Genomic DNA, 60,948 nt, shown 5'->3' with positions numbered 1-60,948 from the left:
TAAATGCAGAATGAGCAGTATGACTCAATGTGTAAAGCAGATAGTACTGAAAAGGACAGTTCTTGCATACCAGGCCAAAGAAACATTGGAAGAAGCAGAAAGCTGCCAAGCCATTGTTAGGAGAGAGACATAAGGAATGAAATACTGATGTAATAAAAAGGTACTGAGTCAGTGTTAAGTGATGAAAAAACCCTATGTGGAGACTTCAAAGCAAGAAGACTGGAAGGTAAAAGCAAACATGGGAAAGTGCTAGCAAGGGCCAGACAACAGAAAGGACATTTAAAACAAAGCCTTCTTCCAGCCCAGTCTTAATCGAGTGACACCAGAGCAATTGGGTGCTGAGCAGTATGGCCCAGCTGGGTCATACCATAGCTGTGTGTGTGTCTGCCTGCAACTCTGGCTCATGTCCTGTGTTCTTATTTTATCCGAGTTCTCAAGAATGAAATTGTCTTCCTTCTTGGTTCTTGTCTAGAAACTAACCACCTGGGTTATATTACCGTGCCAGCTTTCCCCGTCTGGCTTTTGAGAATTTTGTGACCTGAGGTTTTAGAATGCTTGTTCAAAACCTATTCCTTTAGGAATAAAATGACTGCTATCTCTCCATGCCTATAGGTAGAGCTTATTTTGGTTATCTGGTAATTCCTGTTTGTACATCAGATGTGTATGTTTTAATATAAACAGGTTCAGAAGGCAAAACAGCAGCATTATGGGACAGTGTTTATAGACCATCTACAAACAGGAAGAGAAGACCTGCTGGTTTACCCCCCCCCCCAAAAAAAAAAATTAAATGAAAGAAAAAGTGCTGCATGTACAGATCCTAGAGCAGCGTGAATGGCATTAACAAAGGATTCATTTGAACGGATTAAGTGGCTTATCACAGCTGCCTGGTGAGTTTCACAGATCACTACATTTTTTAGCTAAAGTCACTGAGATATGTATTCCTAGCTATCAACTTAACACTGATAAGTCAGCAGTTAAATAATTTTTAGCCTGTCATACATTTGATAAGCCTATGTAATAATTTATTGTATTTGATTTGGATTGTTGGTCTGTAATTTCTTTACCATTTAAAATCATGGGTATTCAACTATTTAAATAATAGGAAACAGGGACTGTAATTCTGTGTCCATTTTAAAAGGAAAGATGTTCCTAGTGATGAACATCTTTGGAGGGGAAAAAAAAAAAAGTAATGACCATCTCAAAGCTGCGTGCCTGTCCCAGGATAATTTTGCAGATGATGAGTAATTATTTGAAAGGCATTAAGGAAACTTTCAGAGACTCTAATGGAAATAACCTGCTAGCAACTGTGTCAGGATTTCTTTCTAGAGAGATATGATCCTTAGGGGAAATTAGAATCACTATGGCCTGGAATTGTTAGACTGTTGAAGTGGGATCACTGAGTCTACCTCTAGGAAAAAAAATCCTATCTTCTAGCAAATACCAGTCCAGTTTTCCTTCTTTATAAAATGTCTTGCACTAGTCTTTTTAGGGATGTGAAATGCTTTGCTGGGCCATCTGAAACACATAGAAGGTCTTTCTGATAGTGAGGGAATCTCTAAAAACTGACGGAAAACTCATGTCCCAGCAAATGTACTTTACTTGAACCTGGCACTCTTCTGTTGTGCTAATGTGCCCGATTTTCCTCCAGTGTCTTTTAAAGTTTATTTGGTTTGTGCAAACCCAGACTGCTTGTTATTTGGATGTTCCCCAACATAGCAGCCTGCTAACCCAGACATCCCTCCAAGGCTTCTTTCCTTTTTGTTGTGTGGTTTGTGAATGACTTGCCATTAGCAGTTGTGTGCTGAAATGAGTCTGTAGGCAGCATCTGTCTGGATTTAGGAGGCCCTGGATTTTGAAATTACGAGGGACACTGGCAAACACATGACAGGGAACAGGGGAGACTGCAGAGGTATGCATCAAGAACAGCATCATTAGGTTTCCATTGCAGCTATGCAAGGATTTCATAAGAGTTTGGCATTTTCTGAAAGAAATAACTCCTCACGCGTGGCCAACCTTGATATGGAGAAAAAGTATGTATAGAGCCTGTCTGCAGGCACAGTTCTCAGTGCTCCAAAGAACTGACCATGTGACTAAGAACAACAAAAAAAGTTGATCTCAATAGGACTTTTAAGATATTTAATAAATGTCTGAATATTTGCAGGTTGAGGTAATTTTGATACAAGCTTCACTGCAGCCTGGAGAATAATAGACAGTAGTTACAGAATCATAGAATGCATTGAGTTGGAAGAGACCTTTAAAAGTCATCTAATCCAACCACCCCGCAGTAAGCAGGCACATCCCCAACTTGATCAAGTTGCTCAGAGCCCTGTCAATGACCATATCTAATTTATCACTTCATGTAATGACCATCTTTATTCTCATTAATAATTACAATGTTCATAATAATAATGTTTTTTTTTCTTGTATTGCTGCAGAAATGTTGAGCTGCCTTTTTCATCCTTTTTTTTTCATGTAGAAATAATGAAAGACATGATCTCAGGTTTGTAATCCATCACTAGCAATAGGCTTCCCCATTAGCTGCTCTGGAATTCTGTGGCTGTTGGGTGCTACTTTGCTCCCTCCTTCCTCACACTCTCTGAGCAAAATCAAAGAGCAGCAGCCAGGTCATTTTGGGGCAGACCACCTCCATCTCTGCACAGTTTTCACACCATGATGTCCATGGAAGTGCAGAAATCTGCCTAGAGTGGTTCCTCTCTGGCCATCCTTAATTGTGGGATTTGAAACAGGTTACAAGGAGGAAGTTTAAAGAATTTTTACACAGTCTTATTCATGCATGTTTGTACTCAGCCTCACAAATACAAAAAGACAAATAATTATGGCACATGCTGACCAGGTTGTGATGGTGCATACCCCTTTGAAATATAATTACCCCAAACAGGATTTACTCATGTGTACACACTTAGAGGCTACATTTTTGTGCAGGTTGGATCTTGGAAGTTTAGTTTTAATTTAGCTTTCTCCTTCTTTTCCATCAGGTGGCTGATGGTTGTTTTTTCAGCCCAAGAAGCTGCCGGGGTAAGTGACAGTGATATTTCCTTTTGACAGGTTAAGGACAGGATGGTATGGTTCAAACAAGTGACACTCACGTAAATCTAAATCATCTGCAGTACTTTACAAAACCAGTGATGTTTCTTTCAGTTCTAAATTTCTGTTCCTGTTGCTCAGCTTAACTACTAGTGCTTTTCTCTTTTGGATTCTTCTACGTTCTACCTTTGGCATCTTGAAGTGCTTTTGTAAAGCTGCACATAAAAATGCACCCTCTTGCACTGAGTCTGTCTCCTTCCTCATGAAATCCTTTCAGTGGCTCTACATCAGACTAGTTTGCAAGCCCTTGATCTTCAGCTGCCCTCCTTGTACATTCCCATCTCTCCAAAGCCAAAATTTCACACATCATACAGTGTCAATGTCTACGTTATCTTCCTCTCTGTACTGTCCTCCATGTCATCATTATCTTTGCATTGCCCTCACCAAAACTTCAAGTCTGTCCTCTGTTTCTTTCAAATATTTAAAAGCTCTTTGTTGTTGTTTCTCCCAAGTCATCCATTTTTAGTTGAACTGCTGAAAACTGAAATGTGTTTTAAAATAAATGTGTTTATTTGGAACAAAGAGTAACAGCTTAGGTATTACTGGAAACTTGCATTCCACTGATATTCCAGCAGAGACAAGTTTTTTATAAATAGGTGAGGAATGAATGTGGAGTAGATTGGTAATTCCATGGGAAATGCAGTGTACCAAAGAGAAACAGCCTGTGAGAAACCATCACACCCTCTTGTTCTGAACTTTGGGAGTATCAGATGCTCTGAAAATATTGTAGCTAGAAAGAACAGAATTTTCCTCCTTATCTACTGTTTGGCAGTGTTTTCTCCTTGAAAAACCAAAGTATGAACCTATTGTGTTCTGTTAGTTGTTAAAACCAGTGACAAAACAATGTTGACCTTGATAAAAATGAAACCCATACTGAGCACATTTTCCTGCATCACTTTTTACTTGTTTGCTTAAATTATTCTTAAATCCTTCAAGTCCTTGCCATTCTTTTTGTAACAACCTTGATCAATTACACAATTTTGCTGAAAAAATAATGCCAGCCATATAAGTGAGTATATAAACACATATAGTATATATAGTTGGTACAAGCTTAATATTACATTTGGGAAAAGAGAAGAGAACAGTAAAATCATGTTCACTTACCACACAAGAAATCTACTGAATTTGCATTTTGTTGTGGTTTAGTTTCTCCTCAGATATACTTTTTTCTTTACTGCATTTTAATGAAACAAAGTAGTCACTTCTTCGCTATTAAGAGAAGAACAGAAAACTTTGATGCAACAAATAAGTACATTAATGGCAGACAATGCCTAATTACAACCTGCACATACTTCTTTTGTCCTTTAATAGACAATTAAATGCAAGGCTTTATCACTGTTTTGCCTTTTTATTTAAGTGTAGTTAAAAAATCTCCTAGCATAGTGTGGTGAGTTACAAATTTTACATGATTACAAATTAAATTCCGATACTTAGATTTTTTTTTGCAGTTGTAGCTATTTCCTTAGTTGTATTCAGCTGTAATGCTTAGCAACACTTAATATAACTTGCAGGTAATGTGTTTCACCTTTTACAGCAACTGTAACAAGCTTTTGCTTACTGCGTCTACTTTGCCAGAGTATCTCGGCTGATGAGGGGTCCAAGCAGGTTAGAAGGGTTTTTAATATAGTATTGATGTGTGGATTCTGTTAAGCAAGTATTTTGAAAGGTTTATGTGTGCCAAGCTGAAGAGCTTGCTGCTATGGCGAGTTGCTTCATCAGAAGGAAATTGCCTTGTGGGTGTATGCAAGGGTAGCCAAGCCTCTTGCCTTGGAATTTATCTGATTGGCTCATGTTGTCAAGTAGACATATCTGATGAAGTGATTGCTGTCTGCTGTGTATTGACAGACCTATACCTTTTCGTTTCCCAGGGAGGATATTCATACCTTGAGCCATGTGGGGGACAGGAATGTTCAGTTTGTCGGTGTTTTCCAGAAAAAGGATCAAGAGTAAGTGATGATTAGAACTGAGGATAATTGCTGTTATAAATACTGTTCATTTTATGCACATAGGTGTCCTTTAAAATCAGTATGATTAGCACAAATCAGTAAATCAATATTCAGACATAAATAAGTCTGACTATAGCAAACTAGCATAATTCTCTCACTGATGTGGAGTACAACTGTCATCAAAGGGAGTTAAGATTCTAAACAAGTTTGTATGTGGATTAGGTTTGTAATAATTGCGATGCCTCTTTGTGTTAACAATTCTTTGAGCTACAGAAAGGTCATATTAAGTTTAGAAATCTCTGCTTGGTTTCTGCTAAGGGGTGGGCTAAAAGAGAATGTCTATGCCATTTACTAGTTTTACGAAAACTTAGGTGTTTCTTATTTGCGCTAGGTGATTCTAGAATAGCTTGCAGGCTTTTTATTTTACCAGCTTAATGCACTAACTAGAAAAAAAAAACACCCTGAATTGTCTTTTCTTTGTAGTAATAAAAAATATTGAATCAGGCCAAGGGATCTCTATATTATATATGAAAATTTTTAATTACATGTTGCTCTTTGTTAAATGAAGTACAGTCCAGTGATGGCTCGACAGGGCTCTGGGCAACCTGATCTAGTTGAAGATGTCCCTGCTTACGGCAGGGGGAAGTCAGACGAGATGACCTTTAGAGGTCCCTTCCAACCCAAACCATTCTATAATGACTCATTTATCATCTTAGGTATTGAGATCTATGTAGTGATAGTAAGCAATTTAAACGTTGTGTGAAGAGAGGACTTACTTAAATAATTGTCCTGATTAGTGAACAACTGAAAAACTGTCAGTTAGTGAAAAAATTTGTTCTGTGTCAAACTACATATTAAAGCTCAGGGTTAGAAAGATTCAGCATGGTGAACTGGTTTGTAGAAGAGCTGCATGCCCCATCTATGCGCAGCTGGAGTCACCACAGAAGCAAGACACACCTTTTCCTTCTGTGCTGCTGCAGTTAGCTGCATGCTTTGCTGTGTCATGATCACTGCACTGATGTCCTTGGATCCTATCCTATCATCTAGGATTATGTCTGTACCCAAGTCCCCCATGCTGTAGGATTTTCATGATAGTAGCTGGAATGCATCATCTTTGTGACACTTGGTTAGCAAAAGGGCACCCCAGGAAAAGTATTTTGACTAGCAGCACTGCAGTGTCTCAGCACTACTGAATAAAATGTTTTGGATACCAAAAACCTGATCTGAAGTGCCATTTAAAAACAACTGACTGAGGCGCTAGAGGAAGATTCCCTGGTTCTGGTTCTCTGTCAGTAGCCTGGAGGTTCTGAATCACATGCCCATAGTCAGTCAGTGATAAATACAGCAGTTGTTACAGGCCTTTCCTAAGCTCTCCTTCCCTCCACAGCTAAACTGAACCATGATTCATGCATCTGCAGTTAGCTCTCTAAATACTTCCAAGGGCTTGAACCTAAGTGCCAAAGAGAAATGTAATAAATGTGTAAAAATAAATTCAAGGTCATTATGCAAATGTAAGTCTGAGAATGGTACTATTTTCTGAAACACCTCTGAAGTACATGCACACTGATAGGTAAAGTCTCTCCACTGTAATACAAGTTTCTATTTCATGCAATTATTTCTAGTAATCAGTATGCAAGAAATAAAAGTACTCAGCAGACTCTATACTACAAGTGACATAACTAAACACCACTTAAGGAATATATGGGCAAACACTTTCTACACTGATGTATGGTGATGAATTATTTTCTATAGGATTACTTAATCTTTTTTTTTTTTTCATCCTACAATCCCAGTGATTTCTAAACTTTGCTGTGTTTTACTTTTACACTCTGACACACTGACTTGATTTTCCTGGCTTCTGTGGAGACAACCCATTACAAAATAAAAGATTTGTTTATCTTATTGTTAGCTTCCTAGAATGCAAAACATCTGCTTTATCTGCTTTTCACTTTTTCTTCTCCTAGGCTGGGTGCTCAGTTTTGTGTCCTCAATCTTTTGTTTAAAGTGCAAGAAACCAATGATCATTGAAAGCCTCTAGCAACATACAGTATGCAAGTCTAACATTTCAGAAGTGTACAGTTTATGAAATAAAGAAGCAGAGATAAAGGCAACAGTATAAATTTGGTTGCCTAGCACCATACTTTTCCCTTTTTCACTAATTAGCAGAAGCTAGCTGCCCTCTCAGCAAACGTTTGCTGAAAGCACAAAAAGACTGTAGAAAATTTGTGTACTTGCTGGCAAAAGGCAATGGAACAATAACCTCATCCAGACCCACTGGAAAGCCAACCTTACAACACCCTGAAGTTAACAAGTCCTTATTCCTCTCTGTTAAACCAGCTGCAATACTGGGGGCTTAGAGCGGCTTAAGTGAGAAAGGCAGCATCTGAGTGAGCTGCATCAGTGTACATACTGAGTTACAGTGATGCACATAAACCAGGCCACCTATTTTTTATTTTGTGTTTCTTTTTTAATCTCTTACCACAGGGAGTCAGATGTAGGGTATTCCTTTCATCATCTTCCACTGAACATGGAATCTAAGACTTACAGGGGAGCAAGGGCATTGTTGGACTGCTAAGGTATCATCTCTGTTAGAAACACACTGGGTCAGACCTATTATGAATTGATTAAATGTGTTATTCAAACTCTTCCAAGAACTGCAACCAAATCCTTCATTAAACTAGCTGGAACATGACCATTCCTGTGTTATTCTGAGTCTTTGTTGTTGGCTTACGAATGGAGTTCCAGTTTCAGAGGAATTTTTCCATTAACTTTTACCTCCCCTAAGAAATGCAGTGGAGGAGATACTCTTTAGAAAAGGGCATTAATTTGTAAGACATGTAGTGAAATGCAGAGGAATTACTATCCATAGGAAGAATGCCCACTGAATCATAATGTAGACTTTGCTAGGCAGATGTCATACAATTCATCTTACAAAAGATAGTTTAACAGCTGAATAAGAACCTAAGTGGTTTGTTTTGCACATTGCTACTGATCACTTCCCTACACCCTTCTCCACACACTAAAGAAAAGGGGATTTTTAGAGCAGTCAGGATATCCATCTGCTGATAACAGCAGTTGTAGTTTCAAAGTTAAGGTGTGCCCATCTGATAAGGGTTTCACTTTGTAAGCAGAGAAAAATATTTTTGCTAGTTTAATTTAGGGATTTTTGTTGACATATCAAACACTGACAGGTATTTGATGATGTTGTCACTCTACTAATTTTAGAATGTTACCTTCCTTCTTAGTCTTTCAGTGGGAGCATTGCTCACTGGAAATGTAGCTATTAAAGTGAATAAATGTTATTTCTGGTTTTGGAGCAGATTTAGAGTCTATCTGTAACAATTCAAGTAGAACAAAAGCCCTAGAGCTGATAGAAAACAGATTTGTTTATTGGTAATTAACAATGACAAGTGAAGTTTCTTCACGTTTTGTAAAACTGAAAAGATTGTAACCTCTCTGTGACAAAGCTGTAGCTCTCCACTAAAACAGTAAAAAAAAAAAAGGGTAATAAGAGAATACACACCTAAAATTAACCTCGTAAATATATTTAAGTTTAGGAGTTGAGTGGTTGGCATGAATGTAGTATGCTTTGAAGTTTCCATAAGAAGTTACGACCTCAAATCTTGCCCTACTGTCTTTGGCATCCTGGCATAATGCTCTTTCTTTCCCTTCATTTTCTGAAGTGCAGTGGAAGTGTGATTAGTTAAAGCTGTGGTTACCAGGACAGCCTAAGAACACTGCGCCTGACTGAATGCCATGGGAATTAGGACTTTGCCTTCTAGTTGCCCATTTGAAAATCTTTTACAGGTCATCATAGAAAGCCTTCTTCATTGTAAGTGGAAAAGGCAACTGAGGCCTTAGCTAGAGAAAAGATGACCATGGTGGTAAGAAAAGGAAACAGCCGAGGCCATAATCAGTGTATTGTAATTAGGCAAGCTTGGGGAAAAGTTGAAGTAAATAGCTGAATTTTACTATTTATATTAAAGCAACATACTTACGCATTGGTTGCTCTACTAGGTTTAGAAGAGTTTGTGTACCTGTTGGTTTTTATTCCTCTCAACCTTCAATAACTGTGCTATCAACAGGTTTGCATTATTACTCATTAGCTGTCTGAATAAACACTCTAGTCACTACTGCTAGTAGTGTATCCCATCTTGAGATCATTGCAGTTTTCCACATCACAATGAAAATTCAACTTCTGTTTAACTGGCATTACAGCCTTGTTGGAATTAGTTTTACATTCTCCTATTAATCGCTTGATCTCATGTCATAACTCAGAAAGACTCTTTCTTCCATAGGACACCATTAAATCATGGTATTAAATCTCTGTGTGCATACTGTGTACTAATATATGTATTCGTTTATAGAAAAGATAGATGAAGGGAACAAGTCATTAGTGCAAGTACATACACTTCCAGTGTATATATGTGCTTATATGTAAATACTATGTATATGATTTTTTGTGCTAGCCTGCAACAACTGAGACTTTCTCTTGCCTCTTCTTTCTGAGTCAAGATGTATGGTCTTCCAGTAGACAATAGCAGTCAATCTTTTCAATTAGAGGCAAACAGCAAATTCATTGGTTTAGTTTTTTCATCTCCCTCTTCATCTTTGATCTCACACATGAGAATAATAATAATAATCCATGATTTTAATTTTCTTCTGACAGACCCAACAGGTAATGAAAACTTTCCTCCTTTTCTTCCTCTTTCTCTAATTTTAGAAGTAGTTGCCTTGCTAACCCCCCCCACAGTGTTGTATCAGTAACCTCCAAAAATGCTGGCTGCCCTGACAAGTTAGACAGTTAAAAGTTTGCGGTTAGCACTGCCTGATTGTAAACCTGTCCTGTGCTGACCCCAGAGTTTGATCCCATTCAATTCCTTTGGCTTTGTTTATATAGTTAAGTAGATTTAGAAAGCAAGCATCTACTCATGACCCAACCTGATCTAGCTTTCATGAGATCATGTGAAATGCCTGAAGAAAAGTGACTGATACATAACTCAGCCAGACCAACGTTTGTCCTTTTGCAGATTAATATAAGTGGTCTCTTTTCATACTAGTGTACGACTGAACCTAGCAAACAGAAATCTAAGAGGAAGGTCTCACTTTTTCTGGCATATGAGGTGTGAGGAGTAGGAATTCATAAGAGACATTAAACCTGGGGATTGTCAGAGGTAAGTCAGAAAGTCAGCTGGGGTATATCTCAGTGCAGCAGGGTAAGAATTCTGAATTTCATACTTTAGGTCTGTCCTGTGGCATCTTCTTGTGTAACATCTCTCTCACCCATCTTATGGGTAGTTATATCTCCCTCACAGATCCTGTGGGTTAACTGAATCTGATTTACAGCACAGTGTTAACATATTTAAGATTCAATAACTGGGAAACTGCAAAATCTCTCTGGTTTTGGGGACAGGCATTTATTAAATCACACCTTTTGCATGTCAGTATGCAATAGCAATCTGTCATTCCCATTAAGTCTCCAGTACTTCTATTTGAATTTTCAAGCTCAGGAAATTAATAGATAAAAGCTATCTATTTGCTCTCAAATACATGTGTTTAGTGGAATGCACTATCAGAGAGACGCACACATGCATCTGGGGAAACCCAGGTCTCTCCCATCACTTGCCTCATACTTATTGATCATTTCCCCCAGTATTTTAGCTGTGATACAGTTTTAAAATAGAAGATTCTTGAGACCTGTTACCTATTTCTGTAGTATTTCTATCGTGTTTCACCTATTTACCATGAGAATCACAGAAAAACAAACACAGAGAAATGAGACCCTAAATCTGCACCTGAAGCAGACCAGACTTTTTCAATCACTGTGCAGAGCAGTAGGCTATGCTCTGGCTCCGGAAGTTGGGATTTGAACTGGTAGGGAATGGATCCTGCTTACCGGAATGTGAAACATGATCACTCCAGTCTCTTTACTGTAAGAGTTCTTCATATAGCATGTCCAGCTACAGCACCTATAAATTAGATTTTTTCATATTAGACATGTTTCCAAAGTTTTGATCTAGTTAAGCTAGCATTCCTTTTGTTATTGAGCATCTTTCTTTCCGTACTACTTTTGGTTCCCCTGTCCCACCATACTAAATACAGTGTTTGCTGCAGATTGGCAAGCTTTTCCACATAAGACAAAACCTCCACAAAATCATTCTTTTTCATAGATTTGAATTAAGCAAAAATTACCAATCACTGACTTGTTTCAAGAAAACAAGTCAGAGCTAAAGTTAGTTTTATTTTATGAGCTAATCTGGTGTTAATTATTTGTGGTCTAAACCACTCTGTGAACCATAAGCAGTGTTTCTTGGAGTTTCAGTGCCAAACTCTCTCCTATTCAGTGTTTAACACAACAGTGACACCCACTGGCTTTTTGCGTCCCTTTTCTTTCCATGGTTTCACAGGGTTAAAACACAAAGTATATGGTGAAAAATATTTTCAACACTTCACTGTGATTTATTGTGCTTCAGTGGAGTACCAGAGTCAACATTAAGCTGCTCATCAGGTACTATGTTCCTATAGCATGTTGGATCACTGTATAATATGATAAAACAGCCCAAAATTTGCCAGTAATTTGCAACAAGATACAGATGCTGAGAAAGGTCAAGCACTGAGGTGCTACTGCAGCATAAACCACAAGATGTCTAATATTGAAAAGTCATTATGTCATCTGTTGTTTCTGATCAAATAGAGAATAAAGTACATTCCGTGTATTAGTCTGATACTCACTGTTTAACCTACAGCCACAGAAAAATGTCCTCAATTAAGGACAAGAGAGTGGCTTTAATGCCAGTTCATGTGCTTTCTCAGACTGATCTCATCTTGATAAAGTCAACATTTAGAAGGCTTATTTTGGAGCCTTTGACTTACAGTGAAAATGGTGTTGTCTCAGTCTTACATAGAGTGGAGGAGTGGAAACTCCTAGAATGGACACTCCCACAAGCTCTGGAAGCTGTGGCTTTGCTCTTCCAAAAGGGGAGAGGACATGGGTGGAGCTTAGAGGAACAGCAGATGCGCCCACCACACTAAGCATTTTGCAAAAGAAAACATCTGCAAATGCCTCTGTGTGCACTCTTCTCGCCCCTGAACCGTTCTGCCTTCCTCCCTTTCTGTGTCCTGGTAAAAGGAAGAAGACTGGCTGCAAGTCAGCACCAACTGCAAGATGAAAAAGGGCACTTTGTTATTTGCCTACACTCTCTACATAGCCTGTAACATAGGGACTGTTATAACTGAAGGCAATAACTGGCCTTCTTCTGACTTTACTGATAACAGGAAGCAAGACAATTCACTCTAATAGCATGAACCACTGTTTCTGATTTCCAGTTAAGACTCCTTTAAAAGATTTTGCTTTCAGATAATCAGGTGCTTAGGGCACTCTAAGAAACAGGTGCTCTGGTGTCTCAGGCAGCCAAAAAAGGTTATTGCAAATAACTGTAGCTGTTGCCTTTCCCCAACAGCGTTAAGTGCTTTGCTGCATGATTCTGAAGTATTTGCAGCCCTAGTCCTAGGAAGCATACTTAATTAAAAAAAATATAGTCTTGTTTTGTCAAAAGTCAGTTGCTTACTGCAGGTCAAGCTCAGGATATGCTAAAATAACAGACCATAGTCTTGGCATGGGTAGTCCCTGACCTAGACAATTAGCAAGGCATTGAAATCCTAAAGGAATTTATTGGCATCAGATGGCAGAGCAGGCATAATATTCTGGTCATTTTAACTGAGCTAATTTGTCATTTCCACATGAGCATGACTACCTTCATCCTCTTTATTTGTACAGCTGTCCTGAGACTGTAGTGCTGCGGTAGTCACATTGGATGGGCACAAATAATAGATGTGATAATAGATGTTATGACATGGTATCAGTTTGGTCTTAAACAAAGCTCCCAGTCATTATCAGTCTTTGAGCTGAAAGAAAGAGAGACAATCCACCAGCTTCACATGGCATGCTGGAGTTGGATCAGCTGCCAAACCTATTGTGGATTCTGGATTCAGTCACTGTGCTTGATGACTTCACCACCTCCTACTGAAGACATAAACCATGGAGTCAATTAAATTCACAGGGTAGCATCTAATGAAGACATTTTATCAGTCTAAAGGACTACATGTCCTGGAAGTGTTTCTTGGTTGGTTATGATGGATAACCAGCATAGAAATAATAGTGTCTCAGCTTCTGAGTACCACGACAATGAAGTTTCTTCAACTATCTGAAGGATATAAACATGATTTGAAAATATTCTTTCAGCTCTTGAGTGCAGAGCATATACACTAGGAACTCAAAATTTTAAAATTGTTGCAGAAAATTGTGGTCAACAAAGTACATGAAGACAAAGGCATTAGAACATTACTGAGAAATACCTTGTGTGGGGTTTTTTTCGTGCTGCTGAATGCTGCATTTTGCATGGTAACAGTTCACTAAATGTACTAAAAAACCCATACTGCTTCCAGGAGAGTGAATGGTTGAAACAGTTGTATTTTACTAGTGTCTGTATTTTATTAATCCCATTCATTTCACTTTTCTTATATTCAGAACGATTCTTTAATTGAACTGGTTGTGCTTCCCTTATTTATTATGCATTTAAAAGGTGTAAATAGCTGCTTTAAAAGCACTTCAATAAATAAGTTCAGTTTTACAATGGAGATGTGCCAAGCATTGCCAATAGACAGGCTGCGACTGTTCATGCAAGCAAATACTGCAGTTAAACACCCAGAATCCTACACTGTCCATTCATTGTTAACAAGGATGCAGAATCAGCAGGGTTTAATACTAGTAGCCCTTAATTTGCATAATATTTTGCATTGCTCAAATTATGGTATCAAGAAAATTCTATGCGTTGCTGGAGCCAATATGCTGATTCTGCCTTGGAGCTTTTGCCAGTGGCTTCAGTGGAAGGAGGGATCAAGGTTTAACTGAGAGGAGCCACTAAAGACAAGTGGAACATGAGTTGTAGGAGGATATTTTCCCAGGTCGTCCTTATTTGTAAGTGTAGGGATTCTTTTCTTGTCTTCAGGACTGGTGGTGATCCAATTCTGCTTCCAGTACAGCGTAAGTGTATAGTAGTTCCTGTTCTAAGCAGGTACTAAGTTATCTTCTCATTCCTCTGTTTCTTTGCTGATTTGATTGGCTGATGCATATTGCACATTTCTTCATATCCAACTGTCAAATCACACTGATTTTACTGAGGTATTTTAAAAGACAAATAGGGAATAAATAAAAATATGTTTAGGTCTTGTAGTTCACAAGATAGGATTTTACTCATATTGAGGCCGGTGAAATGTTTATACTGAAAAGCAAGCAATTAAATTCTGTTCAAATTCAACACAATTTGACTCCTAAAGTGAACTTATCTTCTTCCAATCACCTTTGATTTCTGTAATTTTATTTTACTTCAATCCATTTATAGAAATATATGTCTGGTGTCTCAGTTCTGTAAATGAGGTTGTACCAAAATATCCTTTACTGCCCTCAAGTGGTCTTAGAGCCATCTGCTTTTCTTGGGAACACATGGGGCTCCATCTTGCTTTCTTTTTAATACTGTGGTATAGTGGATTGATTGATGAATTCTGAAAAGAAAGCAAAACACTTTTCAGTTTAGAAACAAAACAATTTATAGCTAAATGAAGATAATGATGCAGAATGAAAAAAGATGAGTAAGAGAAATAAAGACCTGTAAATACGTAGATTTTGTAGGGTGAAAGTGCAGACAGGTCACATGTGAAGTCTGGTTAGAAAGCTTGCCTCATTCAGCACTTTGAATCTATCACTTAATAGTTGTTTAGCAGCATAGAACAAAAACTGTAACAAATCCAAAACGACTCTACAGCAATGCTATAGACTGAAAAAAACCAGTTGGTGTGGGAAGTACTTTTAATGGGAAAGTTAGCAGAAATCCATGGAGCTGCTCTGTATGGCACTGTAGGCACAGATCCTCAAGTAGAGTTGTATAGAGATAAATTTCTGCAACCTCCCAAACCATTTTAGCACAATCTATTAAAATTTATACTTTCTGTAAATGTGGTAGCTAATAACGATCTTTTTTTTTCCTCCTGCAGGAAACTTCACAAGTTTAAAATAAGACATTAAATAATTGTAGATGTGAGATAGAAAAAAATGCAGATAATTAGCATATAGTGTGACTTAAAGAAGGAACTCTCGATTTTTTCTAACTGTGCACAAAGTTGCTTTGTCTAAAATGAGCCGTCACTTCTCTGGTGGTAAAAATATGATGCTCAGTGGAATCTTATGCTTGCAGAGGATAATACTTAACGTTGATAGAGCCAGGAGGGCTTGCAGTTTATCCCAGGCATCTCACAGGTGGTGCTGGTGAAAAGAAATTAACACCTTAAGCAAGCTGTTAAATTTGCAGGTTGTATTCTTACAGCATTTGATGTGTGGAACAAATCTGCAGGCTGTACAGCAGACTGGTTTGAATCATGAGGGTGTATATATTGTGAGCTGTGTTTTATCATACAGTCATCTCCTGCTGCATGGTTTATGATCACTTCTTTGGACTCTTTCAGGGTCAGCCTGGTGATCTGGGAGCTCAAGGTCCAATTGGGTCCTTGGGATCTACAGGACCAGCTGGTCTACCAGGGGAAAAAGGACAGAGAGGTGAGAATGGGCAGCCTGGGCCAGCTGGAGAAAAAGGTGATAAGGTAGGAAACACCACAGACAGCTTTTTTAGGTCTACAAAGTATGCAATGTTAAATATTGTCAAGGGAAACAGAACCTAGATGATCAGAAAGTATTTATTTTGTAAGTTAGAGGCAATTTCCCTCTCTCCATCACTTTATAACCTTCAGAGAATTAATGGTATGAGAGTCAGACCTTTGTCCTTTGCTGTACTATCTGTTGTTACACGGGTGACTGTTGGTTCTAGTCCCCTGCTAAGACAAGACCATGAAATATTTTTCAGATAGTACAGCTTTTGATTCATATTACAAACAAGACTGTTTCTTGTTTCTTGCTAGACAGTATCACATATTCTTGTTTTTCATTCTACTTAAGAGTTAATGACCTTGGCAGCTTTGTTTTGTCATCTCTTTTCAGGGCCCAACTGGAGTCCCAGGATTTCCTGGCTTAGACGGTGTTCCCGTACGTATTAAATTAGTATTACTCCATAAAAATTAGAGGTTCTGTAAAGTCATAGCAAATCCTCTAGCAGAATAATAGAGTCAATAAATTGTTTGGCTTTGTACCTTTTGATGTCATGCGACTTGCAGAGCTACATGTTTTGCAGAAGGTTAAGATAGCCAGGTTAACTTCAGCTGGATTTAGTACTGATAAATTCCACAAAATACCTGTGAGGTAAGTACATCATTTTCATGCAGGAGTGGGGCAGCGAAGATCAAACTAGCCCATGCCCATGTGTTAGTGCTGGGATTAAAAACAATGAATTTATTTTCACAGGCTGTCTAGCAAGTTGTGATCTGCTTGCTGTGTTCTAACACCTCTGAAAGGATCTCATATGATGTCTTGTTTCCTGTTCAAATATTCTGATTTTTGCCTGTAGTCTGTTTGCAGGAAAAAAAAAAAGTACTAAAAAAATCAACCCTGGGTCCAGTAATTTTAACGTAAATTGGGATTGAAGAAGGAAAGTGAGTTCTAAATATATCTTTGGAAGAGTGTGATTTTATATTTTTCCGAGTGTCTTCTTCAGTGTGGAAATGGGTGTGGTAAAAGATGGTATCTCTTAGATAGTGTTCTGAAAAATGCTGTTCATTAGAACTGAATTCCCCTGCTCTTATTAGTTTCATATGGCTCAAAGTTAAAATGTTGAATTTTGATAGTGAAAACAGAAGCAGAAATTGAGTGGGTGTCTTAGCATCTGCTTGTCAGCTGTCCACACTTGGCAGTGGGACTGCTGCCAGAATGTCTGTACAAGGCCAAAATTTAGCACAAAAAGGGTGCTCTCCCAAGAAATGTATATTCTTTTTATGAAAAACGTTAATTAAAAAAGAGTGTCTACAAACTGGGATGAAGAACCTTAAAAATAGGAGGAAGGTAAAACTGGCAAAAACTTTTCAGGCAAATGTCCAGGATACTTGCCTGATGATTTTTCAGAACCCTCCAAAAAAATAATTTTGGGTCAAAATTACTAGTGTTTAATTCTGTGGGAAGTCTATTGCCCAGGGTCTAATGGGCAGTAGAGGTAAGCCATATCTAGGGTTAGTTCTTGCTAGGTTAGAGAATCACATCCTCAGTTCTTGAATGTATAGTCAGGATCTCTGAGATTACTGCATGCTTGAGTCAAGCTGTGTCTTGTTCTTCTTTGATTTATGATGAGCCTTCTTGAGATGACTTCTTTGTATTTCTTCAGCTTTTCTTTACAGCCACAATAAAGACTATAGTTAGAGGGCTAAAGGCTGCTTTCTCTGTGAAGATAGCATGTTACTTTTTAATCAAGTGAGAGCTCAGTCTTGCTCTCTTAAGCAATTCTGTCCCTATTATATTTGCTGTGCATCAAAGATATAAAATACGATTTGTTATACACAAAAAAATTTCTGCTGATCACAACAGAAAACATTTCTAATGCAAAAAGTATGAATCTTGGGACAACTGTGAGATGTCATCTGTTTCAGATACAAGGTATTTGTTTCTGAGTCTGCTGTTTCTGTTAATTAAAAAAAGTAGTTTTCTAGTTATCGTGGTGCTTCTCTAATAAATATCAAACCATCTTTCAGGGGTTACCAGGAAGTGAAGGACCCAGGGGCAAGCGTGGTCCAGATGGCTGCAATGGCTCAAGAGGAGATCCGGGATTTCCAGGCGAAAATGGTTATGTTGGACCAAGAGGTCCTTATGTAGGTGAAAGGCATCCCTGCTATCTGTGAATACTCTTGATGTACATTTCTCCTTCCAGCTAACAGCTCTACAAATGAAAGGAGTTTTAGACTATGTCTATACAATGCACAATGAATTTCCAGGCATGCTTACTAAGGTTAAGGGGAGTGAAGGACACTTGGTGCCTTAACAGATTAAGCTTGAATGTGAGATATTCTTGAAGTGTACAACCCTGAGAGCTAAACTCTGCTTTGTTACCCCGTATGTAACTGCACTACCATTTCATGGAAGTACAACTAAGGAGGAGTAGCTTCAAACCATCACACCATTAATCAATACTTGAAATTTCTTGACAGCCTTAATAGTAGGGACATACCTTAGCAGAATTGGCAGTAAGTATAAGCTTCAACAGTCTGAGTCCCATAACACCTGAAGATTTTTAGTGGTTGTTCACACAAGTGTATTAGCAGATCTCTTCCAACATCATGCTCTTGGTTTCTTGTGCCACTTTTCCCACATGGCTGCTCTGTGCACACCTCATCCTGCCTGGGTGTTTGTCTGTATATGGAGAGATCATTTTAGTTTAAAATTAGCCCTTCGATATCATTTACTTTTGCTGTTAACATGGAAAACATTCTTAGATTGTTTAAATGGTTGTGCTAGCAGTTCTCTTCAAATAAAGATAAAACACAGATTCATGTCAATAGGGGCTATAAATTACTGTAACTCCAAAGACATTTTGCTGAACAGATCTTGTCCCCGGTCTTTGATTTCTCATAGAAACAAGTTTTAGTTCTGAATGATTAATTGCTGGTTAGTTGGTATTAGAGCCCCCCGACACTTTCCAAAGAAAAGAGTAAAAACAACTGCAATTTGCATGAAAAGTCAAACGTATTTAGCAGGAGGTAAATAAGATGCTGATTCAGCCACAGTGTGCAGTGGGTGCCAGTGTGAAGTGATTGGAAATATAGCAACTAGGAAAAACCAATTTCAGTAACAAATGCTATGAAATGCACAACCTAATACAAAACTCGATAATAACCTAATTTTTTATACCCCTCAAATTAACCCATTAACCCTCCAAATGGTAAAATTACTTCCACTCAAACTCTAATTTTACCTTATTTTCTTACTTATTATGGCTTTCAAAATAAGAGGTTTTGCCTTTTATAATTAGTCAGATGACATAAAGGGAAAAATGAGACATGGGACAAATTACAGCATAAATACTCCCAGTTCCAGGAGCGTGCTCACTGGCAAGCCTAGAAAAGTATTTGCCACCTACAGAGAATGGGAAACACAAGAGGCCTGTAGCCTTGGGTATGCACACTAAAATTCCACTGCAAATTAAATTAGCCACCCAGAGAAGTAAGGCACAGTAACCATATTTGCTTGTGGACAAGAATGCTATTCCAACCACTCCATGCAGATTGCCTCTTTGTAAAGCAATTTCTTACAGCTGATTATATATTGCAGCTAACATTTTTATGTTATTCTTATCACCTTGTCCAATATAGTTTTATTTAACACTATGTACATATTCATCAGTGTTACTTCTGTTACCTTGGAGAATCTTACATTTATTAGTAAGCCCTTACCTAAGTCATGTAGAAGGTAACAAAGTGAATCTAATAAAAACAGTGTATTTCACAAGAGATCACATGCAAAATAACCAAAGACAAATATAACTTTTGGTGTGTTTAAAGTGTTCCTCGCAGCTGCTGTTTGTCCTGTAATCTACATCCAGACTACTGGAGCTATATCCAGCTGCAAACAGCTGTAATCCTCCTTTCTATTGTACTATTCCAGGGATATTCCCTTCTTTCATTCTGACTTTAGGATTTGCACAGCCAATGTGTAACATCAGGAAGCCAGTACAGTTTTAAACCAATTAAATTTAATGAAAAACAATATCCCATTTTATTGAAATCAATAGTTAAGTAGCTGACTTAGTTAAATTATATCCAGTAGATTTGGACTTCACATGAGAAAACTCCAGTCTTAATAGATCTGTTCTTTAGATATGTACATATCATGCCTTGCTGCTATATCAGACTGAGATTTTTGAGGGCGCCAAGATTGGCAAAGTTTTTTAAAAAGGACTCTACAGCAACCACAGGAACTTAGTTCTTCAAAACAGAAGGCATACAGAAGGCAATATTACTTTTAAAGTTCTTGTTAGATAAAAAAACTGCAAAATCCTTGTGCAGTGATGGTGGTTCTAGTGGATCATTCAATCTCCATAGAGATGTGGGATATCAGTAAGCGAATCATGTTTTAAAATATTTTTTTTTCTTTAAAGGGAAATCCAGGGCAAAAAGGAGAAAAAGGAAATTCAGTGTATGTTTCATATTTTGGAAAAGGACCTCCAGTAAGTATCTTACTATGAAAAAAAATGTTTTGTAGGAAAACATGCATAGTAAATGTAATTGTTTTCATAACTTTAATAAAGCTTAATGCAAAAAAAAAAAAATCCAAGCAAATTTCAACTGGACCAGACAGGTTGTGATCTTAATAGCTGTCAGGTTAGAAAATACAAACAACAAAGCTTGTGATCGTTAATTTCTAAATGATTGTGATTTCAGGGAGACAGAGGTGATCCTGGCCCCCCCGGCATGCCTGTAAGTACAGTCAGTGGGTTCTATACATGCTTTTTGTCCTGAAGATCTCTCAAATTTTCCTTCATGGTAAAGAAATATGGAGGTTTCTCCCTGCCTGCCTTAAATTGCAAAATTCCAGAGTAAAGTCTTAGAAACATTCAGTCCTATAGCCTGTCCTCATGACCAGTTGCTGCTGGCTGAAACAGAACATATCCATTGACGTTAGCTGTGCATTGAGCATTGTCACTCTGGTACTCACTGTTTGCAGACTGTTTCTTCCATGAAATTCAGGATACTGGTACTGAGCTGCTCTAGTGACAGGTTTCAGGCATGATATAAGCTTCAGGATGTGGATGGAATGCAGTGGCTAGTAGACTCGAGTCCAAGGGATGCTGGCATTTTGGAGGGACTAGTTTTGAGAGAAAAGTGTATGCTCAAGGTATTTTCACAGACAGACTTTTTTCTGTCTTTTTCAGGGACCTAGAGGGTCAAGAGGTACAAGGGGCCCATCCGGATACCCAGGCCAACCAGGCTTGCCTGTAAGATCATCACAATCACACAGCCTTCCATTTGCAGGATATGCATAAATCCTTGTCTACCAATTCCAGAACTTGCCTTAATGTGAATCAAAGCCTAGGAATACTTTTTTTTTTTTTTTGAGGCAGATGATAAAAAGAGATATTTTTGTATTGCCTTTTGAGTTTGTAAGTATAGGAATTGGAACGTATGTTGCTCCTTCCCATGCCAGTGTGAATGCATTTCATCCTGGCAGTATCTGGTCACAGCAGAATGCTGTGAGTGGTCTCTCCTTATTCCCTTTCCCCAAGGCCATCTTGTGGGGATGGGGAAGTGGGTAGTGAGAGAGTTCATGCCTCTTGAACAAAGTGGCCAGGTGAAGTACTTGCACTTTGGGAAAGGCACATCCCAAAAGGAAATTCTGCCTCTAGGTGATGCTGGCAAGAGGCGGTAACCATCAAAGCAAAGCTGTCCCTTAATCAGACATACTAACTTGTCTATTCTTTTTTAAAGGGTATTCCAGGGTACCCTGGCTTTCCAGGTGAACAGGTAGGCAATGACTTTAAGTTGTTAGTCAAATAATGATTTATACAAAGATTTGAAATGTTCCTTATGGTTTTTTTATTACCAAAAAAGAAAAAAAAAGGAAAAAAAGAAGACTTGCTCGATTACATTTTCTTGTCAGCATTTTCTGATTACCTTCAAACTGTTTTTTTGTCAATTAGGGAAATCCAGGTATTGGAGTAGATGGACAAAAGGGGGAGCCGGTAAGGAAACGAATACTATTAACCCCCCCCCCAATATATTTAGATATAAGTACATACTTATGTGATGTAGAATTAGAAGTAGAATAGATTCTTGTTGAGGCCTCTGGAACCCGTTCATTTGTGGCTGTGTGCTCCCATTAGTCATATTAGAATAGAAGGAGAAATCATATAAAGCATTGATAATTCTGTGCAGAAGAGATGCCTTCAGTGATCTGCCTGCAGGAATCAAGCATGTCCTGGAGGTTTTGAAAGACAACGACGAATAGGTTACTGAGCATTTACACAGCAATTACCTTCTGCATAGACACTGCCTAAATCCAGTAACTGGCTGTACCCCATCAGTCACTAAATCACATCTCTTACTATGACCAGCAGATGCCAAGGAAAGGGTATAAGAAGGCAGTAGAGGGGATTAGAGATATCAGTACAAACCTCTGATTATCTGCAGGTGTTAATACATGTTCAGTAAGTTCAGGAATGGGTAGTGTTGTAGTACAACAGGAAGACAGCTGAGTCTCACTGAAAGGCTGCACAAAATAGAAGGTCTCTCTGCTGTTCCTTTGGCTTCCACAGGGCGACATTGGACTTCCTGGGCCACCTGGGACACCACTGTTAGTTGGACCTCCTGGAGCTCAGCTGTTCAAAGGAGAAAAGGTGTTAATTTTTCTTCATATTTAACTGTGCTAAGCTTGACAAGCACCATCCTGTCATGTAATTTTTGCAGAAAAGACACAGAATGAATCTTTCTATAATAAACACTCAGCTTCAGCAGAAATCCTATTGTTCAACACTCTTCCTACAGCCATCCTTCCTTCAGAAAAGAGCCCATTTAGCTCATGTCCTTAAAGGAGGACTGTCTTGATGCAGAAAGGAAATGCTGTCCTTGCTTTCGTTTTCTTCACTTTTTGTCATTAGCAAGTCTTATTTCTGACCTTTCAGGAAAACTTTGTTACTCTGCTATTGAGCGTCTTGTGGCTCTTCACAAACTCTTCGCATTTTCAGATCTTTAGCAGTTACTCTCTTTGAGATTTCTCCAATGTAAAGTTTTGAACTACCAACTCTAAACCTTCTGCGGTGCTCTTTCAGCATGGAAATTAAGTATGGTTTTGTTGTCAGGTTTTAATGCAGGCTCCTCTTATTTAGTGTACTTCAGCATTACACCTACTGTAACCACAGTTGTGTAAGTTAAAGCATTAGAATGTTTGCAAAGAACAGGAGTTATAAAAATTGCATTATAGAGCCTATATTGGAGTCTTTATGTCCTCAAGTGTGATTTCCTTGAGTACACAAGTGAAAAGGTGAATTTGGCATTGCCAGGCCCTGCAGCCTCAACTCAAGGATCCAAGAGATTTCACATACTGCATCTTAGGCTTTGATTCTGCACATGGATGCTGTATGCAAGTGTACAAGGAGGAGAGAAAGGGCCAAAAGAACTTTCAGAAACTCCCCATGTTACTGTGAGGTGTGACAATGCTGCTGTGCAACATAGTATTATCATGGCCACGTAGCCAGTCATGCATCTCATGGGGTAATGCACACAAGTGTACATTTAGGCATGTGAATACTTGCAGCAAACTACAGAAAACAGCCAACAAAAAAGCACTACCACTCCATAATCATTAAGCTGCTTTGACAGTGTTAATAGAAGTAAAAAAAAAAAAAAGTATATAACTGGTTTTCTTGTTTTTCTTCTGCTCAGTACATCTGGAAGAACAGACTCAGTGCTTAAGACAATACTTGCTAACAGTTGTCATTCAAAACAGGACTTAAACAGCACCAAGTATATCCTGCATATTAATATACACAAAAAATTTCCTTGGATATGTAGGGCCAAAAAGGACTACCTGGGGTGACAGGAAACAGAGGGCCACGTGGACCCAAAGTAAGTAATGTGATATTATTTTTTTTAACATGATGCTGGCAAAGTCCTTCAGTGGGTAGATTAATATTTTAAAGCACAAGGTGATGGAAGAAGTAACAGCATTTGTATTGTGAGATTTAATCATCACCTAAATCAGTGTGAAAGCAGAAATATTTTAAAAACCTTTCTGGGTCTGTTTTATACTTACCTGTTGAATGTTGCCTGGCACTGAAAGTTCAGTCTTGCTTCCAGCTGGGCTACTGACATGTAATGAACTTAAACAGTGAATTAAACAGAAGCACAGATTTTATTTTTTGAAAGAGAGAAATAGAGAATATCTGTATGTGTACATAATAGGGCATGATGTATGTTTCCTACATATACTAAGGAAAGACTTTAACTTCACATTAAAGGTACCATTGAGAGTAGAGAAGACAGAGCCACCTGTTTGGAGAAAAAGCTGCTGTTCGCCATCTCTTCTAGATTTCTTTTCTTTCTGTCAGCATGATTAATTGAAATGTTGGTGATCCACTAAGGAGTTCCTGAACACTGAGCAGCCATAAAAAGGATTCTGGAGTCTTTATTGCTGATAGATGTGCAGGAGGAAAATATACCAGTAGAAAACTACCAGAATCAGAATCTAACTTGGGACAAAAAAACTGAGTCTACTTTCTGTCAAATACTCATTTAAGATTTGTAGGTAGAAGAAACGAGAAGCCTGAACATCACATTTCTATTGCTTTATCAGAAATTCATTTTCCATTATAAAGGGACCACTATTACTTAGCTCTGGAAAAGGAGACAAATGTGATCTTTTTATGTCAGATTTACTTTGAAAAAGATGGTCTTTCTGTGCCTGCTCCAGTACTAGCTGTCCACATAGATCATAGTACACTTTTTACTTATAAGCAGGAACTGAGAAATTGACTGATGCAGCCCAAAAGATGCCCAGAGCTTTACAGAAACATTAAACTGCTGAAAACACATTAGGCTTGGAGAAGATAGCAGAGCAGGTCCTTTGAGTAACTGAAGCTACATGGACACTGCTAGTGCTGCTGTATGAATTAAGCCCCAGTGACTAAGCCTAGCAAGTGAAACAAGATGTATTATAACCTAATGTATGCATAATTTAATAAACATGCACTAAAATTTATGGCCAGCTTCACTGAGCATCTTGTTTAAACAAAGTATTTTGAATGCTTCAGGGTACACTTGGGAGAGGGGAAAAGGGTGAAAAAGGCATTCCTGGATTCCCTGGATTGCAGGTAAGGAAGCTGCAGAATAAATTACTTATAAATTCACTATAATTATGCTCATAATCTATTTGTCAGTTTAAGTTTTCATTTCCAAGGAAGATTTTAAGGATTTTTTTTTTTAAACTAATCTGTCAGAATTTCTGTATTTAAGAATCCTGACTGGGACTCACCCTGTCTCAGGCTTAAACACAAGTTCATACAGACTTTCTGAGCTTGGAAAGAAAGTAAATCTGTAGGGTGCCACTCTAAATATTTAGGGCTGCACAAAGCTTCTCTGGAGAAGCACAGTACTAGCATAGTAATTCTAGTATATTACATATGTGCTGATGGGAGCTCTTTAGAGCAGCTTGTGCTTGATTTCCATAACAGTGCTCACATGAAGCACTATATCCACTACTGTGCTTGGTGCAGTATGATATATAAGTGAAGTGAATACCTCCCTGATTTAGTTTGGTCTATAGTTCAAATTCATGCCCATCTCATACAAAGTATTTGCAAAAACTTTGCCAAGCTTTTGAGAAACATCCCAAGTAATTATTATCTAAGGAATATTAACTGCTCAGCAATTCTGAATAATAATATTACTGAAAAATATCCCAAATAGTAATTATCTAAGGAACATTAAGTGTTCAGCAATTCTGAATAGGTGTAATTTTGAATAAGCATTTACTGGCTTAGCTCACAATCTACTTGTTTTTATCAGGGTAATCCTGGATCTTACGGACCTGCTGGTTTTCCTGGAATGAAGGTAAGAGGATGAGAAGTGCAAGCAGCTCCCTGAAATGTGGAATCAGTGAGACTGGCTTTTGTGTGGATTTGTGCAGATTTGGAATTTCCACGTACTTGATAGCTCACATTACATTCCTTCCTTTCTTTCCTGCTACCTCTTGCCACAGAAGTTGTGTCAACACTTTGTCTTCACATTTCTGCCACTATGAAATTCAGCTGAAATTGGCTAATGGGGTCTGAGTTGCAAGCAGGAGGAAGAGCCACGCATGTGGGACAGACACATGCCGTGATGGAAAAGTTCCACAGCACATTAACTTCATTTGCCATGGTGACATTGTGAAATTTTGTGTTAGATGCATGTTTTGTTCATCTTTCTGGCTCAAGAAGTTCCAGTTTTGCATTTAAACCTGCTAAATAATGACTAGATAATGGTTGGACTCATGATCTTAAAGGTCTCTTCCAAATGATTCTATGAAATGAATGACAACATTTTACTGGAGTGAAGAAAAACAGATGTACATATGTAGATCCCCATCTTGCCTTTTCCTGTCTCCTCTCCCGGCTCATTTCAAATCTAGTTGAGGTAATGATCCGACGGTTCATAACTTGCACTAATGTGCAGGTATTAGCATCCTGACTTATGTTCCAGGTGACTGTTTTATCTGCACAACTGCTCTTGACTTTGTACTTCACCACTACTGACCTGAAGTGTTTGAATACAGGACGGAGGAGCATATTACTAACCATAGAAGGAGAGGGGAAGCTGATATGCTGCTTTCCCTGCAGTAATCATTTAAGAAGGTCATTCAGCAAGCAGTAAACCAGTTTCAGTTGTATTATGCAGATGTGTCTGCTGGGATGTATTTCAGCTACTTCTGTGCCCCAGCTACCCTGAATCTCCTGATCACTTAAGTAACCTGTTGTGGGGTTTGTAGCAGAAGAGATTCTGTGAAACATACCATCTCTTGTTCAAACCCAAAGACTTCTCTGAAACTAACTGCTGATGTTGTTACAACATAACCCTATTGCCCGACTGCCTTATTGGGTTTTGTTCTATTTATATCTTAACAGATTAATTACATTATATTTATGTGATCTTTTCTAGGGGGAAACAGGATTTGCTGGTTTTCCTGGACAACCTGGCTATCCAGGCATACAGGTAAAAAAAGCCAGCACATCCCTGGATGCACACATGCACACATACATAGATGTATAAATGCTGTATAAGTGCTAACAAGGCCTCCCAAATGTACCTGCTTGTCAAACCATTTCCTTTTCTATAGTCAGATTTACTGTTGTCATGACAATCATAGTTACTCAATGCCATGGTAGTAAATAACAATGTAAGAAAACATTCCTGCTTGGTGCATATCAGAGTGGAAATTCCATTTTGCCTGCCATAGGAATTGATTACAATTGCCAATAGTTATCTGTTGGTGACGTTAATGAACTTGGCTCTACATAGTCTGAAACACAAAAGTCAAGAAGTGTTTATTTCCCTCTGAAATAACATTTGTGGAAAGCTGCATATAAACCAGTAACTTTTCTTAAAGCATCAGGAGTTGCACCTCTGAAATCAGAGGAGTGACACTCAGGAAATTTGAGCAAGAGTCATCTCAGATATAAGTTGAAGGCTAAGGTGGAAACACAGTCTACGTAATCTGTGATGACAAAAGGAAGAAAACTGTGGCTGGATCAAGCTTGCCATAAGCAGTATACTGCTGAAGACACAGCTGACAAGAAGCAACAAGCAGCTTCAGGAAGCGGGTTTACAAATGAGAAATGACAAACGCAGTAAAAAAGTAAAAGTACAGTGAAAACACCTGGTTTAGTCACACACTTACTTGTTTCAAAGTTAGGATTGCCAGGAGAGTGCTAGATCAGCTTCTTCAGCCAAGGTTTCATGTATGTAGTCATACTTGGTGGAGGTAAACAGCTCGTGGATGTTCATTTTTTCTAGCAATTGCTTATTATGAGCTTCACAAAAATGTGGGATCCTTCAGATCTTAATTAGCCAGAAAAATCACATCTCTTATTTAAACAGAAAAATCATTACAGCCCATTGCTCTCCAAAAGCAGAGTCAAACCTTAAGTGTTTTGTTGTTAAAAAGTACTCGCCCTGATACTTTAATTGGGGGCATCATTAATAAACTTGAGTCAAGACATGGTATAGAGAGCACAGTGTATTCCTCAGTCTGCTTGATTAGCCCACAGCTTGGGAAGCCATCAGTTAACTCTACAAACAGTAAGCAGAAAATAATTAATTGTTGGTAACTTGCACTAGAGTGAAGTTTGAAGGCCTGTGGCAATGATTCAGGAAGTGGAAACTACAACTGCTAACACTTAGAGCAAAAGAAGATGAATCAAGTAGAATCAGCTTTAAAAGAATATCAGGTTAATTTATACAGTTACACAAAATTTGGAATCATAGCACAGATGCTGTAGTTTTGTTGAGGAAACAGTTGGATAAATCTGATTATTCCTGAAAAGTGCAGGGTACCCAGTTTTGCAGTCCTAGTTTTATTTCTCTGTGTCCTAAGAAGCCCTGAACTCCCATCCCAGGCACAACCTCACTATGCCGTTCCCACAGGCACATTCTTGTCTTCTCAGCTGCCATTTGCCACACAGAATAGGTCTGATTCCTAATCTACAAAGCAAAAAATCTAATAGAATTTGCCACACAAGAGACTTCCCTGAAGTCCACTTCACTTGCAATGCCACATATCAAAATCCAAGCTAATTTAGAAATCCTCCAAGCAGAAATGATTTTCCATGCCATTAATAGTCACTTTTATGTTTCCCTGATGCAGATGTTGTAAACTTCTTATAAGAGCTTTGAATATCTCTTATCATCAATAATATGTCAGACTGTGAAACCTCTTTTCTTAATGCTTATGTGTCATCATAGAAGTAATTTTCAAGCCTGGCATAGGATTTTAAGGCAAATGATTGCAGCTTGGCTGTTAAATCAAAACATCTCAATTAAATGGGTACAGATTTACTGTAATTAATTAATCTTTTACAATAAATGAATGAAACAAAATGCAGCAGCCATAACTTCTGAAGAGTCAAATAGATACACTGTTTAGTCATGGTATCTGGAAAGATACTGACCATTTTAAGTATTTTTGTTTGATTTTAAATGCTGTATAGTGTCAAAATTGAATTTCCCAGGTGATGTGTGTCACATCCTTACATACCCCACCATTGCTGAAGTTTTCAGGTACATGCTAGCACACTGTATTCTGTATGCAGCAGTAAAAATTATTGTTGTACTCTTACAGGGGGATCCAGGAGAAAAAGGGCCCCCAGGTCCTCCTGGAGCTGTTGGAACTCCACTGCTTCCTATAAAAGGTTATAGCCAGATTTAACTAGTCTTTATGCTGTATAAAGTGTGCAGGACCTGTTTTGCTAAGGTGCTTGAGAGTGATCACAAGGAATAAGGAAAAGATCTTGAACTATATTCCTAGTGGCCACATTCTGTGTGTGTGTGTGTGTGTCACTGATCTTAGTGGAACTACACCAAACATACAAACTGCAGATCAAGTATTTCCCTGAATGACCTTTACACATATAGTCCCAGCTAGATCTGCAGGACTACTCCTAGGTATTGAGCCAAAGCACATTTAGGAAACAGCTGTGAAAAATAAACCCATGCTAGATAATGGATGACAAATAAGAAAACCAGCCTTCTCCTTGTAATTTCGAATTCCTGCTTCCAAAGTGGCTACAAAACACAGCTTTTAGACTACAGTTAGGCTTCCTATTGCATAGCAGGGTGAGCTGGTACTTCTGGAACTAGTACTCCCAACAGAATACCTCGCAATCTTATTCCCTTTCTACCAAAACCTCAGGCTGTGGTTTTATATCCCAGCTCCCTTCATCTTTATCTTTACCATCTACTGTGAAAAAGATGCGTGCTACTTCCCCTTTCTTAGCAGGAGGCAGTGGGCAACAGCCAGGCCAGCTGCCTGGAAGGGATATGTTTGGGCATCTCACACACTAAGATTTGAACAGAGAATTTCTCATAAATTGTATTTCTAGTGCTGCAATTGCTGATTGTGAATGCAGAAGTTGTAACACAAACCCAGATCAGCAGAACTGCCCCATTAGAATCATAGAATGGTTTGGGTTGGAAGAGACCTCCAAATCTAGTCCAATCCCCTCTGCAGTAAGCAGGGGGCATCCTCTTCTAGACCAGGTTGCCCAGAGCCCTCGCAAGCCTCACCTTGAATATGTCCAGAGATGGGGTCTCAACTATTTCCCTGGGCAACCTGTTCCAGTGTTCAAGATAGAGGCCTCAAGATTAGATAAAGGCCTCATCCAAAACTCAGTTGAATTTGTTTTTCATTGGCTATGTAATTGCAATTTTAAAATATATTCAGTATAGCAATTTGGAAAATACATTCTTGAAAATTTGGATAATTTCAGCTAGAACGATCCCAAAATGACCTACCCAAGTGCACTGCCAAATATTTGTAACATGAGATGCACATTTATACAAAATGCTACTTGTTTTGGACAAACATCTTTGGACAAACAAATCTGAAATACTGCTGTGGAGTGATAAAGAGTTAAAACCGCGCCCACGCAATGGAAGGAATCCGTGGAAAACCAACTGAATCCTCCCACCTTAAAATTAAATTGTTTCACATTTAGAAATGTTTCATAAAGATGACAAAAGTTACTGTATTTTACCCTTGCATAGCTCCCAAATAACAATTTTGGTTGCAGTTCAACTTAGATTTAAGCTGTCAGTGGCATAAGGTGTTCAATTCACATGTTTTTATAATTCTGTGTAGGTCCACAAGGAGATCCTGGATTTCCAGGTCCTGCTGGTGATATGGGGTCAGTTGGACCAATCGGTCCTGCAGGCCTGCTAGGAAGACCAGGAGATGATGGAACAAGTAAGAGAAGTAGGGGATAAAAGGTGAACTACATATGAGTTGGAGAGAAAGCACCTAAAAGAAAACTGTTCTTTCTTGATATGTGTCACCAATACAGCAAGGATTTCAGCTCTACAGAGTTCAATAAAAGTATTAGTTCAGCACATAGTGGCCAAAAAAGAACCCAAACGATCCAAACAGAACATTAGGACGTACCAGAAAAGGAAGACCAAGCCGAATGCTACCACACACTGTAAATCTGTGGTATGCCTGCATCCAGAATGTATGCCTGCTCTCAAAAGTTCTATTCTCAACCTCAAAATGTAGGAAGGAAGGTGATGAGGATGACTTTGCTCTGTGTAAGGAATGAGAATAATTGAAATCTCTGGAACAGATTTAATAGGGAAGAGGAAAAGAAGCACTTGAAGTTCTAAAGCAGGAAATTCTTTTCCTGAGGATCCTGGGAAACCTAGAGATTTAGATGTAAGCTTTTGGTACATAGAAACTCTTCTTCAGACAGTTCTCAATGGTCTGTAATCTTCCTCCTTAATATGTTGTAGTAATTGCTACTATGAAGCTTTATGGACCGTATACCATTTATGTTCTTTATAGGTCTACCTGGCCTGCCAGGAGTGAGTGGGGCGCCAGGACCTCAAGGTTTTCCAGGTGACCCTGGTTTCCCTGGAACTGGTGAATCAATCCCGGGAAGACCTGGATATCCTGGACCACCAGGCTTACCAGGACAGCCAGGAAGACAAGGCTTACCTGGACTACCCAGTAGGTTCATCAGCATTTAGATGTGGAGACTGTTATTCTGCATATTAATAGATTCATTACTTTTGTTAGTCCCACAAAAAATTATAGGTGAAAAGTATATTTCAGCAGATATATAAAACTTCTAACATGGTATATAAACCACATTTTTCCTGTTAGTTGTTGATCAGTGAGATGTTGAAATTACCGTAGTTTTCTGGATGTTTTAACCCCACAGAGTAATATATATCAAAAATGACCCTAACAGATGTCATCTAAAGTTAAAACCACAGCAAACTGGGGAGAAAACCCAAATCAGCATCCTTTTAGTAAAGAAACAAAGTGGAAAAAGGAAGAAGTGTTGGCATTGCAAAAACCATGTGTCCACATGAACTCTAGCCAGACTGACTCGTGTAGTTTGATCTACAAGTAATAACTTCTAAAGCATTTTGAGAAATCTTGGGCTTTTCATGCGAGGATAACAAGAAAAGTGAGTGGAGAACACATGACCTAAGCTGAGGAAACTGGCAACCTGATCCATGCTAGCTGTACAATTTATTTTTTCAAAGGTGTAATCTGTACTGAGAGAGGGATCCCTGGAGGACCTGGAGCAAAGGGTCAGTTAGGCCTTCCAGGAAGAAAAGGTGCAAAGGGAGAAAAAGGTAAGTGTGCCTGGAGGCCAGTGATTTACATATGAGATCTTTGCCACATCAGTCAGACCTAACTTTATTGGAACTTTATGGTAATTTAGAGAATAAAGGCCCATCAGACTGTGAAATTAAGCGGTCTGTTGGCATTAGGACTTTTAACTAGTCGTGTCAGTGCAGCAGTTACTCAGCACTATAAAAAAACCTTCTTTGAAGGCCATCATGAGATAAAATGGTCTGTGCACAACTCAGAAGAGCAGTGTTATTTTTTGAGAATTAATTATGCAGCTGTTTCAATGTAATTTTGACCTATTGGTGTAGGAAATCAAGGCCTCTGCTCATGTACTGCTGGTCCTCCTGGTCCCCATGGTGTGCAAGGACCTCCAGGTGCTCCAGGAAAGAAAGGACAAATGGGATACCCTGGAAGACATGGAGAAAAGGGTGACCCAGGCTTATCTGGTGCAATGGGATCTCCAGGGCACCCTGTGAGTAGTTTTCATGAGTTTCAGTAAATAAGTAACATCAGGTTACCACTTACACAGTAGAAGAACTGCCCTGGAAAGTTATCTGCAGGTTTTACCTACTTCTGTTGATTATAGTCTTGTTGGAGGATCATTTTATCAGTTTCTATCTGATCTCCCTTGCAGCAGTGAACAGAGTTGGACACAGAGACAGAATGCCATGCTGTGTTTGTGGGGTGTCAGGAGGCCTAGGAAAGCTGGTGAATGTTCATCTTGATTTGCTTTGACTTGTTTTTCTTTTAGTTTTGAATATCCATTGTTTGTCTTGAAAGCATTCTAAATGTGCAAATTGCTCCAGTGAAGCTGACTTTCCAGTTACTTCAAAGGAAAGCGTTTCCAGCAAAACCCTATCAAGGCAAAGAACTGCACGATGTCAGCAGGGCAAGATGGATTTTATGTCAACAGTCACTTGGGAGGGGCATGGTCTGAGGAAATAGGAACCCAGGATTTTTTTCAGGCATTTTAAGTTTGGGGTTTTTTGTTTTGTTAAGCTAATTAAAAAGTTTCATTTATTTGATATAATTAATGTAGCTTATAAGATGATCTGAAAATAATGTAGAGTCTTTCACTCCCACAGATATGAAAGGTGTTGCTTTGTTAGTGTTTGTCCCTTTACTGTTCCACATTATTTCAGAATCTCCTCATTTCAGTCACTGCTCAGCCAAAGTTTGTTCTCCAGAAGAATCAGCTCCCATAGGCAATACCTATGACCAGGACCCCCTAGTCCTTTTCTGCAGGGCTGCTCTCAATTTCATCATCCTGCATTGATACTGAGGGTTGCTCCATGCTAAGGGCAGGACCTTACACTTTGCCTTATTGAACCTCATGACATTCTCCTCAGCCCACCTCTCCAGCCTGTCCAGGTCCCTCAGGCTTATCAACCACACCACTTAGCTTGGTATCGTCTGCAAACATGCTGAGGGTGTACTCAGTCTCTGTCTATATCATTGATGAAGAGATTGAACAGCACTGATCCCACTTAAATGAGAAACGAGGACAAAGCCATTAGTTTGAAAAGAAATTAATCACTTTGATACAGAAGTGCTTTGGCCTAGTGGATTTCCTAGATAGATTTCTTCCATTTCCTTGCTGTTTCCTTACCACACATCTCATTTTGCTTTTCAAATACTTAGAACTGTTGACTGACAAATTGCAGATCTAGACATTTTCACAAGTAGTCACTGCTAGTTTCAGACACACCACAATTCTCAGAATTTCTGTTTTACTAACGTCACAATTTACAGTCACTTTGTAAGCTGTGTTTTTCTCCACCTGTTTCTTAGTGAAAGATACTGAATAACAGAGGAGTCTGCCTAAATAATACTCCAGTTTTTCCAGCCTTACTGGCCTTTTAGTTCAGTAGAAATTCCATGTATTTATTTAGTTCAGTGGAAATTCCATGTATTCATCCCTGCATCCTGTTGCACGACCAGAACCTCACCAGTGATGAGATGCAAACCACACTGCCTGGAGAGCTGAGAGCAGAAGTCAGCATAAAAAGACAGAAAAGTACTTCTTTTCCCCTCTATACCTGTCAAGTCATAAACTCTTCTGACAATATCAAGTATCTAACTGGACATAGATGACATCTTTTATTGGCAGATTTATGGGCTTTGACTCAAAAGAATAAGAAAGTATCACTTACCTTTGCTACCACATTCCCTTCTGGGAGGACAGCCCCATCCACTGAGCTCCAGAGATCCTTTGCTGCAGAGCCTCAGGGAATTGTAGATCAAGGGCTGCAGTGGGAAGAGTTTGTCAATCATTTGCATCTTCATATTCCTGCATTTACAGCCATATACAGTCATAGACCAAGTTCTTCTAGTGTTAGAATTTCTTGTTGGTGTGTCTGTGCAGTTGGGAGAGTCAAACTGCACAGGGCAAGTGCCATTCCTGTGCCTCTTCATAGAGATCAAGAGAGAGAAGCATTTCTTTTGGGCATGTTACTCTAACTGGTGTGGGTTTTGGAAACAATACAAGAACAAGAAATAGTTATTTAATTCCCTCCTCAATTCCCACACTGATTCCTTGCTGGAGATAACTGACAACTTTTTATTAATGGTTTGTGGCTTCTTTTTTTGGTAATGGTAAGGGAATACCTGGTTCTGCTGGACAACATGGTGAAAAAGGAGAGAAGGGTGAGCCAGGAAGAGTTAGAAGAAAAGGTAAACAAGCATTTTATCATTAGCAATTTTGTTCCTATACAATGTCTAGACAGTAACAGGAGAAAAACTGTCTTCATCTGCTGTTTATTAAAGTCATTAGTTCAGTAAGTTACTGAAGCCTGTACATCCAAACTGCCTCATTGGTACCACCTCATTCATTTTCTTCTTAAACACAAGATCAGCACAGTGTTCTGTGGATTATATTCATGGTTGTGCCACAAACCAGTTTTAACAGCTTGTTATTAGTGCTAAAAAACACCTTTTTGTGTTATGTGCTTAATAATCAGGGTCTGTAGAGCACAGACTAAGCAGGACACAATTACTGTGACTGCATGAAGAATATTATTGTACAGAAGCCCCCTCCTGATGTGTCATACAGTAGTATCCCAGCTCTTACCTCAGCTTCAACTACCAACAACCTTCTTGTGAGAAACTCAAAGTCTGTTTAGATTCCTGCTCCTACTGCTAAAAATTACTTTTGACCAGGCACTGAAGAGGAACAATAGGCTACCAGTTGCACAACTGAAATGCTTGTCATTAAATAGATCAGAACCTCTTCACAGTTATTGTTATGATTTGAAAAAGCAAAGGAAACAAGAGAAGCAAAGAGAACAACAAATTACAGCAATCTGATGGCAAAGCCTAGTTAAAAACGCTAAACTAATTATTCAGACAAAAGCTTGTCCATCTTACTGTTTGTGAGAAGTTATCTTAGCTGTGAGTGCCTTTGCCTGCTCAGAGATGTTGGAGCAGGGCAAGACATTTGCTATTTATTTACAAAGGATTGGTTGACAGCAAAATGAATCTTTGGGTTACATTTTCATAAATATCAGACAAAGAAAAGTATGGGTATAACAGGAAAAACCTTTGGGGAATACCAGTGCAAATACTCTGCACCATAATGCATTGCTGTAGCCTTCCTGCACTGAAACCAGACTGAACAAAAGCCACATTCTTGTGGTGCCTGTAAACATGTATTTTACAGAGACCAAGTTGTTCCAGGAGATGTCCAACTACATATTGCCTCCCTAAGCCTAGAATACCTCGTTAAGGAAATGGGAATTCAAGGACTAGAAGTGATCCTACAGATGTGATGAATGGTTACCTAGCAGTTACCTGAGCAGAAACAAAACCCTCAGAACTTACGGGAAATATTACACTTTTTTTTTTTTAATTGATTTAAGGAATAAAAGGAGAAAGAGGTCCTACTGGGGCTCCAGGTTTTCCAGGCCAAAGAGGTAATGATGGCAGAGACGGGGAACAAGGATTGCCTGGGGAAAAAGGAAATGAGGTAACGTTTGGCTTTTTCAGATAGTTGTATTTTTTCATTTCAGATAACAAGAAATGGTTAGATCTGTAGTGAAGAGAGTACCAATTCATTCCAAATTCCTAGCACATTAATCACTTTCATCACTTTATGTTAGCCTAGATCAATAAGTGTAGCTTTTATCCACCAAAAAAAAAAAAATCAATTCTTTAGAAGTATTACGGCTTTTTTTTTTTTTTGGTATTCCTGACATTCTGTATTTACTGTGTGCCAGTATTATGGGATTAGGAAGAGAAAAAAAAACAACTCCACTCCCTCGTTCCTAATGTCTTTCAAGACTTAAAACTACTAATATCATCCTTATAGTCACTTAATTGTGAAGCAGTGGTTTCTGCAGATAGTTCTCTAATATGGCTCTTGATAGTGAAAGAGAGGAAAGACATTAGGTGTTGTTATTTCTTATCAATTATTTCTTTCTTTTAGGGTGATTCTGGAGTACCACTGCCAGGTGATAAAGGATTTCCTGGAGTCCCAGGACTTCCTGGGGTAAAAGGACAGACAGGATTGCCTGGTTTGGGGTTTCCTGGCCCTCCAGGACTCAGAGGTACCCCTGGAGATGTTGGTGATATGGGTAATGTTGGGCCACCTGGTCCAAAGGGCCAGAAAGGTAATTCTGCATGCTTACATTAAAAGCCAAATAAGAAAATGCACATTTCTTGGCATCCATTAAACTTTCATATGTATTTTATAGTGTTAGTAATTTACAGTGAAAATCACTTTCAGCAAGCTCCTGGTTTTGTGAAATATGGCCAGCGAGAGGGACCGTACTATCAGCTTTTAGCAGCAGACACTGATGAAAATGCCAATTGTCAGGTGCCTTAAACCTGCAAAATGCCACTTGCAGATTATCAGAGGAATTACTTTCTGGGATGAAGAGTAGCTCTGAGTGTAAGGATTTGCAAGGAAATGATTTCCTGCTGAAGGAGCAGGATAATACAACTCCTGCTTAAGGCTTGGTCTGCTTTTTCGTTATAAAGTATCCCTACTAAAATAGAAATATCTACACTGATAGCAGTATGTATGAACAAGAAATGTACATGGGATTGTGAAGAAAATGCTATTTCTTTCTTGCAGCAGAGACTATTGCAGTGACAGATTGCTGTGGAAAGTAAAAAAAAAAAAAAATCTGTGTTTACAGCATACAGATAGCTGTATGACAACAATTCAAATCATTATAAATATTTTCTAGAAATAAGGGTCAAGAAAAATATATTTTAAGATCCCCTATCAAATCTTAAGTAATATGTAAATAACATGCATCACCAGTCCTTTCTCTTTACTTTTGCACATCCAGTTGGTTAGTTCTACAGAAATATTACAGTAAACGCTCAGACAATGCTCAAAAAGCCAGTTTCTTTATCCCTCTTGCTTCAGGTGAGACTGTCTGCATTACTTTACCATACCCTGGAAATCCGGGTCCCCCAGGATTTAAAGGTGTTCAAGGTATGTTCACAAATGGGAGAATCACAGTACATTAGGGTTTAGAAGGGACCTTGAAAGATCATCTAGTCCAACACCCCTGCCAGAGCAGGATCACCTAGAGCAGGTAACACAGGAATGTGTCCAGGTGGGCTTTGAATGCCTCCAGAGAAGGAGGCTCCACAACCTCTCTAGGCAGCCTGTTCCAGGGTCTTGTCATCCCCACAGTGAAAAAGTTTTTCCTTATGTTTACATGGAACCTCATTTGCTCCTGCTTGCACCCATTGCCCCTTGTCCTATCACTGGACATCACTGAAAAGAGCCTGGTACCATCCTCCAGACACTCACCCTTCATGTATTTACAAACATTAATGAGGTCACCTCTCAGCCTCCTCTTCTCCAAGCTCCCTCCGCCTTTCCTCGTAAGGGAGATGTTCCACTCCGTCTTTGTGTCTCTGCACTCAGCTCTTTCAAGCAGTTCCCTGAGGCCCTTCTTGAACTGAGTGGCCCAGACTCTTTAACTGAAGTGAAGCTTTAAGCTGATAATTAAAAAATAAGCTATTCTGAAAAGATAGACTATGCTAGTTTTCCAACAGATACAGCTCTCCAAGTGTAAAACTGCAAATGCCCAGGAACAGAATCATCTGAAAGAATCAAAGGCTAACAGTGCAGTTTGCACCATCAAATGCTGTGCTGGCTGCCTCCAGAGCAATGTCTAAATGAAGGCAGCTTGAGCTCTGCCCTGCCTCAGTTAAAATGCATGAAAGTCTGTAAGATAGACAGATGGTTGGAGCTGGGTCAAACCTAGTATATGTACATCTGGATAGAGGAGAAGAAAAGGTGTGAGGCAAAGATATGCTGCAAATCTGTAATTTCTAAAACTATATTACTCATGGCAAACTACAATTGAGCCCTAATTAATTACTATTCAAAGTAATTACCATTACTTTAACTTGTTCAACTTAATTTGAATTCGAAGAACTCATCCAGGAACTGGCAAAACATTGCTTGTGGTCACCTCCAAAACATTTTTGATCCTCCAAGAAGTCCTCATCAGAACAAATGGAGATGCTGGATTTTCAAGCTGTTTGGTATAGTATTACACAGCTCCCTGACATGAAAATTGTGGGTGGCAGCTAGAATTTATACGGAGATGAAAGAACAAGGATTAGCAGCATTTCAGAAGCAGCATCTAGCACAGGAGCGTACAAGAACAGGAGCTGACACCTGCCATTCACTAGAGTCATATTGTCTATGTCCTGTAACATTATAATGTTATAAGAAATGGATATTTTTATCTGATTTATGCTGATGATTTGCTGTTCATGGATTTGGGAACAAGTCCACGTAGAAAAACAGCAACCATGATTTGGTTATGATTTTGAATAACTATAGTGGCTTTTGCTCAAAATGTTAAATGTTCCACTGTTGTCAAAGTACATGAATTATAAAGACACAATATGGTTTCCTTGGATCACATATTTTAAAGCTCTGTCAGTTTTTTTACATGTTTTCTTTCTCTCTCCAGGACCAAAGGGTTTAAAAGGACTCCCTGGTCGTCCTGGACCAAACGGCTTTGATGGGCAAAAAGGCCATCAAGGCAGGCCAGGAGCAGGAATCCCTGGCCCAGAAGGTGAATTTGTGCTTTTCTTAATCCATGAGACCTGCTGCACTCACTTTTAACATCTGATGAAAAGTAATATAGGATGTTGGGTTTTTTTCTTTGCAAAGTGATAATTTAATTCTGGTTAAATTTACATTTCAGTATTCCACAGTTTTGGATAAAAACAAGGAAACGACTTCCAAATTGTGCCCTATTTGTATTTTTAAATCCTCTCAACAGGCTTTCGAGGCGAAGCTGGTGATCCTGGTGATGAAGGTGAAGGAGGCTCTATAATTGATGGTAAACATGGTCCTCCAGGTCCACCTGGCATAGATGGTCAAAAAGGTGTTCCAGGTGATACCACATATGGTCCTCCAGGAATCCCAGGCAAGAGGGGACTGCCAGGACCCCCTGGTGCACAAGGAGCAAGGGGTGATCCAGGCATTCCTGGGTTTCAAGGTATGAGCTAGTTTTTTATGGAGCTTTTCCATAGGTTTAGAGCAAAGTCAGTCCAGATTCAGATCAGTCTCTCTTACCTGGATCCATCATGGTGACAGAAGGGCCTTTTTTTTTTTTTTTTTTTACATTCACATTTTGACAGTTAATGATGTCCACTGTGGACATCTGCCCTGCAGGAAGGGGAATGTACATGGAGTAACAACACAGCTTCCTGTTCTTCCTGCTGGTACTTGCAGCACTGTGCCCATCTGGGTTTAGGGCTTCCTGCACTGCTACACAGAGTCCCTAACTCAGACTGATTACTCAGAGGTGAAAAGACTGGCACAAAGTGGGAGAACACTCAGGGAGAGGGGTGGATTTCTTTGCCCAGTTACATAATATAATCCTCAATATCCTGGGTATTACACTTCCCATTTGTGCAGGGGAGTTGTGCTGGTTCCTGCGGGTATCTCCACAGTGCCACTTACTTCCTATTTCACAGCAGATAAATTGCTAATTCCTTTATATTTCTTCCTTTTGCCCAGTCCTAAGCAGACACCCCCCTCCTCTCCCCTATGCAGTGAACACCTATAGAACTGACCCAAGTGCTGTGTAGCTGGTGCAGGCCACTGAGCTCCTGCTGTTCTGCTCCCACACATCAGAAACTAGTAAGGATGATTATGGCAAAAAAGCATGTAGGCAAGAGTTGAATCCAAATCTATGCTTTAAAGAGAGAAGCTGTCCACAACAGCCAATTCTAAATGGCAGAAAAGCATCAGGTTTTACGAACTGTGAAAAAACTTTCAGGATAAGTAAGATATGACAACTGAATTTGTAAACATAAACATTACAGTTAGGAGGTCTGAGGGATGCTGAGTAATGCAAATAAAACATTTTCCAATGGTTTTTGCTTCCAGGACAGCCTGGTACTCCAGGATTTCCTGGTCCCAAAGGCTTCAGAGGCCCAGAAGGTGATACAGGACCACCAGGCTGTCCAGGTTTCCCTGGTCCACCATGTGACATGGGTTTACCAGGGCCACCAGGACTCAGAGGTGTCATAGGCCTGCCAGGATCTCAAGGTACACAATATCCATCCAGTTGCCCCACAGCTCTGAGCTTTGCACATCTTTTCTAGTGGATTAATCACATGGGTTTGTGGCTGGCATTACAAATTGCCAGGGGGTGGCTGCTCATTACTGGTGGTGTACTTATGTTTTGCACGTTTTCTCAAGGAACGGAGAGTGTGCATCTCAGATGCTTCCCAGCTTCCCTTCCCATACTGTTCTTTAACTGTCCAGATCAGCATGTTCATTGTCAACTAATAAACAGAAGAGTTCTTTTGTCCTGAGTAACTGTCACTACTGGCATACGTTCACCTCCTTTATTCTTAAATGGAAGTGTTATTTAGAGAGAGATAGTAGACATGTATCAAAAGTATTTGACTTAGCAGGGATTTTTCACAAAGTGCTTCTACTGCTATGTCTCTCACTAAAGAAATGCAAGAAGACAAAAAATCCAAGTGAAAAATCCAGGAAGAGACAGAAGTCCAGCATGGCAGCAAAGTTTCCAAGTTATTTTGCCATGTTTGATAATACTCAAATTTATACCAAAATCTATCAATTTCTACAGTTGCTGAACTCTTTCACTGCATTTACGTATGTAAATTAAACCTCTTTTTGCAGGCTTACCAGGCTTTAAAGGTCAGAGAGGAGATAGGGGCCTAACTGGGCCACCTGGAATCAAAGGTCTCAAAGGCCCTCCTGGCTCACAAGGTCCACCAGGTCCTCCAGGCTCCCGAGGACTTACAGGACTCCCAGGCAATAGAGGACCACTTGGTTTCCCAGGACAAACAGGTATGATAAACATCCTGCAAGCCACCTCAGCTATCAATTTTCTTGTGGAGGGAGCTGTTAATACTGCTGTTAAAGCTTGGAAGTACTTTTTAGTTTCCTCCCTTCTCAGCTTCAAGAATAAGACTCTAGCAAAGTAGAGGCAATAACAATAGAATCATGGACTGGTTGGAAGGGACCTTTAAAGGTCATCTAGTCCAACTACCATGCAGTGAGCCCATGCTCAGAGCCTGTCCAACCTGACCTGGAATGTTTCCAGGTATGGAACATCTATCACCTCTCTGGACAACCTGAGCCAGTGTCTCACCACTCTCCGCATAAAAGATTTCTTCCTTAGATCATCTAAATGACCCCAGTTTTAGTTTAAAACCATCCTGTCCTGCTAAGAAGTCTGTCCCCATCTTTCTGAGAGGCCCCTTTAAGTACCAAAAGGCTACACTAAGGTCTCCCTGGAGCCTTCTTCACGCTGAACGAACTCAACTCACTCAGCCTGTCCTCACAGCAGAGGGGTTCCAGCCTTTGGATCATTTCTGTGGATGGCTCTGAACTCTGCCTTTGGCTTTATACTGTTCCTTAGAATATGACAATAACAGTACAGCTGACTGAATATGTAAATAAAGCATTTAATATTACCAGGAAGCAAAGGAATTCAAGGACCCCAAGGATTCCCAGGACTCCCAGGAACACAAGGCCAAATGGGAATCCCTGGTGTAAAAGGTGAAGAAGGAAAAACGGGTCCACCTGGGCCTAGTGGAGAATGTGGGGATATGGGTTTAAAAGGTTTGTAAAAATCCCTTTCACTCTGTAATTCTATTACTGTTGTGTTAAGTTTTGTAACTGCTGTGTTAGGAACACATTTATTTCTTCTTCTTGTTACAAGGGTATGTTCACTTCTGGTTTCAGAGAAACTAAATCCAGTTATCCTACTTACAAATGCACAATGAAAAATAACTGAAGAAAAATTCATTCCATTCAGATGAATAGGCGCATTTACCACTAAAAGAGGACAAGATCACTTAAACCTTGAATTCTGAATTGTACACATCTGAAACTTTAGATTTTGCAAGTGTTCTATCATATTATCTGTGTGCTTCAACCTATGGAAAACATACAGGTAATCATCTCTCTAAATATGAATATAGGAAAGAATAACTATCTGCCACATGCAGTCTCACAGACAGTGCACTGTAGAGTGCACAACACAATTGCCATCTTACGTGTTCCAGACAAGCAGGGAGTAACTGAGAGCAGCATCACCTGGGTTACTACTGAATTAACTGAAAACCAAGGGATGGACAATAAATTTCAGCAGTTGCTGAAACAACTGCAAACTGCATTAGTATTTGAAGGCTGTCTCTGTTAGGAAAGTCTTCACTGACATTAACTTTCAGGACATGTCATTCAGTGAGGGTTTACTTACATTCCATGTGTTTGGTTTGAAGGTGAAAGAGGGCCTCCAGGAGACAGTGGCTGTGTGAACATTCGTCTTGAGAAAGGACAGAAGGGGGAACCAGGGTTTCCTGGTGAGAATGGACTTAGAGGTGAAAGAGGTAAGTGTATAAAATAAAGCCTTGAATACACACACATTCATCTGAGAGATTTTTCACAGCTGCATTAACTTCCAGCTACTCCATTGTGTTCATAGATTCTTAAACTAGCAGGCTACATTTTTTGGACAAGTACTAAGGCAATACATGAAGTGAGAGAGCATAGCTTTATTATAAATAAGCATCAAATAGTGGCTTGACTGTATTGATCATTAGCTTGCTCTGCAATTACCTTCAGGTGAAAAAGGCAGCACTGGTTTCAGAGGCACCCCAGGGTTTCCAGGGAAGAATGGTGTCCCAGGATTGCCAGGTGACCACGGTGACACTGGAGTGATGGGGTTTCCTGGATTCCAGGGTTTCCCAGGACCAAAAGGCTTTAAAGGAATTAGAGGCTTTCAAGGACAACCAGGTGACCAGGTAAACAAAGTGGCTGGGTTAAGTTATCTCCTCCTTCCAATGAATACGATGAAGGAAACTGCTATTGTACTTACCCACTAAATTTTCCTCCTGAGAAGTCTGTAATAGGAATAAGGAAATTCCTTAATGCAACTCTTCAAAGCTTTGATGACATTTTATCAGGAACTGCAGTCAGAGTCCACAGAGAGCCTCCCTGTGCTGTGTCTGTGATTGTCACGTTGCCACGTGGCTGTAGTGCACTAATCATGGTGGGTGCAAAAAATGGATGCACAATCAAATCTTCAACATCATTCCTAGGAACAGATTGACAAATCACTGCAGAGATCATAACACAGCAGCAGCACAGGCAGGAAATCAATACATAGCTGCTTCTTCATACCTGCTTTGTGGAGCAGCCAAGCCAAGGGACCAGATGAAACAAGTCTTCTGTGCCCGTAACAAGGGCTTGCACCAAACAGAGCCTGGGCAAGCAACATTGCTCAAAAACAAATAATACAACCCCCCACAAATATCATATGTGGATGTAGGGTAAAATTCTGCAGTGGCTTGTATGCTAAGTTGCCAGTGAAATTACATGGAGCATAAATGACAGCTGTAGGGTTTTTTTGGTAAAGGATCGTATCTTTGCTTGCCTTGTCTTTTACATCACTGCTTTGAGGAGATAATTGTGTACTGCTGATTATAGGTCATTACTCAAAAGGGAAAATAGAGAAATCTTTACATTTTACTGTTTCATCACAACACATTTCTGGTTACTGTTTATAATAAGTTTTGGGTAACGTACAACAATATTTGGTACATTTTTTGGTAACTTTTAAATCAAATTATTCAAGCCATCTGTGGGGAATTGTAGCTGTTTGAGCCAAGAATCAGCACAAACTATAAAAGCAGAAACTCAGAATGATTAGCAAGCCTAATCTACAGTTTCTTGGAGGTGTTAGTGGTCACTGTTAGATGTGTAACAAACACCTGATGAGGTTAAGTATGGTTTTGCTATTCGTATTGATTGCTGCTCCATTTACCAGTGGTAAGGGAACCAGATGCTCTTACAAATCATTCCTGCAACACATGCCATATCTCAAACATTTTTATTTTGTTTTAAAAAAAAAAATCAGGGTGACGCTGGCTTGCCTGGAATCCCTGGAAATCCAGGACTGACTGGCCCAAAAGGGTCTAAAGGTAATGAATCTTCCCAGGAGACATGCTAAAACAAAGTTAGTACTTCAGGACAAGCTGAGCTGTCAGATAATTTGCATGCGCCAAAGCATTTTTCCTTCTGTGTTACCTCAGTCCCTTTTATAGCTGTTAATATCTATGAGTAAATTATCAGATCTTACAAAATTGCTTTGGTTTTGTTGATGACAAGGAAGACTTGTATGAAATCAAAGTCATTGTACCTCAACAGGCAGGAGAGGTGACCCAGCTCCTCTGCTTGGTGCACATGGTTGCAAAGGGCCTCCTGGAGATCCAGGATTACCAGGTACTTCCAAGTGAAGGAAATATTGGACATAAGAACTTATTTTCTCTAAGTGTTATTAGCAGAGAAGGATCTCTGCTTCCTCTGCATATTGAGTGATATTTTCTATATTTACAAACACAGGGACTAGAGAGGCATCACCATGTGCAGCACAGCTAGTATGAACATAGGAGGCAGAGCCTACTGTATTCTAGTGTAGTATTGTTGAACATACTAATACTGACCAGGATAAAACCTGGCTTGGCTACACCTTGCTAGCCATTTCTGCTCTGTCAGCTGTCACCAGAGAGATCAGCATCATTCATTGCTCATAAATAGATTCAGGGAGATAAAGTATTTGAATAGAATTATTTTGCTAGTCAAGAAAACCCTTACTGAGCTTTTACATTTTTAAACCTATCATGAGATGTAGAATGGGCAACTTTAAACAAATAAAGATTGGATGTTTAATTTTCTTCCTTTAAGGATTCTCTGGATTCCCAGGAGAAAAGGGCTCACCAGGTATCCAAGGACAACCCGGAAAACCAGGATCCAAGGGCGACCCTGGATACCCAGGAATACCTGGATTTCCAGGTAATGCCAATGGTTAATAAATAGTGCGATGTAACAGCTCAGAAGAGATTTCAAACAAGAAAATGCAGCTGAGGAGGAGGCTAGAGAAATCAGAGATCATATGAAGGCGTGTATTGAAAGTCATTTCAGCACTTACAGGCAGCAGCAGTAGTCTGTCCAGGGTCTCAGTGAGCCAGATACATCAGTTCTTCACACATTCCCATGCACCTACAGGTACCTCTGGTCAACACAGTGTGCTGCATAGCATGAAACAAACAAACATCAACAGTTTAATGGATTTTCATATTCACAAATTGTTGGGTTTTCCCCACCATTCAGGAGCTACAGGTCCTGAAGGACTGCCAGGAGAACCTGGAGAAAAAGGGAAGCATGGGATTTTGGGAGCTCCAGGATTGCAAGGATTAGCTGGACCCCAAGGCAGAAAAGGTAAGCAGTAACAGTGCAGCTCTGCTGGTAACAAAGCAGCACCAGACATAAATACCGTTTGGTGGTGAAAATGGAAAGGCCTAACTGTGAGCACCATTCTGATTCTGTGTTCTCTTAAACTAAATTAAGTCAGTTTACATCACCTTTGAAAAGTCATATAAATGTTATCTCAGACAACTGGGCTACGGTGCAGAACAAGTAAAGGAAAAGATAAAAACAGATTCAGGCTCAGCTGATGTAACCAATAGAAGCTGAGGAAGGAAAAAAGAGTTTGCAGTAATTCAAATGTTTTTTGGTTGTGCTGTGTTCTGCCTTTTCACCATGGAGTGCCACTGTTCCTCTACAAAACCCAGCAGACTGCTACAGACTGTGATGTCTCACTCATTTGCTTTAACGAGTTCTGATAAGCTATCCGGGGTTGTGTTTTGTTGTTTGTTGTTTTCTCCTAAAGTTGATTTTTGGTGGATTTAACATAGAAACGTTTCCTCCACATACTAAATTTCCACTTCTCACATTGACTGTTATGTTTAGATTGAACAGCAGTTCATATGTGCAGTTGGTTTTGTGGGAGAACATTAGTAATTTTTACCATACTCAGCATGATATATTGAAATAAGTTAAATTTATACGACATGAAGAAAGGTCATCACCCATTCACTTCATATCCTCTTTTATAGCGTGCTTCATCACCAGCTACTGGACAGGAAGAATAGTATTAACACCCCATATACAGAAATCACAGTAAAGTAACACCTAGAGCTGTAATAAATGGTTAGAGAGGAAAATAGATTCACTTTTCCAAACTCAGCCCAAGGAAAGATTGAGAAGATTATAGTAAAACTACCAAGCATTTAAATGAAAACTGGAAGCCATGTATGATTGCTTGCAGTAAATAAGATGTGCTGATTTGAACTGCCACAACCAACTTCTTTCTATTGCATAGTTAAGATAGGGCAGAAGCCAGGACAGATCCTTTTGTTGTTGCAAACAATATCTGCTGTACTAGAGATCTGCATTGACAGGGATGTCTAAATTGAGAGGGGTCAAAAAGAACCCAAACAAAAAAAAACCAAAACCAAACAAACTGCAAACCATTCTTCTGCTGAAAACTTAGTGCCAGATGGACTTGAGCAACCCGGTCTAATAGGAGGTGTCCTTCCCTACGACAGGGGAGTTTTAATTAGATGATCTTTAAGGTCCCTTCTAACCCAAACCATTCTGTGACTCTTTCCTTCTTGTCATAAGTGGCAGGACACTTCTTTTCTATGTTGTGTAGAAGTTATCTTAAGTCCTGCCTGGGAAACAGACTAACATAGGTGCTGCAGAGGGAACAGTTCAGTTCAAATGGCATTTCGCTAGAGACCAAGTTGCTTGCTATTGCCAGTGTAATTGAAAAAGGTAACACTTTCAATATTATACCCAGTAATGAAAACTAAATGGAATTTGTACTCCAATTCAATGGGAGAATATTTATCTCGACACTATTTTCAGTAAATGCTGTTGCTAGTGTTAGAAGTCAGATGGTTAATTGGCTGTTCATAGCTTAGTACAGGGCCTTGTTAGTCCAATTGCTTCTCATTTACATTAAATGTCCTTTTTTTTTTTTTCCAAACATTTGTCAGTCAAAGGCTTAGTCTGGCAAGCCTTACTTGTGAGTAATCCTTGATGAAGCAAGTAATATTAAAGACATCAGCAGAATTACTGGTGTGAGTAGAAGCTGAACTGGGCTGTAAAATACAGAAACAGTGGTTCATACACAGGTCAGCCAATTCAGCTGTACCTAGAAATATGGGGCTATAGCAAGCCAACACTCTAGAATTACAAGTGCTGATATTATAATGGATTGTTGGCAAAGGTGTCTGAAATTCCCTGGAAAGCAAGTAAACCAGGCCATCAATCTTGACTGAATAAGCTGGAGATCAAAAAGTTTTAAATGGTGACCTCAGTGCCAAAAATAGTTAGGAGTTCATAACCATTGTAAAATGCCACTGTTAAATTCCCTGGGTTGGCATGCAATAAATGTGAACGTGGGAATGGGCCTGAAGCACAAGCAGGTTACAGAAAGCAGGGCTGAAATCTGGAGTGTCATGAAAAGCTAAAGAGCAGTTAATTAAAGGCATAGAAGATATTACAGGCTGGATTATTAATATCCCGTATTAGAAAAGGGATTACATGGCGAGTATATTATCAATGCCTTGCAGGTTTTCAAACAATCTGCTGGATTTAAAATTTTTCCAGAGAAGTGTTTGCCATGGGCTGGATTTCACTTTTTTTTTTCCTTTCTTTTCACTCCTTGGTTACAATTTAACTGAAATAATTCATCAGTTTCTGAGAACAAAGCTGTGGGATTATCCTTTTTGGTGTGTCTGTTAGATAACTCCAGAGCCCTCCTATTTTTCCTTTGTCAGAAGGACCTTTAAATTTGGCAAGTGAAGCAGCTGATGGAGGGCATTTGTGTTGCTGTTCCTGTGATTCATGCTCTGGATATATGTTGATTTGTGTGCTGCAGGAGATGCTGGGATCCAGCACAGGGACTGAAACAGCCTACATCTTCTGTATCAGGAAGTAGCTAGATGGGGAATAGGAGACAGACGGACAGATAGCTCAGAGTGTTGGAAAACAAACCAACCAAAACACAACAAAGTTGCAGCTGGACAGGAAATCCTACATGTCAGAGGGAGAACCTTCCCCGGTGGGGAAGGAAATTAGGTAGAGATGAGGAGCAAAGGTGGAACATTAGGGGTTGGAAGGGATCTCAGAAGATCATCCAGTCTAACCCTATGCCAGAGCAGAACCACCTCAAGCAGGTCACATAGGAACAAATCCAAGCGGGTTTTGAATGCCTGCAGAGAAGGAGGCTCCACAACTTCTCTGGGCAGCCTGTTCCAGGGCTCTGTCACCCTCACAGTGAAAAAGTTTTTCCTTATGTTCTCATGGAACCTCCTCTGCTCCAGCTTGCACCCATCATTGCCCCTTGTCCTATCATTGGGCATCACTGAGCAGAGTTTGGCTCTGTCCTCCTGACACTGCCCTTCATATATTTATAAACATTAATGAGGTCACCCCTCAGTCTCCTCTTCTCTAAAGAGACCCAGCTCCCTCAGCCTGAACTCATAGGGAAAATGTTCCACTTCCTTCATCGTCTTTGTGGCTCTGCACAGAACTCTTTCAAGCAGTTCCAGTCCTTCTTGAGCTGAGAGGCCCAGAACTGGGCACAATATTCCAGATGGGGCCTCACCAGGCAGAGTAGAGGGGGAAGAGAACCTCTCTCAACCTAATAACCACAGCTCTGCTAATACTCCCCAGGATACCACTGGCCTTCTTGGCCACAAGGGCACATTGCTGGCTCATGGTCATCCTTCTGTCCACCAGGACTCCAAGGTCCTTTTCCCCTATGCTGCTCTCCAACAGATCAGCCCCCAACCTATACTGGTCCATGGGGTTGTTCTTTCCCAAATTCAAGACTCTGCACTTGTTCTTATTGGATTTCTCCCCACTTAGCTCTCCAGCCTGTCCAGGTCTTGCTGGAAGAGAGACATAGCAGGCACTGACACTATGGTTCACCTTCTTGTGATCTGTGTCCACTACAAGCTGTCCCTCTCAGGAGCAAGAAGCATCCCAAGTGAATTCATCAGTTTGAAATCTCCTTGGAACCTGTTACCAAACAACCCACTGGTTTTGCCAGGTCTGCTCCTATCACCAGGTGACAGACTGCTGGCTGCAGCTGATGTGTACATCTTCACAGCTGATACTCAGCTATGGACAGCTTAGGAAAGTACCCACTGCTAATGACAGGGAGACACTTTATCTTCCACCGCAAGTGACAAACAGCATCTCAGATTAGTTCAATATATGAAAGAGAAAAAATTGCCATCTGTTCTTACTTGTGGTGTTCAAGCAATTTGCCAAAAAGCACAGATTATAAAGCAAAAGTTGTAACTGAGTACCATGAACACTCAGCCTGTGATCTGGTCACCTAGAGAACATCACTAGGGACAAAGCTGCTCTGTTCTATCCATGTCAGCACAGCTCTCAACTACAGATCTGCTGTCTTCAAAGACTTTGTGCTGTCACTTTAAAGACTCTTTGTAAGAGAGTGATGCAAAAAAGCACAGTTTTGTGGGAAACCTGCAGGACCAGGGAAAAGAAGCTGGGTGAAAATTTCACTCCTTTCTAGCACAGCTAGATTAAATTGGGCTTAAAATTGGAACAGAAGCTGTAAAGAAGTGACAGCTTTGCAGTTATTTTAGGTAGTGTCTGCATCCCAGTAGCCTGGTCACATAGCAATAACACTGCTAACACTGGAAACTAATCACAGATAGCAGCAATAATCTGGCCACAGACACGAGGTTCATGAGACAGTAAATTAGTCCCATACTGAGCTCCTGCTGCTAGCTGTAGTACAGAAATAACTAAAGGATTAAATCATAGAATCATAGAATCATTCAGGTTGGAAAAGGCCCCTGGGATCACCAAGTCCAACCATTAACCCTATTGTACGATGTTCACCTCTAAACCATTTACCCAGGCACCACATCCAAACCACCTCCCTGGGCAGCCTATTCCAATGTCAAAGATATGTTTTGCTGATTGCTCTGATGTCAAACTATTATCATGGCTGTTGTCAGATTTTTCACATTTTCCTTTCCAAAAAGGCTGCACTCAGGGGCAACGAGATCTCGTGTTCTGTCGCCGATAAGAATCGGCTTCAGCTTGATATCCTCTCTTGATCCAGAATGTTTTGTCAGAAGAAAAGTGGCATAATGTTTAATTAAGGGGATTATTGTGGCACTCTGTCACGCCTGTAATACTCCTCAGGTCTTCCTGGACTGCCTGGACTGGATGGCTTGGATGGACTAAAAGGTCAGAAAGGTTCTGCAGGAGCTCCAGGTAAAGAAGGGAACAGAAAAATCTTCTCTTAGTGACTGAATATGCAGGGACTGATGCATGTAATTTTGATGCTTGCCTTACCAGAAGGTATCATTCAAGCTCAGACACAACCTTTCAAACCTAGTAAGTATGCCTGGTGACACACCTGCAGTTGAGAGGAGGAAACTTTCTGACTGCCATTACTCACAAGTTTTCTTGGATCCTGTTTATAAAATGGAAGTGTTGAGCACAGATGACTCAAAGGACAGCCAAGTCTCCAGGTTTTCTATATGTTAAAGATGAAACTAACAAATTAAAAGGAGACTTTGAAATCCCAAGCCTATTAACATCCATGAGAGCTGTGCCACAAACTTAAGAGGAATTTGGATTTCACTCATGCTGATCCATTTGCAACTTTCAAAGGTGCTTTTGAAGCAGTATTGAAAAACACCATCTCTCCATCTATCTGGAGATGACAAGTTTATGCTGATAGAATATTACATTTAGGACCATGCTATCAGTTTATATTTCAAGTTACAGATAACAACACTGCATAAGACAACCCCTGAAGAAGAGTATTAAAGCAGAGATTACTTTCTTTAAAATAGATTAATTAGGGCCAGATTCAACAAAACTCTATCTAGCTTCCAAGAGAGAACCAGAAAAACAGCACTAGGCAGCCCCTGCAAGGAGGAACATATGCAGGTGGTATTTGTATTCTGCACATCTGTATTTGTACTCACTGCATGCTTTATGTACACAATTGTTTTCCTATAAAGGTCAAAGTGAAACAGGGCCTCCAGGATACCCGGGAGAACTTGGACCAAAAGGAGACAGAGGTGAACCTGGATGGCCTGGTATTTCAATTCCAGGCCCCCCTGGAGAACAGGGATTCCCAGGATTCCCAGGTAAGAGGGGTTTTCTCCTTAGTGCTGCCTTGCAGAGGTGAAATGAAGCTCATAAAGGGACTTGCCCTGGTTATTATGAACGTTAATATAAGCTTCCCTGCCTAAAAACATCTGCTACAGTAAAATGCTGATGTTACATGCTGAAACAGAGACCCCAGCATCTCTTGTTTATTATGTTACAGGAGAGGAGCGAAAGAGAATAGAAAATTATGAACTTGGACAGACTCAGGACCTTATCCTGCTCCAGGCAGGATGATTTCACAAGCCTCACTCATCTGACATTTTTAACATTTCTCCCCGTGTTGAAATTTGGGAGAAGGCAGGTGTTTGTGGCAGCCTGCCAGCATGTGAGGATGCAGTCTTGAGTTTAAGTAGATTTTATAGAAGGAAGTAAACATTCTAGAAAGATGAATCTTGTTTATCTTTTACAAGGTATCTGCACTAACCTATTTACTGCTGTGCTCAGGATACAAGTGAGAACTACAGGTTACCTCGATGACTTCATGTGGCAGCACTAATTTAGTAACTTAGTTCTGTAATCCAAAAAAAATCCTGGGTATTATTTGTTTTGCTTTGTTTTAGTGTTTAAGGGTTTTTTTTTTTTTAAAACATCATCCCTTAGGTAGAAGAGGACCAGCTGGACCCATTGGACCTATGGGAAGATGTCCTGATAGTGCTTCTCCTGGTCCCCCTGGTGATCAAGGACCACCTGGTTTGGATGGAATCAGAGGTATTGAAACAAAACATAAATTTGATGACGTAAAAAGAAGATCCCAAAACTGAGGCTACCAGGAGTCACTGGAATACTGTATAAAAGTGCACTGGGAACAAAGAAACCAGCCAGTACCTCAGTGAATCCACCTCAGTGAACACTGGATAGATCACCAGAGCAAGGGTAAAAAAGATCTCCAGGTTCAGTTTCTGGCTTCTATGGGAATTCTGTACAAGGCCTGCTGCTACAAGACAGCTCCATTCCCACAGAAGCAAACAGAAATAAGATTGCTGACCTCTCTTTCTAGCAAGAAGGATAAAACGTGCTGGCCAGAAACATGCTGCTGTTGGTAAACCCGCAAAAAGCTTTCCGGTTCAATGCCAGCCCTGGGAAAGCTCAAGCTGCCAATTCTTTTGTAAGCATTTGAATAGACTCCACTTCTGTTATGAGCAGGGGCTGCTAGGGATCCAGTCATTTCTGGTCCTCAGATGGAGCTCTTTCAAGCTGTTCTGAACCCTTACATGAAGTTTATGCTTTGTGTTTATATTAAGAATAAAGTTCCTTTACAACAGGTCATCCGGGGAACCCTGGACGTCCTGGGGAGACTATCTTTGTGCGAGGAGATCCTGGTGATACTGGTTTCCCAGGGGCACCAGGTAATCCTGGGCAGCGAGGGCAGCAAGGAGCCAGAGGTCCTCCAGGGAAGCAAGGAAGAGAAGGCCCAAAGGGTATGTATGATCCAAGATGTTTGTAACTAACATGCCCAGCCCTGTGCATCTGAGCCTTGTGCACAGGGCACTGCCATTGCAAACAGCCAGACCAAAAGAGGGGTTCTGTACATTTCATAGTTGTTCTCTGTTACCTACAAATAAATGTAGAAGGTCAGAGCAGAATCAGATTCACACGTTCTGCTTCCAACAACTTGCTGGAAGGCTCCCATGCCAACCTGAAAATGAGGCAGTACATTTTGGGTCTACCAGGTAAAGCAAACCTTGTCCTCTCTGCAGGGGTCTTGAGAAACTATGGGAGATGCAGAAGTATTTGAACAGAGTCTCACACCTGCCACCTGTCAATAGCTTTGGGCTTTCCACAGATCCTTCTGTTTGAAAACAACCATCTACATGCTCTGCTTATCCCACACACTGTACAAGTTCTATCTACACTAATCCCTTCCAGTCTCTACAAAAAGTCTTACCTTGAATTCAGTTCAAGACCATGGAGAGAAGAGGAAAGTCTGCATTTCTACCTGAGACACAGAGCTAAGCTGTGCAAGCATTTTTTGTTACTCAAGCAGCCAGACTTCATCTTATTTATGAGCTCACCTCGGAATGTGATCACATGTAACCACACAACTGTTTTCTTTCCAGGTCCTATGGGAATACATGGCCCACAGGGTCCACCTGGTGCTACAGGACAACAAGGAGACCAAGGTTTTCAAGGAAAACCTGGTCCCAGAGGTCCCACAGGTAGTTGTGAACCTGTTGCTCCTTGTCACTGAATTGTTACTGTAATCTATACATAGAGAATCTAATTGCATACAAACAATTCAACAGTTTCTGAAGGAAAAAACAAACAACTGATTTCTCCTTTGAGTTGTGTACAATTGTCTGAGCTGTATCTTTGTTTCTGATGTCACCTCAAGTAAGAGATTTCCCTTCTCATTCCATCCTTTATTTTACATGCCTAAAACCTGCTCCTGCCCTTCCCACAATGGTCACGATCTGCTTTCCGTTCTTCAAATCCTTCAGGTTTCACAGGTAAATCGTGGACTTTTCATGTGGGCTTCCTTCTGTATGGATATTTCACTCTTACTGGAAAACATTCTGGGCTTGGTCACAAGGAGCAGTAGTTAGAGCTACAACAATATGGCTCTGCGTTTTGTCACATCACTAGTGAGCACAGCCAAGCAGACCAACCTCATGAGTGTCCTGCTGTGAGAAGTCTCATGCTGTCATGTTGATTCCACTTGGGAAGCACACTTGTTTCAAATTTACTAGTTTAGTTTTTGGTTGTTTTCCAATCGAAAATTTAGGAAAAGCTTGAATCCTAACGTGGGATTACTACAAACATTCAACTTTTAATGTGACTAAAACTGATCACATTCAGATTTTGTCTGAAAGTACAAATAGCCAATAGCTCCCAGTAGCTTCAATACATGGTTATAATTAAAGAATGGACACATTTTATTTTAAATGGGTGCTGGGAGTTAAGCTGCTTATTGATGGGTCTGCAGTCACAGAGCAGGCAAAGTACTCCAAACCTTCACAGGTGCCAAGGTGTTTGCGCTGAAGTTTGGTACAATTTCGGCTTTAGCCCAAATCAGTCTGGGGCACATCAAGACAAAAACTGTACACCAAATATTTGAAACACATCAGCTAGCATACACTAGCTAGCACATACTGGCTATACTAAAAGACCAAGAGTAAAACCAAAAGCAGTGAAACTCGAGAATTCAAGATTTTAAAATATTTCAAGTATACACTTGACTAGCAAAACCACCAACAGTTACACGTGGGGGTTATTAACCAATTTTCTATCTAATTTGCTTCCCTTTTACACATTCCAGGTGACCCTGGTGAACCAGGAAAAACAGATGATTCCTGCCCTGTAATCCCAGGGCCTCCTGGGGAGGCAGGGCAAAGAGGAGAGGATGGCTCTGCAGGATCACCAGGGCCAATAGGCCACCCTGGGCCCCAAGGTAAGCTTATCTTTGGAAAGCTTGGATGTCTGTTTTAGCCATTTAGATAACCAACTTAAAAGGGTCAGTGTCAGTGTTACTTTGCTATGGCCATCAGGAACCAGAACATGGCCTTCCCCTTCCCCACCAGGTACAGTCCAGGTCTGCAAGTGCTCCAATAGCTGCATCACTACAGTTAAAGACTTTGCTGAACTGGGTGCTAAAAGGATGAATTACAGCTCCTTACATGGTGCAGATACTGATGGCAATTCTGCAAGAGGCTTCTCACAATAATGTCTGATAGTGCTTTGATTTCAGCTGTAAATCACACAAGAGAGGACATAATACCACAGCAGCAGCTGCTGTTGCTGAAGTCCTGACCCTGAGCTACTACTCTGGTCTCAAAGTGACTAAGTTGTGAAGACAATTCCCAGCAGAAGCAGTTCTGCTGCTCTCTGCCCTGCAGCATCATTTCTTGGTGGTGGCAGCTCTGCTGACTGGTGTGCTGTTTGGACAACCTGTAACCTTTGTATTTCACATGGCTGCATTTAAAGTATGGCACTTTCCCTTATCTAGGACAAAAAGGGGAAGAAGGGTCATGTGGCCTGCCAGGCCAGGATGGTTTACCAGGGGCACCTGGGCCACCAGGTGACCAAGGGAACAGAGGAGAGCAAGGATACACAGGGCCACAAGGTAGGGATGGAACGACTTTTGGACAAGAGATGTGCAAGATGTAGAGACTAAGTTTTTTCTCTGCTCCCCCCATCACACATGGATATATCCACCTCTAGCCTGAGATACAATGACATTTCTTTCCCCCTCTCAGTTCAAGCACTGACAATGATGTTTGTGAATGATAAGCAGACTTATCAAAAGAAAATTTATCTTAGCTTCCATTCTTAACTAGAAAGGCAATTAGCATGCATGCAGAAGCACCATATATCACTAGGTCTGCCCTTCTGAGTCTGGGCTAATAGAGCCCTGTCTGTGAATAATTAGAAGTGTATTTTAACTGTGACTGCTGCTTAATAAATTAATGGTTTAATACAGTTGAATAAGGGACATGGACTGTTACTGCAGGTATTCAAATTCAGTCCAGACAAGTCATCCTAGGGAGTGGGAAATGATTGCCCACCTTGGTTCCCTTAATCCAAAGAGCACAGGACAGAGCTGTGGTAAAAAAAGCCAGCTGTCAATGGTTCACTAGAAACCTAGTTAAAATTTCTCTCCCAGTAGAGGGATAATATGAGTACTGGTATCACTATGGCCCATGTCAACTTGTGAAGTTGCAAGGAACCCCTTCTTGAACATTTAAATACAGTGAAAGATAAAAGTCGCTACTCACTAAGTGCTCAAACAAGTAAATTTCTGTTACCTTTTCTCCTGTGTCTAAGGTCCACCTGGCCAGACTGGTATCCCAGGACCACCAGGCCCCCATATTAGATCTGCAAGTGGCTTCTTGCTTGTCCTTCACAGTCAGTCAGACAGAGAACCACTATGTCCACAAGGGATGCCCAAATTATGGGCTGGCTACAGTCTGCTGTACCTGGAAGGACAAGAGAAAGCTCATAATCAAGATCTTGGTATGTACTGTAGTACACAATTGCTCTCCAGTTAAGGTCTGATACAGTATGGTCTGTACAGTGAAAGGAAAGTCAAATCAAGCACACCATAGCACCAGAAAATACCTGTTTTCTACAGACTCAAAACTGATTTAAACTGATTATAATGAACTTGATTATGATGTCCTGTTATGTGACCCATTTAAAATAAATTTTAAAAAGTATTCCTGTAACTGTGAGGAGAAGTTGGAGAGACAAGTGGTTTATCTCACTCATCCTCACTAGTCATTTTGGGCTGTCTTTGAGCTCATTGAGGAGATTTCCTAGACCAGGAATTTCATCTGGCTGCTCTGAAATAACTCCCTGGAGGATCTGCTCCTTTTTTACTGCAGAGACAGTTTAGGAGAAGAGATGGGTAGCTCAGGTGGATACAGCTGGGTAGTGCAAATATGCTTTACAAATAAAATTATGCATTGTGTGTACAGCAGAACTGCCTGCTTTAAGACTCAGAAGGTATGTTTTTGGAAGAGACAGAGCCCAGTTTCTCCCAAAGACAGCTCTTTTTGGTGCCTCAGATCATTCCTTCTACAATTCTGTGTAAAATTAGCTCTTTAAATAAGCTGCCTGATGTTCAGCCTCAGAAACTGTTTAGTGGCAATTTGCAGAAAAGGTATGTCCTGATTCTTTTTGACTTGTTCTACAAGAGGCAGAGAAGTCTCCTGGGAGGAAAGATCAAGGACCTAAAAAGCTGGTAAAAAAAAATGTTTACAAAAAACAATAAAAAAAGATATATTTTTAGTACAGCAGTGTCATTTTGACATGTTTTCACCACTGTGCGTTTGCCATTGCCAGCTGGTAACAGAATGCCTCATAAAGCAGTGAAAATAAGACTCAAGAGAAAATAAAGTCCCTGTTCCTTGTGACCAGTGTGTTCTTTTCACAGATATTTTCTGAGAAAGGAAAATCCAGATCCATTATTAGGAGTGGAATGGAATTTTATCACTGATAAACAAACCTGGTCTCTGGAAAGATCACCTCTTTAAGGAGGGCATTAGGGCTTGAGGGTATTACAGAACTAATACAGCACACAGAGTTCAAGGCAGAACTTACTTGCAGTGATTATTATTAACTAAATAAATTATCATGGGCTTGGTCTGAATTCAGTTCTGGCAAAGGAACTTCACCTCTGCAGCATGCTGAAGCATGCTCTAGTCACTGCCCAATTCCCACTGCTGTCTGCCTGATGAGAGCTGTACAGACCCAGCTCTGCAAAATCCCTCCATCCTTCCATTTCACTTTGAGAGGCTGCGAAACCTCTCTGGAACACACTACAACAGCTGCTGAGACTTCAGCTCAGCACCCCAGTAGCAGCAGCTTGCCATACTGTACCACAATTTTCTGTTTATCAGCTTCTTACTGCTCCTCATGAGCATGTGAGCAGCTCATCTCCTCTTAAACCAGCCACCACCTCCTGCCCGATTTGTTTCTCAGCGTTGGTACAGCTAAGAAATTTATTATAACTGTTTGCCATGATGACCATCTACACACCTGCACACTGGGTTCAGACAATTAAGCATCATTGGTAGAAAAAGATTCTGTTGACAGTAGTAAGTTGCTTTAGGTCAAGAACCTGCGAGTTTGAGATTGGTGAACTACAAAACTCCTGTTAAGTTTTATGGTCAGGACACCAAATCCTCTTCTCAGTTTACCAAGAAAGAAGTGGAGTGATTCTCCTTATTTGTGGTTATTTCCAGGCTTGGCAGGCTCTTGCCTGCCTGTGTTCAATACCATGCCTTTTGCTTACTGCAACATCAACCAAGTCTGTTACTACGCCAGCCGGAATGACAAGTCCTACTGGCTGTCCAGCGCTGCCCCTTTGCCCATGACACCGCTCTCAGAAGAGGAGATTGAGCCTTACATCAGCAGGTGTGCTGTGTGTGAGGCCCCAGCACAGGCAGTGGCAGTGCACAGCCAGGACCAGTCCATTCCTCCCTGCCCCATCAACTGGAGAAGCCTCTGGATAGGATATTCCTTTCTGATGGTAAGTCTGGGCGCACAATCATGTATCTAAGCTTCTTTCAACCTTTAGAACGCCCCCGCTGTATGAAAGACTTCTAGCTCTGCAAAGCAAACTGTCCAGTGCCTGGCATGCACTTAAAAGGGGAATTCCCAAAAATGGAAATGAGATGAGGGTTAGTTCCAAGCTGCAAAATTTGGCTCTAGCTTTACAGGCTAAAGTCACAGCCTCAGCTACAGATTTTTCACAGTTAAAGACTTTGCTTTCTTGTCTTTAAAAGACAACAGGATTTTCATGTACAAAGACACATGTTTCAGAAACAGAGCCCAGGTCTTTCTAATGCTACCCTCCAGTTCCATTTGCAACAGTTTAGATAACAGCAATGGTTAGAGCTGACCTGGATTATTCTTTTCTTCTAAGTACCAGAAAAGTGAGTGAGCTGGCTCTAGACTTCTAAGATCAACTCATTGCAGAGCACATTAACACTTTCTCCAGCACAGTAAGTTCACTCCAGCCTAAGATCACCAAACAATAGCACAGTTTAAAAGCAAATATAGTCAGCAGGAGACAGATGAAAGCTATTTTTGTATTTTTTCCACACAGTTACCAAATTCTTTTACTGTTCTTTCCAGCACACTGGGTCTGGTGATCAGGGTGGTGGACAGTCCCTAATGTCACCTGGAAGCTGCCTAGAAGACTTCAGATCAGCTCCATTCATCGAATGCCAGGGCCAGCGGGGGACATGCCAGTTTTTTGCTAATGAATACAGCTTCTGGCTAACGACCGTGCTGCCTGAGCTGCAGTTTGCATCAGCCCCCAGGTCAGGAACTCTCAAAGAAGGCCAAGAGCAGAGGAAAAAGATCAGTAGGTGCCAGGTATGCCTGAAGCACGGCTAGCTAGTGAAACAGAAGTGGACAGCCAAAGCCAGACTTGTCTGAGAATGAACATGTTAAAGGTTTAAAGATCACTGAATAGATTTGGAACTGTGCAACACTGCTCCTCTGATTTGAATGGAGGTACAGGACTGACAGGTAAAGGATCTGCTGAGCCTCACCCACCACTGTGCACACATGTACAGGCAGTAAATCTGGTGTAAATGACTTAGGACAACAGAACTGTCACACTGGAGTCCACTGCCTTTGCGTGCAGGTAATGAGGTGAGCCTGGAGGGTGGGGAATGCCAAGGAAACCACACCTGTGGGCACCATGAAGGATTTCCTGTTAGAAATGGCAAGTATAGCAGAAAGAGTACGTGCATTTATACAGCATCCTATACATATTTATCCTTTTTAGATACAGATGCACAAACATACAAAGGCCTTACAGCCCTGCAGCTGAATTTCCCAAGATAAAAAACCCACCCTGTGTTGAGGGAAGGAGAACTGTAATTGTTAAAAACCTCATGACAAAAACAATGAAGATCAAAGTCTTTTACCACTACAGTATTGAACCAGACTGTCAAAAACCTGTTAATTGGGCTTTCATCAGCAACAAAGAGTTGCAAATCCATTTAACAACAGATTAGGTAGGGAAATAAAGTTAGCTGAGATAATTGGTCCTTAAAAAGCTCTATTTGTAGTCACAATTCATTTCTAAGAGCATAAATTATTAAGCTCCAATTCAAGTAGCTGAAGAAAATGATTTTCTACTAATAATTGAAAACAAATAGCAGTGTGGTGATAAAATAGGTGAACTTGAGTGAGGAAAATAAGACCTGTTAAGACAATTGTCTAAATCTGAGGCTAAGGAATTTTGTTCAGTTTTTACTACTACTTTTGTAAATATACCACCAAAACCAGAACCCTCACCTTCAAGATAATTGTGTAGCCACAGCTCTGAAGATGCTGTTTATTTTTCAAAGCATTGACTGTTAAACTGTTGATAAGCTAAAGCCCTAGTCACCTTTTGATAGTTCCACATTCATACCTTTGTTCAGCTATAAACCCAGGACAGTTAAATGTGTACTTGAATTGTGGTGAAACTACTCAGAGATTGCAAATGGGGAAGTCATTGTGTGCACAAGGGCCACAAATGCTCCAGTTACCACTGAAGCTACATTTTACTAGGATGGAATAAAAGGATTTGGTTTGGGTTTTTCCCAGCACTTTTCCTTTCAATTTGTGTTCACTGAGAGTTGTCTCAGCAAAAGGATTTTCCGGGAAACAGAGATACATATTCAAGAGTCACAGTTCAGAGAGATCTCCCTCTAGAAGCCATCCAGAGTACTATGGGCATGTAAAGTGACAACCTGAAAACCAATAGATCATTTTGGTTGGAAAAAACCTCTAAGATCATGGAGTCCAACCATTGACCTATAACCACCATGGCCATTAAAGCCTGTCCCAAAGTGCCATGGCTACAGGTTTTTTGAACATCTCCAGGGACAGTGCCTCCACCACCTCCCTGGGCAGCCTATTTCAATGCCTGACCACTTTCAGTAAAAAAAAAAAAAAGTTTTCCTCGTATCTAATTTAAAGCCGGTGCAATCTAACTCCCTGGCACAATTTGAGGCCATTTCCTCTTGTTCTACCACCTGCTAGTAAGGAGCAAAGACTGACCCTCCCACCTCAGTACAACCTCATTTCAGGTAGTTGAA

General features: G+C 40.2%; 1 protein-coding gene across 1 annotated transcript; it reads left to right on the top strand.

The window, feature by feature from the left end:
• The first annotated feature begins 831 nt into the window (after positions 1-831).
• Positions 832-59,248, top strand: COL4A4 (collagen type IV alpha 4 chain). Its single transcript, XM_054385901.1, has 47 exons — positions 832-887; positions 2,997-3,036; positions 4,974-5,051; positions 15,570-15,704; positions 16,099-16,143; positions 17,733-17,849; positions 20,132-20,200; positions 20,415-20,450; positions 20,906-20,968; positions 21,459-21,494; positions 21,671-21,712; positions 22,286-22,366; positions 23,541-23,594; positions 24,779-24,838; positions 25,533-25,577; positions 26,664-26,717; positions 28,843-28,912; positions 30,361-30,465; positions 31,057-31,221; positions 31,767-31,859; positions 32,166-32,329; positions 34,458-34,530; positions 35,715-35,821; positions 36,281-36,464; positions 37,232-37,300; positions 38,805-38,909; positions 39,120-39,338; positions 40,235-40,396; positions 41,000-41,170; positions 41,804-41,947; positions 42,610-42,717; positions 42,953-43,131; positions 44,247-44,310; positions 44,537-44,611; positions 45,074-45,181; positions 45,500-45,607; positions 50,426-50,497; positions 51,256-51,384; positions 52,007-52,114; positions 52,669-52,824; positions 53,464-53,562; positions 53,845-53,853; positions 54,663-54,794; positions 55,350-55,466; positions 56,168-56,356; positions 58,090-58,376; positions 58,985-59,248. Exons 1-47 carry the CDS (start codon positions 832-834, stop codon positions 59,246-59,248), a joined length of 5,046 nt encoding a protein of 1,681 aa, XP_054241876.1.
• Positions 59,249-60,948: the final 1,700 nt, after the last annotated feature.

Source organism: Indicator indicator, chromosome 13 (assembly GCF_027791375.1).
Source record: "Indicator indicator isolate 239-I01 chromosome 13, UM_Iind_1.1, whole genome shotgun sequence".
Lineage (NCBI taxonomy): Eukaryota > Metazoa > Chordata > Aves > Piciformes > Indicatoridae > Indicator > Indicator indicator.
The sequence above is the reverse complement of the archived record's forward strand: the minus strand, read 5'-3'. Positions and strand labels throughout refer to the sequence as shown.

Excerpts from the sequence above, each read along its gene's own strand:
- COL4A4 (XM_054385901.1), top strand. The coding sequence starts at position 832 with ATGGCATTAACAAAGGATTCATTTGAACGGATTAAGTGGCTTATCACA. Across the intron at positions 21,713-22,285 it reads ATGGACAAAAGGGGGAGCCG|GGCGACATTGGACTTCCTGG; the intron begins GTAAGGAAACGA and ends TGGCTTCCACAG. Across the intron at positions 55,467-56,167 it reads AGGATACACAGGGCCACAAG|GTCCACCTGGCCAGACTGGT; the intron begins GTAGGGATGGAA and ends CCTGTGTCTAAG.